The sequence below is a fragment of the Triticum aestivum genome, chromosome 1D (genome assembly GCF_018294505.1).
Source record: "Triticum aestivum cultivar Chinese Spring chromosome 1D, IWGSC CS RefSeq v2.1, whole genome shotgun sequence".
NCBI lineage: Eukaryota > Viridiplantae > Streptophyta > Magnoliopsida > Poales > Poaceae > Triticum > Triticum aestivum.
The window spans coordinates 166,987,961-167,060,049 of NC_057796.1; positions in this window are offsets into that span (position 1 = coordinate 166,987,961).

A 72,089-nucleotide genomic window follows, 5' to 3' on the forward strand; every position below is an offset into this window, starting at 1 on the left:
TAGTCTTGATGACCCACAAGTATAGGGGATCTATCATAGTCCTTTCGATAAGTAAGAGTGTCAAACCCAACGAGGAGCAGAAGGAAATGACAAGCGGTTTTCAGTAAGGTATTCTTTGCAAGCACTGAAATTATCGGTAACAGATAGTTTTGTGATAAGGTAATTTGTAACGGGTAACAAGTAATAAAAGTAAAAAAGGTGCAGCAAGGTGGCCCAATCCTTTTTGTAGCAAAGGACAAGCCTGGACAAACTCTTATATTAAGGAAAACGCTCTCGAGGACACATGAGAATTATCGTCAAGCTAGTTTTCATCACGCTCATATGATTCGCGTTCGTTACTTTGATAATTTGATATGTGGATGGACCGGTGCTTGGGTACTGACCTTCCTTGGACAAGCATCCCACTTATGATTAACCCCTATTGCAAGAATCCGCAACTACAAAAGAAGTATTAAGGTAAACCTAACCATAGCATGAAACATATGGATCCAAATCAGCCCCTTACGAAGCAACGCATAAACTAGGGTTTAAGCTTCTGTCACTCTAGCAACCCATCATCTACTTATTACTTCCCAATGCCTTCCCCTAGGCCGAAATAATGGTGAAGTGTCATGTAGTTGACGTTCACATAACACCACTAGAGGAAAGACAACATACATCTCATCTAAATATCGAACGAATACGAAATTCACATGACTACTTATAGCAAAACTTCTCTCATGTCCTCAGGAACAAACATAACTAGTCACAAATCATATTCATATTCATAATCAGAGGGGTATTAATATGCATAAAGGATCTTAACATATGATCTTCCACCAAATAAACCAACTAGCATCAACTACAAGGAGTAATCAACACTACTAGCAACCCACAGGTACCAATCTGAGGTTTTGAGACAAAGATTGGATACAAGAGATGAACTAGGGTTTGAGATGAGATGGTGCTGGTGAAGATGTTGATGGAGATTGACCCCCTCCCGCTGAGAGGATCAATGGTGATGACGATGATGATGATTTCCCCCTCCCGGAGGGATGTTTCCCCGGCAGAACAGCTCCGCCGGAGCCCTAGATTGGTTTCGCCGGGTTCCGCCTCAAGACGGCGGTGCTTCGTCCCGAAAGCTTCCTCCTTATTTTCTCTGGGACGAAAGACTTCATATAGCAGAAGATGGGCACCGGAGGCCTGCCAGGGGGCCCACGAGACAGGGGCGCACCCAGGGGGGTAGGGCACGCCCCCACCCTCGTGGCCAGGGTGTGGGGCCCCTATCATTGATTCTTTAGCCAGTATTTTTTATATTACAAAACGTGTCTCCGTGAAGTTTCAAGAGTTTTGGAGTTGTGCAGAATAGGTCCCTGATATTTGCTCTTTTTCCAGCCCAAAATTCCAGCTGCCAGCATTCTCCCTCTTCATGTAAACCTTGTAAAATAAGAGAGAATAGGCATAAGTATTGTGACATAATGTGTAATAACAGCCCATAATGTAATAAATATCGATATAAAAGCATGATGCAAAATGGACGTATCATGGAGGCATGTGTGACCTCTAGGATCACGGGCGTACCATGTTTAGTACGGGATCTACGTAATGAACGCTTACCCAAGGATTTCAAAGGACCTCGTAAGGTGCCTAACTACACAGCCGACTTACTCCCTGAGGCGTGGATTGCGAGTTACGAGATGGCTATGGAGCTGTTGGAGGTCAGCGATGTCGCGTGTGCTAAGTACTTCACCATGATGCTGGATGGGATGGCCCGTACTTGGCTAAAGGGACTGCCTGCCAATTCAATTGGATCGTGGGCTAAGTTGAAAGCCCGGTTCATCCAGAATTTTAAAGATACATGCAAACAGCCCATGTCGATAGTGGATTTGGATGCCTGCGCCCAAGAAGAGGGCAAATCAACAACCCGTTGGGTGCGCCGGGTCAAAGCCAACCTGCACTCATAAGATAACATTAATGCCGGCTCAGCTGTTCTAATGTTGGAGAAAAATTGTCGTCTTTTGCCTCTTAAACAGAAGCTAGGGCGACACAAGCGCCACTGCAATGACATGGGAGAGCTGATGGCAACTCTGATTAAATATGCGACTCTGATAGTACCAAGGACCCCGAGTCTGATGATGAAAAGACGGGAAAGGGAAAGAAGAGTGGCAACACCAAGGGCCAACATCATAACTCGGTGAGTCAGGGGGGCAATGGTAAGCGCAAGGACGATAACAGCTCAGATTTTGTGGCCAATACCAACGCGCAGAATAATGGTCAGCATCATAAGGGAAAGCCACCTCCTCGGGCAGGAGGGTCAGGTATAAATCTTGAGCAGATGATGAATGAGCCTTGCCCAAAGCACGGTACACGGGAAAGGCCATCCAGTCACCTTTGGAAAGACTGCCAAATTATGAAGGAGTTCAGAAATTCAAAATTGTTCCAGAACCATCATGGGTCGGGCGGCGGCTCAGGTTCCGTTTCTCATGGTCCGGGTTACGGTGGTGGCGGTTCTAATTCCGGTTTCCAGGGTCACCCAAACAACCAAGGCAATCATAGTGGTTATCATCAATAGTCTGGTCAGGGAAATCAGCAATAGCAGTCTGGGTATCAAAGTAACCCGAAGCAGTTGATTAGTGGGCAGTACCACGTCTTCACCACAAGTTTATGCAAGCGGGATCAGAAGCTCCACAAAAGGGCAGTGAACACCGTTGAGCCGACAGTTCCCCGTTACTTGCGATGGTCTGAGCAGCCCATTGTGTGGAGTCGTGAGGATCACCCGCCCCGGGTTGATAATCCGGTTCACTTGGCTTTGGTGGTGGCACCTCAGGTTGGAGGATATAATTCACTAAGGTACTCATGGACGGAGGTAGCAGTATCAATATCCTTTATTATGAAACTTTCTATCGCATGGGATTGACTGATAAAAATCTTAAGCCGTGAACACTGTCTTTCACGGTGTGGTGCCTGGTAAGTCGGCATACGCTGTTGGTAAAATAGCCCTGGAGGTTGCTTTTGGAGATGATTATGATTCCAGATCTGAGACGTTGACCTTTGAGGTAGTCAAGATTCAGAGTCTGTATCACGCTCTCTTTGGACGGCTGGCTTATGCCAAGTTCGTGGCACGGCCTTGTTATGTTTATCTGCAGCTCAAAATGCCGGGTCAAAAGGGGACTATCACAGTGCATGGAAGCCGGAAGATAGCTCTGTAGTGTGAAGAAGGTGATGCGGCTTATGCTGAGTCTGTCTGTGCAACAGAGGAATTGAAATTTTACAAAGATAATGTTGGCCCGACAGATATGACATCTTTGAAGAAGCCAACTATGGAGCATGAGCCAGTCTTGAAGTTTAAGTTGGCGGATGACACCAAGCTAGTTGATTTCGTTCCTAGCGATTCATCCAAGCAGTTCAGCATCAGTGCTAATCTGGATCCAAAATAGGAAGGCGCGCTCATCGACTTCATCCGTGAGAATCGGGACATCTTTGCATGGAAACCTTCTGACATGCCGGGTGTACCGAGGGAACTCGCGGAGCACACTCTTAATATTAATCCGAAGTTTAAGCCGGTCAAGTAGTTTCTTCATCATTTTAATGAAGAGTGGCATAAAGCCATTGGTGAAGAAGTGGCCCGGCTCTTGGCGGCTGGATTCATCGCTGAAGTTTTTCATCCTGAGTGGTTGGCTAACCCGGTGCTAGTGCTTAAGAAGAACGACACTTGGTGTATGTGTGTGGATTACACGGACTTAAATAACGCTTGTCCATCTGATCCTTTCGCTCTCCCTCGTATTGATCAAATTATTGATGCTACGGCGGGTTGTGAGCGTTTGAGTTTTTTGGATGCTTATTCTGGTTATCATCAAATCAAAATGGCAGTTAAGGACGAGGAGAAGAAAACTTTAATTACTCCGTTTGGAGCCTTCTGCTATGTGTCCATGCCTTTTGGGCTCAAGAGTGCCCAGACGACTTACCAACGGTGTGTGCAAAATTGCCTTCATAATCAAATCAGGTGTAATGTTCATGCTTATGTGGATGACATTGTGGTGAAATCCAGAAAGAAGGAAACCATGATTAATTATTTGAGGGAGACCTTTGATAATCTCCGGGTTTATAAGATGATGCTTAACCCGGCCAAGTGTGTTTTTGGTGTACCAGCTGGTAAGCTTTTGGGTTTTCTGGTTTCCAACAGAGGCATTGAAGCTAACCCGGAGAAGATCAAGGCCATTACTTCCTTGGCTAAGCCGGCATGTGTAAATGATGTTCAACGTCTAGCAGGTCGTATTGCGGCCTTAAGCCGGTTCATAAGCCTGTTGGGTGAAAAGGCTATACCGTTGTACCAGATGATGAAGAAAACAGATCACTTTGTCTGGAATGATGCTGCTAATCAAGCATTTGAGGACTTGAAGAAACAGTTGGCTGAGCCGCTCGTTCTGGCTGCTCCCATTGATAAAGAGCCTTTGCTGTTATATGTGGCTGCCAATAGCCGAGCTGTTAATGTTGCCATTGTGGTGGAAAGGAAGGAAACAGGAAAAGAATATCCGGTTCAACGGCCGGTTTACTATATGAGTGAGGTCCTTATTGAGTCCAAACAGAGGTATCCACATTGGCAGAAGCTTGTGTATGGGGTTTTTATGGCTAGCTGGAAGCTTAAGCGATATTCTCTGGGTCATCCTATCACTGTGGTTAGTTCTGCCCCTTAGGGGATATCATTCAAAACAGAGAAGCCACAGGTCGGGTAGCCAAGTGGGCCATTGAGCTTGGACCTCATGGTTTAAAGTATGTGCCCCGTACAGCCATCAAATCTCAAGCACTTTGGGTTTTATCAATGACTGGACAGAATTGCAGATGCCTGAGGAGAAGCCGGATAACACATATTGGACTATTCACTTTGATGGGTCCAGGCAGTTGGAAGGCTCAGGGGCTGGAGTTGTATTAACTTCCCCACGAGGTGATAAATTTTCTTATGTTCTCCGGCTGATGTTCCCTTGTACTAACAATGCAGCTGAGTATGAGGCCTTACTCCATGGTCTTCGAATGGCTAAGGAGATGAGCTTAAGCCGGGTGAGGTGTTTCGGCGACTCAGATCTGGTGGCTCAGTAAGTCTCTGGCACTTGGGATTCCAAGGATCCACTCATGGCGGCTTATCGTCGAGAGGTTGATGCTATTGCGGGTCACTTTAAGGGTTATCAAGTTGAACATGTTGATGACAGAAAAAATGAGGTGGTTGATGCTTTAAGACGGTTAGGGTCTCAGCGTAAGCCGGTGCCACCTAACACTTTCCTGGATATTCTGCATAACCCTTCTGTCAAATTGCCTACAGATGAAGATCTGGCTATTCCTGACCCGGAAGCACAATTGGTGGCGGCTCTTCATGCGATTCCTGATTGGACAGTTCCATATTTGGCTTATATGACCCGGGGCAAGTTACCTGAGGAAGAAACTTTGGCCAGGCAGATAACCCGGCGGTCCAAGTCAATGACTATCGTTCATGGAGAGTTGCATCATCGCAGTGTCATAGGGGTGTTTCAACGTTGTGTTTCTCCATAGGAGGGCCGTGAGATTCTGCGTGAGATTCATGAAGGTGATTGTGGCCATCATGTTGGTTCTAAGTCTCTTGTGGCTAAGGCTTTTCGTCATGGGTTTTATTGGCTGTTGGCTCACGCTGATGCTGAGGATCTGGTTAGTAAATGTGATGGTTGTCAGAAATTCTCACGACGAGCTCATGTGTCGGCTCAAGAATTGAGGATGATTCCAATTACTTAGCCGTTTGCAGTCTGGGGGCTTGATATGCTTGGGCCTTTCAAAAGGTCCAAGGATAAAAGACACACCTCCTGGTGACAGTTGATAAATTTACAAAGTGGGTTGAGGCAGAGCCGGTCAGTAAATGTGACGCCGCAACGGCGGTTCAATTCATCAAAACGGTGATTTTTCGTTTTGGCTTTCCCCACAGTATCATAACTGATAATGACACCAATCTATCCAAGGGTGCTAAGAAAGAATTTTGTCAACGTGAGCATATCCGGCTTGATGTATCATTAGTGGCTCACCCCCAGTCTAATGGTCAAGCCGAGAGAGCCAATCAAGAGATCCTGAGGGGCATCAAGCCCCAGCTTATGGCTCCCTTACAGAGGACGTCGGGTTGTTGGGTGGAGGAGTTACCTTACGTGTTATGGAGCATTAATACCACCCCCAACAGATCTATGGGTTATATGCCTTTCTTCATGGTCTACGGAGCAGAGGCGGTTCTTCCCAGTGACATCCGTCACGATTTGCCTCGTGTGGCGACTTATGTTGAAGCTGGTAATGAAAGAGCACGTCAGGATGCACTTGACTTATTGGATGAGGAGAGTGACCTTGCAGCAGCTTGTCTGGCGATTTACCAGCAAGATCTGCGTCGTTATCACATCCGCCTGGTTAAAACCAGAACTTTTCAAGAAGGCGACCTGGTACTCCGGCTTATCTAGGATCAAACTGATATGCACAAGTTATCCCCACCTTGGGAAGGACCCTTTGTGGTCAGCAAAAATCTGAACAATGGATCATACTACCTTGTCGATGTTCGAGACCACAAGGACTCATGCACGTCGGAGGAGGAGACCTGTCGACCGTGGAATATTGCTCATCTTCGGCCTTACTACAGTTGAGCCACCGGCTCTTACAATGTATATATCTTGACAATGTATATATTATGATGATTATAATAAAGATGGCACCCCTGCTAATACAGGGCCTCTGTTTGTTTTATCTCAAAGAATAACGAGTCTTTTTCACTACAAATGGACATTTGGGGGCTTCCTGCTCATATTTGAAGCATAGTTGTGAATATCCCTCTTGATCCGGCACAATGCCACACTTATGGTCACTTGGGGGCTTCCTGCTCATATTTGAAGCATAGCTGTGAATATCCCTCTTGATCCGGCGCAATGCCACACTTATGGTCACTTGGGGGCTTCCTGCTCATATTTGAAGCATAGCTGTGAATATCCCTCTTCATCTGGCGTGATAACCCACAAGTATAGGGGATCGCAATAGTTTTCGAGGGTAGAGTATTCAACCCAAATTTATTGATTCGACACAAGGGGAGCCAAAGAATATTCTCAAGTATTAGCAGCTGACTTGTCAATTCAACCACACCTGAAAGACATAATATCTGCAGCAAAATATTTAGTAGCAAAGCAGTATGGAAGTACCGGTAACGGTGGCAAAAGTAACAGTAGTAGCTTTGTAGTAATTGTAACAGTGGCAACGGAAGAGTAACTAAGCAAAGATCAATATGTGAAAAGCTCGTAGGAATGGATCAGTGATGGATAATTATGTCGGATGCGATTCCTCATGCAACAGTTATAACATAGGGTGACATAGAACTAGCTCTAGTTCATCAATGTAATGTAGGCATGTATTCCGAATATAGTCATACGTGCTTATGGAGAAGAACTTCCATGAAATCTTTTGTCCTACCCTCCCGTGGCAGCGGGGTCCTATTGGAAACTAAGGGATATTAGGGCCTCCTTTTAATAGAGTACCGGACCAATGCATTAACACTTAGTGAATACAGGAACTCCTCAAACTACGGTCATCACCGGGAGTGGTCCCGTATATTGTCACTTCGGGGTTACCGGATCATAACACATAGTAGGTGACTATTGACTTGCAAGATAGGATCAAGAACTCACCTATATTCATGAAAACATAATAGGTTCAGATCTGAAATCATGGCACTCGGGCCCTAGTGAGAAGCATTAAGCATAGCATCAATCTCAGAACATAATGGATACTAGGGATCAAACCCTAACAAAACTAACTCGATTACATGGTAAATCTCATCCAACCCATCACCGTCCAGCAAGCCTACGATGGAATTACTCACGCACGGCGGTGAGCATCATGAAATTGGTGATGGAGGATGGTTGATGATGATGACGGTGATGGATTCCCCTCTCCGGAGCCCCGAACGGACTCCAGATCAACCCTCCCGAGAGAGATTAGGGCTTGGGGGTGGCTCCGTATCATAAAACGCGATGAATCCTTCTCTCTGATTTGTTTCTCCCACGTCAATATATGGAGTTAGAGTTGAGGTCGGTGGAGTCTCAGGGGGCCGACGAGGCAGGGGCGCACCTAGGGGGGTGGGCGCGCCCTGCACCCTCGTGGACAGGGTGTGGGCCCCCTGATGCTGATTCTTTCGCCAGTATTTTTTATTTATTCCAAAAATATTCTCCTTGAAGTTTCAGGTCATTCCGAGAACTTTTGTTTCTGCACAAAAATAACACCATGGCAATTTTGCTGAAAACAGCGTCTGTCCGGGTTAGTTCCATTCAAATCATGCAAGTTAGAGTCCAAAACAACGGCAAAAGTGTTTGGAAAAGTAGATACGTTGAAGACGTATCAACTCCCCCAAGCTTAAACCTTTGCTTGTCCTCAAGCAATTCAGTTGACAGACTGAAAGTGATAAAAAAAACTTTTACAAACTGTGTTTGATCTTGTTGTTGCAAATATGTAAAGCCAGCATTCAAGTTTTCAGCAAAAGATTATGAACGAACCATATACACAATAATATTTAGGTCTCATGTTTACTCATATCAATGGCATAATCAACTAGAGAGCAATAATAATAAATCTCGGATGACAACACTTTCTCAAAACAATCATAATATGATATAAAAAGATGATATCTCGCTAGCCCTTTCTGAGACCGCAAAACATAAATGCAGAGCACCTTTGAAGATCAAGGACTGACTAGACATTGTAATTCATGGTAAAAGAGATCCAGTCATAGTCATACTCAATGTAAATTAATAGCAATGCATGCAAATGACAACGGTGCTCTCCAACTGGTGCTTTTTAATAAGAGCATGATGACTCAACATAAAGGTAAATAGAGAGGCCCTTCGCAGAGGGAAGCAGGGATTTGTAGAGGTGCCAGAGCTCGAGTTTTGAAACACAGATAAATAATATTTTGAGTAGCATACTTTCATTGTCAGCATAACAACCAAGAGATTTCGATATCTTCCATGCTACACACATTATAGGCGGTTCCCAAACAGAATGGTAAAGTTTATACTCCCCCACCACCAACAAGCATCAATCCATGGCTTGCCCGAAACAACGGGTGCCTCCAACTAACAACAGTCCTGCGGGAGTTTTGTTTGCAATTATTTTGATTTGAGCATGGGACTGGGCATCCTGGTTACTGGCCATTTTCTCATGAGTGATGAGCGGAGTCCACTGATCATGAGAATAACCCACCTAGCATGGAAGATATAGACAACCCTAGTTGAACATGAGCTATTTGAGCATACAAAATAGAATTTCATTTGAAGGTTTAGAGTTTGGCACATACAAATTTACTTGGAACGGCAGGTAAGTACCGCATATAGGAAGGTATGGTGGACTGATATGGAATAACTTTGGGGTTTTATGGAAGTGGATGCACAAGCAGTATTCCCGCTTAGTACAAGTGAAAGCTAGAAAGAGATTGGGAAGCGACCAACTAGAGAGTGACAACAGTCATGAACATGCTTTAAGATTAATCAACGATGAGTGCAAGCATGAGTAGGATGTAAATCACCATGAACATAAATATCATGGAGGCTATGTTGATTTAGTTTCAACTACATGCATGAACATGTGCCAAGTCAAGCCACTCGAATCGTTCAAAGGAGGATACCACTCTATCATACCACATCACAACCATTTTAATAGCATGTTGGCACGCAAGGTAAACCATTATAAACTCCTAGCTAATTAAGCATGGCATGAGCAACTATAATCTCTAATTGTCATTGCAAACATGTTTCATTCATAATAGGCTGAATCAGGAATGATGAACTAATCATATTTACAAAAACAAAATAGGAGTTCATACCAGCTTCTTTCATCTCAATCAGTTCATCATATATCGTCATTATTGCCTTTCACTTGCACGACCGAACGGTGTGGATAATAATACTAGCGCACGTGCATTGGACTAAGCTGGAATCTGCAAGCATTTAATACAAGGGAGAAGACAAGGTAATATGGGCTCTTGGTTAAATCAACAATAATGCATATGAGAGCCACTCAACATTTTCATCGTGGTCTTCTCCTCTCGACCCCCAAAGAAAAGAAATAAAACTATTTACACGGGAAAGCTCCCAACAAGCAAAAGAAGAATGAGAAATCTTTTTGGGTTTTCTTTTAATTACTACTGCTACAGGCATGGAAAGTAAACTAGCTAAAAGCTACAACTAATTTTTTGGTTTTTCTTAAGGTTTTTCAAACACACAAGAAGAAGGCTTAAAACAGAAAATAAACTAGCATGGATAGTACAATGAAAAAGTATGAGCACCGACAACTAGAATCAGTGTGTGAACGTGAATGTAATATCGGTGAGAAATACGTACTCCCCCAAGCTTAGGCTTTCGGCCTAAGTTGGTCTAGGGCCTCTGCCGGCCTGGCGGATATCCAAAGTTGTAGCTGGGGTCGTACTGAGATGCAGCGACTACTGCCTGGCAAGCTGTAGCTTGGAGGCGAGCTGCCTCCGTCCTCCTCTCATACTTGTTTGCCTCCTCCCTGGTTACAACCTATCTCCTTTTTGCCTGAAAGTCAAAGAAAGTAGGAGAGGGAGAGCAACATGGACAATGCGAGGTCTGTCGAAGATTAGTCGGTACTGGAGGAACTGTTCATTCCTCTCAACAAACTGATGGCGAACCATAGCGTTATAATCTAGATAAGCAGGAGGTAACAACTAATAATTTCTATGTATGGGTACATCAAGATAATTAGCTACACTAGTTGCATAAATTCCACCAAACAAATCTCCACTTGTACCGTTAATATGCAACCTTCATGCAACAATAGCCCCCAAGTTATATTGTTTATCACCTAATACCGCACTTTTGAGGACACAAAGATATGGAACGCACATGTGACAAGCTTCATCTTTACCGTTAATGCATCTACCTATAAAGAGAGCAAAATAATGTATGGAAGGAAAATGAATGCTCCCTATGGTAGCTTGTGTGATTTATCTAGATTCCCCCACAGTGATACTAGCAAGAAAGTCTTTATATTCAGATTTGCGAGGTTCACTAACATTGCCCCACTGCAGGAGTTTACAAGCAGTATTAAAATCTTCTAAATCCATGGTATATGATTTATCATAAAGATTAAATAAAACAGTGTGAGAATTGCGGGAGGATGTAAATTTAAACCTTCTCACAAAGGAATCAGTTAGGTAGCGGTATTGCAAGCACTTATCTGACACGAAGTCCTCAAGATCAGCATTACGCACATACGCGTCAAATTCATCCTTGATACCTGCTTGGACCATAAACTCCTCTGACGGCCATTCACAAGGCCACACTTGAGCTTCCCTCTGTGGTTCATCGTCCGGCTCACGTATCGCGAGTATTGGGCCTTTCTTCCTTGAGGAACCACCTTGGTACATTTTCCTAAACATATTTCTTCCTCTGAAAAATTTCTGAAATTTGTAGTGACTCAAAATAAAAGTGAACCAAACTCAACAAGATTAATAGCAACTACTCCCATAAGTGCCTAGGGACTATATCATGCATTAGAACTACTTGGGACCATATAAATTTGACATGCAAGCTCAAGAACAGGGTCACCTAAGCAGCAAAAATTTGCAATAAATAAAGCACTAGAGCAAAAACTAATTGGACCATTGGAGGAGTCACATACCGAAGAACAATCCCCCAAAACAGTTTTGTGAATGAAGCTTTGAGCAAGGAGATCGAAAATAGCAGCAAGATGAGCTAGAACACGGGTTTGAGCTATGGGAGGATTTTTTCTGGAGAAAGACGAAGTGAGTGGGTGCAGGAATAAGTGGAGGGGGTCCACGTGGGGCCCACGAGGCAGGGGGCGCGCCCTAGGAGGGTGGGCACGCCCTGGACCCTCGTGGCCAGGTGGTGGCCCCCTCTGGTGTGTTCTCAGTGCCAAATATTCTTAAATATTCTACAAAAAATCATATTTCATTTTCAGGACATTTGGAGAACTTTTATTTTCGGGGTATTTTTTTATTGCAAGGATAATTCAGAAAACAGACAGAAAATACTATTTTTGCTTTATTTAATCTAAATAACAGAAAGTAAAAGGAGGGTACAGAGAGTTATGCTTTCTAACTTCATCCATCTCATGCTCATCAAAAGGAATCCACTAACAAGGTTGATCAATTCTTGTTAACATACTCTTTCCTAATCGCATGAAATCGGGGAATTTTCAAATAACACTAAGTTACCTCAACGGGGATATGCACGTCCCCAACAATAAGAATATGATATTTCTTCTTGACAGTAGGAAGAGGAAATTCAAAACCTCCAATAATAATCGTTGGAATTTTTCCAATAGAATTGATACTGTGGACTTGAGGTTGTTTCCTCGGAAAGTGTACCGTATGCTCATTACCATTAACATGAAAAGTGACATTGCCTTTGTTGCAATCAATAACAGCCCCTGCAGTATTCAAAAAGGGTCTACCAAGGATAATCCACATACTATCGTCCTCGGGAATATCAAGAATAACAAAGTCCGTTGAAATAGTAACGTTTGCAACCACAACAGGCACATCCTCACAAATACCGACAGGTATAGCAGTTGATTTATCGGCCATTTGCAAAGATATTTCAACAGGTTTCAACTTATTGAAATCAAGTCTACAATATAAAGAGAGAGGCATACCACTAACACCTTCTCCAAGATCACATAAAGCAGTTTTAACATAGTTTCTTTTAATTGAGCATGGTATAGTTGGTACTCCTGGATCTCTTAGTTTCTTAGGTATTCCACCTTTAAAAGTATAATTGGCAAGCATGGTGGAAATTTCAGCTTCCGGTATCTTTCTTTTATTCGTAAAAATATCTTTCATATACTTAGCATAAGATTCATTTTAAGCATATCAGTCAAACGCATACGCAAAAAGATAGGTCTAATCATTTCAGCAAAGCGCTCAAAATCTTCATCATCCTTTTTCTTGGATGGTTTAGGAGGAAAAGGCATGGGTTTTTGAACCCATGGTTCTCTTTCTTTACCGTGCTTCCTAGCAACGAAATCTCCCTTATCATAACGTTTATTCTTTGATTGTGGGTTATCAAGATCAACAGCAGGTTCAATTTGTACATCATTGTTATTGCTAGGTTGAGCATCAACATGAACATCATCATTAACATTATCACTAGGTTCATGTTCATCACCAGATTGTGTTTCAGCATCAGAAATAGAAATATCATTGGGATTCTCAGGTGTGTTAACAACAGGTTCACTAGGAGCATGCAAAGTCCTATCATTTTTATTTTTATTCTTATTAGAAGGACTAGGTGCATCAACATTTGTTCTCTGAGAATCTTGCTCAACTCTCTTAGGGTGGCCCTCAGGATACAAAGGTTCCTGAGTCATTCTACACCCTCTAGTCACAACTCTAATAGCATTATCATTTTTCTTATTATTTAATTCATTGAGCAAATCATCTTGGGCTTTAAGCACTTTTTCTACTTGAGTGGTAACCATAGAAGCGTGTTTACTAATAAGTTTAAGTTCACCTTTAACTCTAGACATATAATCACTCAAGTGTTCAATCATATAAGCATTATGTTTCAATTGTCTACCAACATAAGCATTGAAGTTTTCTTGTTTAATAATAAAATTGTCAAACTCATCCAAGCATTGGGTAGCAGACTTATAACGAGGGATATCACCTTCATCAAATCTATAGAGAGAATTTACCTTTACCACATGTGTCGGGTTATCAAGGCCATGTATCTCTTCAATAGGTGGTAAATTCTTAACATCTTTAGCTTTAATACCCTTTTCTTTCATAGATTTCCTTGCCTCTTGCATAACTTCAGGACTGAGAAATAGAATACCCCTTTTCTTCGGAGTTGGCTTAGGAGTTGGTTCAGAAAGTGTCCAATCATTATCATTACTCAATATATTATTCAATAGCAATTCAGCTTGCTCAACAGTTCTTTCCCTGAAAACACAACCAGCACAACTATCCAGGTGGTCTCTGGAAGCATCGGTTAGTCCATTATAAAAGATATCAAGTATTTCATTTTTCTTGAGAGGATGATTAGGCAAAGCATTAAGTAATTGGAGAAGCCTCCCCCAAGCTTGTGGGGAACTCTCTTCTTCAATTTGCACAAAATTATATATTTCCCTTAAGGCAGCTTGTTTCTTATGAGCGGTGAAATATTTAGCAGAGAAGTAATAAATCATATCCTGGGGACTACGCACACAACCAGGAGCAAGAGAATTAAACCATGTTTTAGCATCACCCTTTAATGAGAACGGAAATAACTGAAGGATGTAGTAGTAACGAATTTTTTCCTCATGAGTAAATAGAGTGGCTATATCATTCAATTTAGTAAGATGTGCCACAACAATTTCAGATTCATAGCCATAAAAAGGATCAGATTCAACCAAAGTAATCAACTCAGGATCGACAGAGAAATCATAATCCTTATCAGAAATACATATAGGTGAAGTAGCAAAAGCAGGGTCATATTTCATTCTAGCATTCAGAGATTTTTCTTTCAGCTTAGCTAACAGTTTCTTAAGATCATATCTATCTTTGCAAGCAAAAAAGTCTCTAGCAGTTTCTTCATCCATAACATAACCCTCAGGCACATCACGCAATTCATATCTAGGGGGAGAATCTTCATCATCACTTTCATCTATATTATCAGTTTCAATAATTTCATTCTCTCTAACCCTAGCAAGTTGCTCATCAAGAAATTCACCTAATGGCACAGTATTATCAAGCATCGAAGTAGTTTCATCATAAGTATCATGCAAAGCAGAAGTGGCATCATCAATAACATGCTAAATATCAGAATCAATAGCAGGAGTAGGTTTAGGTGTCGCAAGTTTACTCAAAACAGAAGGTGAATCAACTGCAGAGCTAGATGGCAGTTCCTTACCTCCCCTCGTAGTTGAGGGATAAATCTTGGTTTTTTCGTGTTTCAAGTTCCTCATAGTGATCAAAAGATATAAATCCCAAGTGACTTAAAGAATAGAGCTATGATCCCCGGCAACGGCGCCAGAAAATAGTCTTGATAACCCACAAGTATAGGGGATCGCAACAGTTTTCGAGGGTAGAGTATTCAACCCAAATTTATTGATTCGACACAAGGGGAGCCAAAGAATATTCTCAAGTATTAGCGGCTGAGTTGTCAATTCAACCACACCTGAAAGATTTAATATCTGTAGCAAAGTATTTAGTAGCAAAGTAGTATGGAAGTAACGGTAACGGTGGCAAAAGTAACAGTAGCAGCTTTGTAGTAATTGTAACAGTGGCAACGGAAAATTAACTAAGCAAAGATCAATATGTGAAAAGCTCGTAGGCAATGGATCATTGATGGATAATTATGTCGGATGCGATTCCTCATGCAACAGTTATAACATAGGGTGACACAGAACTAACTCCAGTTCATCAATGTAATGTAGGCATGTATTCCGAATATAGTCATACGTGCTTATGGAAAAGAACTTGCATGACATCTTTTGTCCTACCCTCTTGTGGCAGCGGGGTCCTATTGGAAACTAAGGGATATTAAGGACTCCTTTTAATAGAGTACCAGACCAAAGCATTAACACTTAGTGAATACATGAACTCCTCAAACTACGGTCATGACCTGGAGTGGTCCCAATTATTGTCACTTCGGGGTTACCGGATCATAACACATAGTAGGTGACTATTGACTTGCAAGATAGGATCAAGAACTCACATATATTCATGAAAACATAATAGGTTCAGATCTGAAATCATGGCACTCGGGCCCTAGTGACAAGCATTAAGCATAGCAAAGTCTTAGCAACATCAATCTCAGAACATAATGGATACTAGGGATCAAACCCTAACAAAATTAACTCGATTACATGGTAAATCTCATCCAACCCATCACCGTCCAGCAAGCCTATGATGGAATTACTCACGCACGGTGGTGAGCATCATGAAATTGATGACGGAGGATGGTTGATGATGACGACGGCGATGGATTCCCCTCTCCGGAGCCCCGAACGGACTCCAGATCAGCCCTCCCGAGAGAGATTAGGGCTTGGCGGCGGCTCCGTATCGTAAAACGCGATGAATCCTTCTTTCTGATTTTTTTCTCCCCGAACGTGAATATATGGAGTTGGAGTTGAGGTCAGTGGAGTCTTAGGGGCCCACGAGGCAGGGGCGCGCCCTACACCCTCGTGGACAGGGTGTGGGCCACCTGATGCTGATTCTTTTGCCAGTATTTTTTATTTATTCCAAAAATATTCTCTGTGAAGTTTCAGATCATTCCGAGAACTTTTATTTCTGCACAAAAATAACACCATGGCAATTCTGCTGAAAACAACGTCAGTCCGGGTTAGTTCCATTCAAATCATGCAAGTTAGAGTCCAAAACAAGGGCAAAAGTGTTTGGAAAAGTAGATACGTTGGAGACGTATCACGGCGCAATGCCACACCTATGGTCACTTGCGGGCTTCCTGCTCATATTTGAAGCATAGATGTGAATATCCCTCTTGATCCGGCACAATGCCACACTTATGGTCACTTGGGGGCTTCCTGCTCATATTTGAAGCATAGCTGTGAATATCCCTCTTGATCGGCTCAAGGCCACACCTATGGTCACTTGGGGGCTTCCTGCTCATATTTGAAGCATAGCCGTGTATATCCCTCTTGATCGGCTCAATGCCCCAAACCACTTGGGGCTTCCTGCTCATATTTGAAGCATAGCTGTGAATATCCCTCTTGGTCCGACTCATACGCCATGGTTACAAAGCACGTGGGGGCTTCTGGTTCAAACATAGGTGTATTCACCAAAGAGAACATATTGTTACTACCCTCGTGAACTGGCTTGGAACACCAGGTGTATTCACCAAAACCTTCCGGGTTATCCTGCTTTGTAGAAACTGCCACTCCGCCTAGGTAATCCCAGAATGGTAAGCCGAACTGTTGACAGTCAATCTTCTACAGACCCTGAACTTGTCAACGTTAAACCGGCGGTCATGTGAGGCCAGATTCACAAAGTGTAAAAGGTTAGCTCAATGGCTTGGCGGCCCATGAAAGCCTCGTTTTCTCGATTTTGATTTGTTATCTTTTTCTGAGCATTTTTTGGGATTCCTATATTTAAGCCGTATTAACATATGTCTTGAGACACTTCAGGCCATGTAGCCATCATGTCTATGACTCATATTCGAGCATATCCGGAGTTTATTAACCCAGCCTGGCTTTAAGACTATAAGTCACCAGGGTATGAGGATTTTTTGCTTGGAAGCGTTATGCTCTAAGTTTGGGATATCACCCCTTGCTGCATATAGAGTATTAAGCCAGTGGTATGTGTCTTTTCGATTTTTCACCCTTATTCTGCTGGTAAGCCAGTGGTGTATCACAGGTATGATATTTTTATTAAAGGTCATGATTAAACCGGCCCTGATTATGGATTATCTTTAAGCACCAGTGTTCTTTGTAAGGTGTTATGACCCGTCTTGCGGTAAACCGCCAGGATCCTTGTCATGTATTTGTGTGCAGGTACCATAGAAAATCTGGTGCACACAGTTGATGAAATCATAAACATAAGTGGCAGATATTTAACTAGGCAGAGCAATAGTATCATGCATAACAAAGCGTGCACGATGGCACGACAGATCAAAGTTTCACTAGCCTATTACGAGACTTAGTGAGCCAAAAAGATCAAGTGTTTTCAGAAGTTCAAATATTTGAACCGCCCAGCGGATCAATCTTCTTGGTCTTGACGACTTGAAGCCTCTGGATCATCCTTCTCCGGTTCTTCGTCCTCCTCTGTTGTCTAGAAGTTTGCTGATGACCGATCAATGCCACATAAGGCATGGAATTCAGCTTCATCATCTATAAGGTCGGACGGGTCAACTTCAGGGGCGAAAGTATGCTTACGGATTGGGGGCGCTAGATTCATCACTTTATAAGACGGCGTGGGCATCTTCTGATTCTCTGCATCATAAGCCGGATGGTATTTTGATAGATTTGTCTCATCAGCAATCAGAGTCCTTTTGATCAAATGAAGTTTCGTCCTCTTTCAAGCTTGGATATCTAGTAGCTACCTCAGCCGGGTCTATCTCTGGTAACCATGCCTTAGCCTGGCTTAAAGCTGTCACGGCACCGGCTCTTGCAGATGACCGCTTCATCTCGTCAATCCTAGCAGGCAGAACAGAGATTTTTTTGAAGACATCACTCAAGAGAGTAGGTCCTTGGTTAGTCAGAGAAATTGTGGCCACTGCACGCTGCGTTCCAGTATATAGCTATTCAACAAGTGTATAAATAGCCTTGAGCTTCACGAGCATTTCCTGGCTAAGATTGCTGCTCCTGGGACCTGAGTAATAATTATGGATTGGTTAGAGGTGATTTATACCATCAAGGAAGTGATTCGATTTGGATGTTAACAAGGTGACTCACCAAAGATAGCAGAAACCATCTGGGATACATGGTGCTTTAAACCGGTAAGCTCAGTGGTCACCTCTTGAAGAGCTGCCTCTACTTTTTCAGCTCGCTGCGTCAAAACAGTCTTTTCTTCAGCCCAGGCGTTTCTTTCAGCTTCAAAACTAGTCTTCAGCTTTTCCGTTTCAGCCATGCTAAATTGGAATTTTGAATCAGCTTTCTGGGTCTCAGATTCTTGATTCTCCAGCCGGCTCTTTGCATCAGCCAATTGTGATTGAAGTTCAGCAGTGGCGTCCTGTAAAAGCATAGAGTTGCAAACACATTCATATCCAGGTTACAGGAATATAAGTCCCAAGCATCTTGCAAGCAAAAGTACTTGGCACTTGGGGGCTAAGGCCTGCCAAAAAATTCTTCATACAGCGGCTTATGTGAACAAGTCCCCAGCACTTTGCAAGCAAGAGTACTTGGCACTTGGGGGCTAATTCATATTGCTTGTGTCTCCTTACTACTTTATGATGAACCGGTTGTGCTGTAAAAAATCATAGCCGATTCATGGGGGCTACACATGTAAGCTCTCCCTTATAAACAATGGTGAAAAGGACCGGCTCATTCATGCTGATTAAACCGGCCCTTGGGGACTACGGATGCAATGTTAATTGTTTAAAATCCGGTTTAACTCTAAATGTGAAAACCGGCCTTGGAATGATTCTACCAAAAGATGCTCATGGTTATTCTAAGTCTACAACATATTCAATCTTATCATACCCAGTAGACTTGGGGACTGGCAGGATGTACATAACTTATTTAAGCAGGAATTCATACCTCATATTTTTGATGCATCTGCTTCGCCATATCGATTTCAAGATCGCGGCTAGTGTATACTTGGTTGAGGTAGCCAGAGAGTACTTCACTACTGCTCAATTCAGAGTAGTGGGCGACATCAAATCTCACTTTTCACTTTTCAATGAACTCCTCTTTAGCGGAGTGCTTAGCAAAGACAGTTGGATTTCTCGGTTCTGTAAAGCCGGTGCCAGTGATCATAACATCGTCGGCAGGTGTCTCTTACGGTTCAAGTGGGCTTGATGATTCAGTACTCAAAGGATTGAGTTTTGTCTGGTCGCTGGAGAGGTCAGGAATCTCTGGCGGGACATGATGGCCAGGTTCTTCTGGTTGTTTTTCAGAAGCGTCTGATGCTGGGACTTGCTGCTCCGGTTCATGGACTTTAGGATCTTCAGCCGGCTTGGTCACCTTTGCCTTCTTACTAGGCTTTGCTTGTCCACTGCACGGGTTGTGAGAGGTCAGTACAAGTATAAGAGCATAAGGAGGTAGAGATTAACAGAAATTGTTATTACCCAGGAGCAGTCTTGAAAGCCGGCAACTAGCTCTGTGATGAGTCGCCGGAGGAAGAGCGAGAAGCCTCCTGGTTGTTTGAATCGGAAGAATTAAGTGGCTGGCGAATGAGACCCGCCAGCGGGTAAAAAGAGTTTAAGTTCAGAAGGACCTCGTTTTGGTGTTTCCGTGGAACTGGAGTATTCTGTAAGCCAGAGGATAATAATTCACCTCCGCTGGTCCGAGTCTGTCACCGGCTCTCGTGCTGCTATTGCTTCAAAAGAAAGTGAGGATCCAAATGAGCTAAGGGGTGTGAAAACCTTATTTTCCGGGTTACGTGTCGAATTTTCTATCTTGGCAAAGGTGCTGAGCCGGAGGAAATAATAGTTACCTCTTCTTCAACTGCTTGGCTGGCCCCCGTGTCATCCTGATAATAATCAGTGTTAGTAAGGTAATTAAAAAAGGAGCCAAGGGAGTCAAGGGCTACCTCCGACTCAGAGCTGTCATTCAGTTCAAACATCTCGGAGGCACTTGATTTCTTCTTATTTTTCTTGATGGTTTTCTTGGCGGCTTTCTTGGCAGGCCTGGCCTTTTTGGCAGCTTCATGGTCATATTGCTTTTTCCAAAAGTCAGAGTCAGCCTGTGAAAGTCATCAAATATTGAGTTAATAGAATATTTGAATGATGAGGGAAAAGTAAGTGATTTAGAGACTCACATCCGGTGGTGGTTTAAGTTTGCAGAAAGGGTTCATACCCACTTTACTGCAGTCTCGCGGATCTTCATTCAGAAGGGTCTTTGTCATTTCATTGATTGCCTCATCAGTTAAATGCACGAAACTGCGGTGCAATGGGTCCTTTATACCACCCGTGTAAGTACACATTAAGCTGGGTCGGCAGCTCAAGGGTATGATTCGCCAAGAAACCCAGCACCGAACCAAGTCAATGCCAGTTAACCCATTTCCCAGCAGAGCCTTGACCTTTGCAATGGTGGGGGCAAGCTTTGCACGTTCAGCAGTGGTAAGCTTTTCGGGAAGATGATGCTTGGGGTCAAGACGCTGGACACAATAACCCGATAGTGGATTCTCATCAGCCGGAGAGGTATCTTTGCAATAAAACCATGTCTGGTTCCAATCTTTGGGGTGACTCGGCAAGCAAGCATAAGGGAAGATGGCATCTCGTCTTCGTTGAATTGAGATTCCACCAAGTTCCAAGCTGGGTCTGTTCGTAAACTCATTTTGCCGGTTCAAATAAAAATATTCCCTAAAGAGTTCAACACTGGGTTCCTCTTGGAGGTATACTTCGCAGAAAACTTGAAAATTGCAAATGTTTGACACGGAATTGGGTCCGATGTCTTGAGGATGGAGTTGAAAGAAATGTAGAACGTCTCGGATTTTTTTTGACCCGGGCGGTGAGAAGCCCCGGTTCATGTGATCAGTAAAAACGATGACTTCACAATCCTTTGGGTGAGGTCTTTCTTCACTTGGTTTGGGGGCGCGCCAATGCATGATATCTTTTGCTGGTAAAAAGCCATTTTGACAAAGTCTTTGAGTGTGTTCTCAGTGACAATGGAGGGAACCCAATTGCATGAGGTGACTGTCTTTGGTGGCATTGTGAAGGAAGAAGCCTAAAAGAAAGAAATTCTTGCCGGTTTAAGTTGACTCATTAAGCCAGAAGTAAAATGTTACAGTATGTATTCAGATTGGCGGCTTAAGTGGGGCCTAATGATATATGGATAGTTAGAAACCGGAGATGTAAGACGCCATGACAACAATGGTGTTCAGAATCTGTCAAGAGCAAATTCTACTAAGTGTTGAAACAAACAGGTTTCACAGATTAATGCTAGGATTTCGGATCTGCAACGCTTCGGATAATGGAAAATATTTTTGACCTAAATTACAGTGCTCAAGCAGTTCATATGTTTAGATTGGTTTTTTCTTACGCAAAGGAGATGATCTAATAACAAAAATAAGTATCACGGCTGCCGCCGTGCAGGAGAAGTGCTAAGTTTGGATCAAAGTTACAAGCTACAGCGAAGAACAAGGATGAACTCTGAAGAACTTTGAGAAACCCTAATGGAGATCTACAGTGGAGAAAGAAGAGGCACTTACTAGATCCACTGAGCAATGGAGGGGCGCCGCGGTTTCTCTGGTGTCGTTCAGGTTGATGCAGTGGCCAGAGTCGAGGAAGCTGACGGGTTCGGCGGCAGTGGTGCTCAGACGTGCAGGTGCGTTGCGAGGGGAGAGGTTGAATATGAGAAGAAGAAGGGGGAAAATGGAAAGGCTATCGGGCCCTATTCATAAGGAAAGGGTCAATAAGCAAGCACGAGAAACGAGGAGGCCGAAGAATGATTATCCTTGGACGCCTCGATTTCGGGATGGTTAATTAAAGATAAGGATCCGTTAAGATATGATGTGTATCATGCAAAATTAATGACATATGACATCATGGCGGATTTCCGTAATTCCAGGAGATGACGTCATGGCGAGTTACGCTATCTTGCAGAGAACAAGTGAAGAAAGTTTTTTCTAAATGTTGAAGATTGACATGAACAAGTTCAAATCAACCTGGGGCCTAATGTTGGGGATATGACTATTGGGTTAACCCGCCCAGGAGGGGCCGGGTTATACCAACGGCGGTTCGTGTTACGAAGCCCATGAAGGAATCGAAGATGGCGGTTCATGAGGATGACTTATGAAGAGCCCAAGGCGGCTTAAGGCCCATAGGTGTAAACCGCCATATATGCATGACTTGTATTATAAGGCAAGTGTAATTAGTCACCGGGCCGGACACATTTATGAGCCGGCCGGGAGTCTGTAAGCCGCAGGGCGTCAACCTGTGTATATAAAGGGACGACCCGGCGGCGGTTTAGGGCAAGAGACAACAGATCGAAAGCTAGGTTAAGCGTATTCGCTCCCTAGTAATCGAGACATAAGCAATACCACCTCAAACTGGATTAGGCCTTTACCTTCACCGCAAGGGGCCGAACCAGTATAAACTCCTGTGTCCTTTGTCCCATTTAACCCCTTTAAGCTAACCTAGTGCGATGGCTCCACGACTAAGTCCTCACACTAGGACATCTGCCGTGACAATCCCACGACAACATATGTGTGTTTATTGTAGAGGCATTAATTGTCGTGGGAGTAAGTATGACAGTAGAATAGGGGGTACGTACGAGGAGGCAAGATCCTACCTATGATGAGGTTGTGCACGCAAGATTTACGAGTTCAGGCCCTTCGCGGAGGAAGTAACATCCCTACGTCTCGGTGCCCGGAGGCTTGGTCGACTTGATAATGCGTGAAGTTACAGGGGGTGCGAACCCTTGTGCCAGTGGAGAGGGTGGCTTATATAGAGTGCGCCAGGACCCCAGCCAGCCCATGTTACAAGGGGTTCAATGTACATTAAGGTGAGACGTTACTGGTAACGCCAATAATAATGACACATAAATGATCATTAAAACTACGGAGTGAACGCCTGACCGTTGTCATCCTGAGTGACCTTAGATCTTCTGTACTCCAAGTGGTTTCTGGTATGGTTGATTAATTATATTCTTGTCAAATGGAATTGGGTTATCCGAGTGGAATTGCTGGTCGAGTGGGTGCACTCTGAGGTGATTTCAATCGGTAAATGCTGCTGTACTTTGAATGTTTTTGACTTTAGGGTAGTGACCTTCGGAAGGGTGTCTAGGTCAGGCCCATTACCCTACGCTAGGTACATGTCATCGTCATTAGCCCCCGAATGGATCGAGGTCCGAGTGGAGAAAGGGTTGAAGATGATTCCGACTCGATTTCTATGCTTCGGAGGCATTTTCCCTGGGTCGGTGAACCATGCTGAAACTTCAAATTCATTTTCAGTAGCCTTGATACATTCAGAGTTTGTCGAGTGAATTTGTAATGATGATCTTCAAGTGTTGGAATGGTGTGAAATCTTTGGCGCGATTGGAATTTGTACTGCCGTTCCCGGATCTCACGGGATTTGAAATTTGGAGAAGCGCGCGGGACGGAGAGTGCCGCAGTAAATGAAACGGATTAGGCAAGGACGCCTCGATTCTTGCACCACCGTTTTCACCACGTATCAAGCGCGCGACTGTTGCAGGATTTGACAGGATCACTTGGGCCCACGAGGCAGCCACTCGGAAGCGGGCCTTTATAAGGCATCGGGGTCGATGTATTTTGCACAGTGCGCCTCATTCCCCTTCCTCCTCCTCTGCTTCTCCACTGCATTCGTCTCCACTTCCAATGCCGCTGCCCCATCCGTGCGCAATCTGTTGCAATGGGAAAGGACAAGACGGCGGCCTTGGAGCATGTGAAGAAGGCGACGGCGGCGGCGAAGGGAAAGAAGACGAGTCGGGGGGTCATCGTCGAGGTCTGGCCTACCGCCCGGCTGGATCCAGGGCGACTGGCTTTGGTCCACGATCCAGAAGGAGGACCTGGAGGATCTGGCCGAAGGGGGCTTGATTGCCCATGGATCTTGGAGGTTGCCGGGAAGCGAGACCGAGCCGCGGCCGCAGGAGGGTGAGTGCGTCCTCCTCGCGACTCATGTTAACCGTGGTTTCTCTCTGCCCCCTCATCCTTTTTTCCGGGGTTTCCTAAACTTTTTTGGAGCCCAACTTCATCACTTTTCCCCCAACACCATCACATATCTCGCTGCATTTGTTTCCATGTGTGAGAATTTTGTGGGTTGTCGACCGCATTAGGGTCTCTTCAAACACATCTTTACTTGCCACTCCCAGACTGTGAAAAAGGCTAATCCGAGTGATGAGAGGACGCACGTGATCCAGATGTGCAGAGGTCTAGGGATTCAGACGAGGGGTAGGAGTACTTTTCCAGCTATGATTCTTCCCGGTTCAGTTAGAGGGTGGCAGTCGACCTGGTTTTATTGTAAGGACCAACCGACCCCTGGTCAGTCGACTGGCCTTCCTCCCTTCTCCATGGAGCGAGTCCAGTAGCCCTCTTCCTTGAAAGTGACTCCAGCAGAGAAAGCAGAGGTGAACATGTTAGTCGAACGGGTAGTCCAACTAGTCTGTGATGGCGTGACTGGCATGGATTTGCTTGAGGTGTTTCTCAGTCGACGCATCCAGCCCACTCGGATCCACCCGGAGGAAGTCACCGAGGAGACAGTGGCGCAGCGGTTGCAGGGCATCACTGGAAACAAAGACAACCCCAGGGGGTCCAGGAGGGTTCCACCACTCGACGCCGCCAATGAACCAGACAAGGTCTGACCTTTACTTTTGAGTGTCTTCTTGTTCTGATTTGTAACTTTCCTTGAACCTGGCTGATGCTTGTACACTCCTTTTCCTTGCAGATCTATACTGAGATGTACTCCATGCCGAATGGAGAGCAAGTGCATGAGGGAGAGGCGAGCGGAGGCAAGAGTGCCGACGGGAAACCCGATGACGAAGATGAGGAAGAAAGCGATGACTCAAGCAGCGGCGAAGAGGTCGACTCCCCACCTTGTTCTGAAAGACGTTCCAAGCAGACGCACGATCCGGTGAGCGTTCGAGGCAAAGCGGTCGCATCGAGCACGCATGCATCGGAGCGCATTCGGACATCTTTCCCTGAGCTGACAGAAAAGGCCTTGAAGCAGCTCAAGGTTGCGCCTACAAAGACTCGAAAGGCCCTACCAAAGATCAAAGTGGACGTCCCCGTTGTCTCTGGGTAATTATTTTGCTTTATCTCTTTGCTTTTGCGTCGTCTGGAACCTTCTGGATTTCTGTCGACTCATTCTCCTGCCTTACCGGGTGAGTTCGGAAACTTCCAGCGCTGCCACCTCTGTGACCTCCATGGACATTTACAAGGATGATGAGGAGACTGAGGACGCAACCACTTCCAAAGCAGGTATGACTTCTGCAATCTTGCCTTCATTTTGTCAACAGATTTGTCGGTCGATTGAACTCTTGTGGTAGAATCTTTTGCAGCGCCGCAAAATGTTATTGAACTTCGAGACGATGATGAAGATATGCCCCAGAAGCCTACAGGAAGGAAGAGCAGGACCTCGGGCAAGAGGGTGCCAGCTAGCAAGGTACCTCAGACGACGTCAGTGCTAGAACCAGTGATCCAGCAGTCCGGAGACCTCAATCGAGCTTCTGTTACTTTTGCCAATCCTGTGTCGTCTGAACGGTCTTCGGCCTCGACGGTCCAAGTCCCTGCTTCGTCCATGCAACTCCATGCCTCAGATCCTCAAGCAGCTACGACTGTTCCACCTACTCCACTTTTCGCCACCCATCATGTCCCAGAGGACCAAGTGAGCGCTGCCAAGGAAGCTATACGCCAGGTAGGCCTTATGATGGAGCAGATGAAAGTGGTGCGCGAGGCCAGTCAGGCTGCTTATGACGCCAGCTCAGCACTCCAGACCAACGTCCAGGTTAGCTGATTTCCGACTGATCTTTTAACTTGACGCTTGTTCTGTTAGGTTATGCTACTCGAAAACCTTTAATGTGCATCTATTGTCAGTCTGCACCTTGCATCTGTACACCCACTAGGTGTTTCAAATTTTGCTGAGTAGTTTTTCCCCTTGAGTCGATTAGGTTGCTTCGATTGTATCTTTGAACTAGTGGGGGTACGCAGAGTGCACCCACTAGGTGTAGTCCCCGAGGCCGCCGTCGAATGTGTGATTCCGCGGGGGTCTTGAGAAAAATGTCTCTTTACAGTTCTTCCACTCGGTCTAGTCAGGTCTTGTCGAATGGAATCTGGACCAGTGGGGGCACGCTGATTGCACCCACTGGGTGTAGTCCCCGAGACCGCAGTCAACTGCGGGCAGTTGGCTGTGGTCTGAGAATAACTGTTGGTTTCTTTTTTTTTCTTTGATTGGACGGACCAAGTCGATTGAAAAGTCGAATCAGTGGGGGCACGCCAAGTGCACCCACTGGGTGTAGTCCCCAAGACTACTGTTGAATGTATGATTCGGCAGTAGTCTTAGAACTCCTTTTGTCATAACAAACTGAACTTGTATTTTATCGCTCGAAAGCAATCAAATCTTTGTTCCTGTCGACTCATTGTCCACTGACTGCAGAGATCTTGCGAGCTCAGGGCTCGGTTTGCTGACTTGGAGCAGAAACAGATTCAACTCAACCTTGATCTGGAACTGGCCAAGCAAAATCTGCAGAAGGCTAAGGATGAAGCAGCTGCTATGGGAGGTAACAACTTGTCAACTGTTTGCTTTGTCAACTTTACTTTTTGCCTTTTGAACCTAGGGACTCCACTCGAACAGATGTGCGTAGTGAAAAAATACAACCCCAAGCTCGACTGAAGAATGTTATTTCTTTAGAGAAAATGAAGCAGGAGCTGGAGCAGAAGGACCTTGACCTTGCCGCGGCTCAAAAGACAGCGCGGGAAAAAACTGAACTTGCCAACAAGAAGCTGGCTTCAGTAGGCAAGATAGAAGAAGAAAACGCCAAACTGAAGACTGCCATCAGCGAAGCCAACAAGGAAGTCGTGCAGCTGAAAAAGGACAAGGTGACTCTGACCGACAAAGTTGGAGATCTCACTCGGAAGAGGGATGAGCTGGAGGTTTATCTAGGAGGACTTGCCAAGAAGTTGTTCCTTATGCTTGAATGTACTTTCTCTTGTCCGCCTGATTTGCCACCGTCATATAGCTGTCGACTCTTCATATAGCTGTCGACTCATCTTTTCTCTGTGTGTGTGTGCAGAATTCTGTCAAAACTGCGAGGAAGAGACAGGAGAATTGAGACGAGCTTAGACCCTATCAACTCTCCTGTTAAGGATGAAGCTACCATGAACGTGCTTCGACTGGAATCTCGCCTTGCCAGTGCCATGGACTATCTCGCCCGACTGAAGGTGGCGGTGTCTCAGATTGACACGGCGCTCTGGCCAAGGGAGACATTCCAAAATGACCTTGAGTCTCTCATGACTCGACTCAACGAGATTCTCGGTCGAGTGCAGGAATGGAAGAAGTCATCTGCCCGATGCGGTGCTGATGTGGCTCTGTCTCTGGTTCGCGTCCATTGCAAAGAGGCCAAGGAAGAGAAGCTAGCAGTGCTCAAGGTTGCCAACACTAAGAAGCTTCACTTCGAGTCCTTCATGGAGACCTTCCTCGAAGCAGCCACTCGTATTGCAGACGGAATCGACCTTGACGAGTTCGGCGAGCCTGCCAGCCATCCTCCTACGGAGTGAACAAACTTTATGCCTTGCTTAAATTCGCCTCGGAATGCCGAGTGATTTTGTAACCGTTAAAACTCCTTCGGGCCTGATGCCTGAGCACTTTTATCTGTGGTTTTCAACCATGGGAGATTTATCTGAACTTGGTTTTTCTTTGAGTAAAGTTGCTCTGTCTTTACCACTTTTGAATCCTTTGACTACGAGTGGTACTTGACTCTTCACTCAGAATAGATATTATATTTGCGACGCAGCTCTGACGAGAGGGTTGTGGGCATGAGCACTAGGTGTTGCATACGACCTGCACCTTGTCGCCCTTGCGAATCAGGATGGAGCGTGCATTGTACTTGTGACGCAGCTCCGTTGAGAGGGTCATGGGCAGGAGCGCTAGGTGTTGCATATGACCCGCACCTCGTCGACCTTGCGGATCAGGATGGAGCGTACATTGTATTTTAGACGTAGCTCCGTTGAGAAGGTCATGGGCAAGAGCAGTAGGTGTTGCACACGACCTATACCTCATCATCCTTGCGGATCAGGATGGAGCGCATGTTGTTCTTGTGATTCAGCCACTCGGAGTGGTTTTTGACTTAGGCGAGTACGGGGTCGCAGCCAAGTCCCCGAGTGAGAGGGTTGCTCGTCACTCGGTAGGATTTTTAAAACTTAGCGAATCGGATTCGCAGCTAAGCCACCCACTGGGGGGGATTTGAACACATGTATTGGCGAGACAACAATCATTAAGATGGTGCAAAAATCTTGTCCTTGATAAGTAAACTGAATGTTTCTTATTACAACTCATCGACTCGAGTGTTTAGGTGTAAAAATGGTGGAGCAGATCCGCATTCCACGAGTGTGGCTCGTCTACTTTCTTGGCTACGTTGTAAAGGTGATAGGCTCCATTGTGGACCACCTTGGTGAAGATGAAGGGACCTTCCCAGGCCGGAGCAAGCTTGTGAGAACGTTTCTGATGCACTCGGAGCACAAGATCTCCTTGGAACGCTCGACCTCTAACATTACGGGCATGGAATCGACGCAAGTCTTGCTGGTAGATGGTCGACCTGATCAGAGCCATCTCGCGCTCTTCCTCCAAGAGATCAACTACATCTTGACGTGCTTGTTCAGCTTCAGCTTCTGAGAAAAGTTCCACTCGGGGAGCGTTGTGTAATAAGTCACTCGGAAGCACAACCTCGGCGCCATACACCATGAAGAAAGGGGTTCGGTCAGTCGACCGGTTCGGAGTTGTTCTCAGTCCTCATAAGACAGACGACAATTTAGTTACCCAAGCCCCAACAACATGCTTGCGATCGTGCATCAGTCGGGGTTTCAGCCCTTGCAGGATTAAACCATTCGCCCTCTCTGCTTTCCCATTCAACTGCGGGTGCGCGGCAGACGCGTAGTCGACCCGAGTGCCTTGGGAAGCACGGAATGCTCTCAACCCATCAGAATCAAAGTTGGAGCCATTATCTATGATAATACTGTGAGGGACTCCATATCTGAATATCTGCTCTCTAGTGAAACTGATGGCGGTGCTTGAATCAAGATTTTTGATAGGCTTGGCTTCGATCCATTTGGTGAACTTGTCGACTACTACAAGCAAGTGAGTGAAACCACTTCTGCATGTCTTAAAGGGTCCAACCATATCCAACCCCCAAACGGCAAACGGCCAGACGAGTGGAATAGTCTTCAAGGCAGATGCAGGCTTGTGTGACATGTTTGAGTAGAACTGACAACCTTCGCACTTGTTAACTATATCTTTTGCCATCTCATTTGCTCGTGGCTAGTAGAATCCCGCTCGGTATGCTTTGGCTACAATGGTCCGAGAGGACGCATGGTGACCACAGGTCCCCGAGTGGATATCATTGAGAATCATTCGACCTTCTTCTGGCATGATGCATCGCTGAGCAACTCCAGTAACACTCTCTCTGTAAAGTTGTCCACCTATCACGGTGAAGGCTTTGGATCGACGGACAATCTAACGGGCCTCATCTTCATCCTCCGGAAGCTCCTTCCTCGGCAGATATGCAATGTATGGCATCGTCCAGTCGGGGGTGATGACCAAAACCTCCATGATCAGGTCGACCATGGCTGGGACTTCGATCTCAGTCGGATCAGCAGAACTTTGGGGTTGTGGGGGCTCTTCCGTGAAGGGATCTTCTTGAACTGACGGGGTGTGGAGATGCTCCAAGAACACATTACTGGGAATAGGCTCCCACTTGGAACCTATCTTTGCCAGGTCATCAGCTACCTGATTCTTGACTCGGGGTATGTGGTGGAGCTCTAACCCCTCAAACTTCTTTTCCAACTTTCTTACTGCATTGCAATAGCCAGTCATAGCTGGGCTCCTGATGTCCCACTCCTTCATCACTTGATTGACCACCAAATCTGAGTCGTCGTAAACCATAAGGCGGCAGACGCCAAGTGAAATGGCCATACGCAACCCGTACAGAAGTGCCTCATATTCAGCTTCATTGTTGGAGGAATCAAAGTGAATATAGAGAACATAACTGAGTTTGTCGCCTTGTGGTGATACCAGGACCACCCCGGCACCAGAACCGTTCAACATCTTGGATCCATCAAAGAACATAGTCCAATGTTCCGAGTGAATCTGAGTCGGTTGTTGCTGCTCAACCCACTCGGCGAGGAAATCCACTATTGTTTGGGACTTGATTGCTTTCTTTGCCTCAAACTTGATATCTAACGGAAGGAGTTCAATCGCCCACTTTGCCACTCGACCAGTTGCATCTCTGTTGTTCAGAATTTCTAACAATGGAGCGTGACTGACGACTGAAACAGAATCATTTGAGAAGTAGTGTGCAACTTTCTTTGTAGACAGATAAATTCCATAAACAAGCTTCTGATAATGTGGATATCTCTGCTTGGGCGGAGTCAAGACTTCAGAAATATAATACACTGGGCGCCGAACTTTGTAGGGTTTGCCTTCTTCTTCCCACTCGACCATGAGCACTGTACTGACAACTTGTCCAGTTGCTGCAATATAAAGCAGTAACGGCTCTTTGCTGACTGGGGCAGCAAGCACCGGCTGGGTGGAAAGCGGGGATTTGAGCTCTACAAACGCTGCATCAGCTTCAGGAGTCCACTCGAACTTGTCAGAATTCTTCATCGGTCGGTAAAGAGGCAATGCCTTTTCACCGAGACGGGAGATGAATCGGCTCAATGCAGCCAAACAACCAATAAGCTTCTGAACATCGTGCACACACATAGGGCGTTTCATTCAGAGGATTGCACCAACTTTCTCTGGGTTTGCGTCGATCCCTCGTTCGGAAACGAGGAAACCGAGTAACTTTCCTCCTAGGACTCCGAATGTGCACTTTGATAGATTAAGCTTGATATCATATCTTCTCAAGTTGGCAAAGGTTTCAGCGTGGTCAGTCAGCAGGTCAGAACCTTTACGTGACTTGACCATGATGTCATCCATATATGCTTCCACATTCCGACTAATTTGAGTGAGCAGGCACTTCTGTATCATGCGCATGAATGTGGCGCCAGCATTCTTGAGACCAAAAGGCATGGTAACATAGCAAAAACACCTGAATGGGGTGATGAAAGCTGTTTTTATTTCGTCGGGTCCATATAGTCGAATCTAATAGTACCCGGAATAAGCATCCAAAAAAGACAAACGCTCGCATCCCGCAGTCGAGTTGACAATTTGATCAATGCGGGGTAGAGGGAAATGATCTTTCGGGCAGACCCGATTGATATGCTTGAAGTCGATGCACATGCAAAGTGAATCATCTTTCTTGGGGGCCATGACAACATTGGCGAGCCACTCGGAGTGGTATATCTCGTGGATGAACTCAGCTGCTAGAAGTCGAGCCACCTCTTCACCAATTGCCTTCCTCTTCTCCACGGCGGACCGACGGAGATGCTCTTTGATAGGTTTTGCTTTTGGGTCGACTCGCAAACGGTGCTCAGCCAGTCCCCTGTGTACACCTGGCATGTCAGAAGGCTTCCATGCAAAGATGTCCCTATTCTCACGGAGGAACTGGATGAGCGCTTCTTCCTATTAGTTGTCGAGTGTTGTTGAGATATGAGTCGGAGCAGCATTAGGGTCGGTCGGGTGAATGTGAACTTGCTTTGTTTCGCCAGATGACTGAAATGCAGATTCTGAAGCAGGCTTCTTGGCTCGTAGCAAATCACTCGGATCTGCGTTCTTCTGATATTCTTGCATTTCCACTGCTGCCATCTGTTCATCGGCAATCTTTGAGCCCTTCTGGAGGCACTCTTCCGCTCTCTGCCGATTACCAGTCACTGTGATCACTCCCTTGGGACCAACCATCTTCAGCTTGAGGTACACGTAACATGGTCGAGCCATGAAACGGGCATATGCAGGTCTGCCCAGAATAGCATGATAGGCACTGTGAAAATCCACAACTTCAAAACTTTGGTCAGTCGAGTGCCCCCAATGACTGGGTCGACCACCAACGCTTGCCGCCCTAGGGTAGCAACGTGCGCCGGATGGTCGGACTGGTCGAATGTAATGGGAGTCTTTGACCACTTCAAATATGTTGTCATTGCCGGGGCAACCATGTTTACTTCTCTGTTGATGACCTTCAGTGGACTTTTGCTCTCAACGTCAGCAAAAATCACCAAAGTGGCATTGACATTGGGGTAACCATCCTCCTCCTCTTTGTCTTCATCCTTATCAGATTCCTTCTCTTTCTCACTGGGCTGGACCTCTCAGAACTGCTGGATAAGGAGTCGACACTGTCGAGTGGTATGCTTGGGATAAATCAGGTTCCCTTCTTCATCCTTCTTGGTGTGCATATGACAAGGCAAATCTAGCACATCATTTCCGGCTTGATCTTTCACCTTCTTGGGGATCCATGGCCCCTTAGGTTTTCCTTTGAATTTTCCTTGGGTCACAACTGCGGCTTCTCCAGGACCTGCAGGCTCGGCTTTGCGCTTCTGCTTCCGACTGGAATTACCTCCTCCGGTGTCCTAGGCGACTGGTTTGCTCTTGCCACAGCGGAGCCAGTCTTCTTCCTCGCTGTTAGCGTACCAAGTGGCTATTTCCATCATTCCGGTCAGGGTCATATCTCCTGTCCGACCGAATTTCAGGTTAAGCTCTCTGTACCGAACGCCCTCCTTGAAGGCGCAAACTGCTTGGTGCTGAGACACATTCTCCACTGTGTGATGCAAAGTGGTCCACCTCTGGATTAATCCCTCAAAGTTTCATTCAGTTTCTGTACGCAATGCTACAACTCGGCCAGTCCTGCGGGTCGTTTGCAAGTGCCCTCAAATGTTCTGACAAACACCCAGTGCAACTCTTCCCAACTGTATATACTACCAGGGGCCAATTGATTAAACCAAGCTCTGGCCGAACCCTCCAACATCAGGGGGAGATGCTTCATGGCCACATCATCATTGCCGCCACCAATCTGCATGACCACTCGGTAATGCTCCAGCCAAGTGTCAGGCTTTGACTCACCGGTGAACTTGCTCACTCATGTTGCCAACCTTAAGTTGGGAGGGATCTCAGCAGCTCTGATAGCTCTGCTGAAGCATTCAGGTCTGGGGACATGTACTCTACTGCCAGTCGGACGATATCTGTCCAGCCCTTCTCTGCGTGCTCGGTTTCTGTCGACCAGACCTTGGACAAGAATTGACCTTACATCAAATTCGGGCTCTCTTGGGTCGGTTGGAACCCGCCGCTCAATGCTATACGGGCGCCTATCATCATACTGCCGAGCGCGTATGATCCGCCTCTCGGAGGGGGCGTAGGCACTCGACGGCGGTCATCACGGCCGAGTCGATGTTCATATTGTTCATGATTCCGACCCAGATATTGCTCCTGGTGGTGCCCATGTCCCTCATGCCGTAGAGGCGATCTTGGGCTGTGAGCCGACTGGACTGTATCCGCCGCCACGGACATGCCGTGGATCCTGTTACGAGACTGAGAAATGACTGTGTTCTGTTCTCCTGCTGCCTAGAGCAGTGCTCGGATCTGCATCAAGCCTCTTCCAGCATCTGATTGGGACAGCTGAATCGACTCTGCTATACGGGCTACAGCTGTAAGATTCTGAATCGGAGTGCGGTATACCTGAGGTTCAGGCGGGAATAATTGTCGCTGTCGTCGACTTGACTCAGGGATCTGTCGTCGAGGGCACTCGTCGAGTGAATGCTGAAGGTTCTCTAGCCATGCGCGCTCAGCCAAAGTGGCCAGGCGCGCATCCTCTAAGGCCCGAGCCTCGGAGGTCTCTCCGATGATGGGAGTGTGGAGCGCCTCCACGTTGCGCCGGTGTAGTTCATCCCTCTGTTGTGAAGTGAGGGCTTCAGGACGGTATTCCTCGTGAACACGCGACGGATCGCCTCCGCCGTCGCCACCGTCACCACCGTCACTGTGACGGAAACCAGGCGGGCTGCATGGCGTGTCGACCATCAGGACTTCTGCCGCAGGGTCGCTGCTATCGCACTCGGACAGGGTCTCGACGGAGCCATTCAACAGATCGAATAGCCCGTAGAGAGATTCGTCGGGCTCGATTGTTGCGACTTGAGGGGTTGTCGACTGACGAGCCACCGCATGCTTTACCCACCACTGAAGCCGTGATCGACCAGATCGCTTGTGACGGCGAGCAGCGGGGAGCGAAGACGCTGCGGGAATCGACCGATACTGAGTCGGTGGCTGCTGCAGAAGGACGCCGCGGACGCATGCACGAAAGTATGTCGCCCCGAGGACGGGGAGCGTCTCGACGTCGAGGGGGGCCTCTTGGAGCCAGGCGGACTCGTCGGCGATGAAAACGAGCGCGCCGAGACAGATCTCGCGGCCCTCGGTGAAACCACCATCGGAAACCATGATGATGGAGATCAAGAAAATTGCAACCTCAGCGGAAGTCACTAAGACACCTGCCCCACGGGGTGGGCGCCAACTGTCGTGGGAGTAAGCCTGATAGTAGAATAGGGGGTACGTACGAGGAGGCAAGATCCTAGCTACGATGAGGTTGTGCATGCAAGATTTACGAGTTCATGTCCTTCGCGGAGGAAGTAACAACGCTACGTCTCGGTGCCCGGAGGCTTGGTCGACTGGATTATGCGTGAAGTTATAGGGGGTGTGAACACTTGTGCTAGTGGAGGGGTGGCTTATATAGAGTGCGCCAGGACCCCAGCTAGCCCACGTTACAAGGGGTTCAATGTACATTAAGGTGAGACGTTACTGGTAACGCCAATAATAAAGACACATAAATGATCATTAAAACTACGGAGTGAACGCCTGACCGTTGTCATCCTGAGTGACCTTAGATCTTCTGTACTCTGAGTGGTTTCTAGTATGGTTGATTGATTATATTCTTGTTGAATGGAATTGGGTTATCCGTGTGGAATTGCTGGTCGAGTGGGTGCACTCTGAGGTGATTTCAATCGGTAAATGTTGTTGTACTTTGAATGTCTTTGACTTTAGGGCAGTGTCCTTGGGAAGGGTGTCTAGGTCAGGCCCATTACCCTACCCTAGGTACATGTCATCGTCATGAATAATATTACTATTCGTTATCGTCATCCTATTCCTAGGCTAGATGATATGCTTGATGAATTGAGTGGCTCTATAATATTCTCCAAAATTGATTTGCGTAGTGGATACCATCAAATTCGTATAAAATTGGGGGATGAATGGAAAACAACATTTATAACTAAGTTTGGCTTATATGAGTGGTTAGTCATGCCTTTTGGGTTACCTAATGCACGTAGGACTTTTATGAGATTAATGAACGAAGTTTTACATGCTTTCATTGGACGATTTGTGGTAGTCTATTTTGATGATATACTAATTTATAGCAGATCTTTGGAGGAACATTTGGAACATTTACATGCTGTTTTTATTGCCCTACGTGATGCACGTTTGTTTGGTAACCTTGGGAAGTGCACCTTTTGCACCGACTGAGTATCTTTTCTTGGCTATATTGTTACTCCATAGGGAATTGAAGTTGAAAAGCCAAGATTGAAGCTATTGAGAGTTGGCCGCAGCCCAAAACGGTCACACAAGTGAGGAGTGTTCTTGAACCCGCTGGTTTTTATAGGCGTTTTGTGAGAGATTTTAGCACCATTGCTGCACCTCTCAATGAGCATACAAAGAAGGATGTGCTTTTTGTTTGGGGTACCGCACAGGAAGAAACCTTCACGGTATTGAAAGATAAGTTGACACATGCTCCTTTACTCCAACTTCCTGATTTTAATAAGACTTTTGAGTTTGATTGTGATGCTAGTGGAATTGGATTAGGAGGTGTGTTATTACAAGATGGCAAACCTGTTGCATACTTTTCTGAAAAATTCAGTGGGCCTAGTCTGAACTATTCTACTTATGATAAAGAATTATATGCTCTTGTTCGGACTTTAGAAACATGGCAACATTATTTATGGACCAAAGAATTTGTTATATATTCTGATCATCAATCTTTGAAACATACTAAAAGTCAAGCCAAACTTAATCATAGACATGCTAGTTGGGTTGAATTCATTGAGACTTCCCCTTATGTCATTGAAAACAAGAAGGGTAAAGAAAATATTATTACTGATGCATTGTCTCGTCGTTATTATGCTTTAACAACTTGAATTTAAAATATTTGGTTTGGAGACAATCAAACATCAATATTTGCATGATGCTGAATTTAAAGATGTATTGCAGAATTGTAAAGAAGGTAGAACATGGAACTAGTTCGTTGTTAACGATGGATTTGTGTTTCGTGCTAACAAGCTATGCATTCCAGCTAGCTCCGTTCGTCTTTTGTTGTTAATGGGACACTTTGGCATGAAGAAGATAGAGGATATACTTGCTACACATTATTTTTGGCCAAAGATGAGACGGGATGTTGACCGTTTTGTTGCTCGCTGCACTACATGTCAAAAAGCTAAGTCACGACTCAATCCTCATGGTTTATACATGCCTTTGCCTGTACCTAGTGTTCCTTGGGAGGATATATCTATGGATTTTGTTCCAGGATTACCTCGAAACAAGGGGAGGGATAGCATATTTGTTGTCATGGATAGATTTTCAAAAATGGCACACTTCATACCATGTCATAAAAGCGATGATGCTGCTAATGTTGTTGATCTGTTCTTTCGTGAAATTATTCGCTTGCATGGTGTGCCAAATACTATTGTTTCAGATCGTGACACTAAATTTCTTAGCCACTTTTGGAGATGTTTATGGGCTAAGTTGGGGGCTAAACTGCTTTTTAGTACTACTTGTCACCCCCAAACTGATGGAAAAACTGAAGTAGTCAATAGAACATTGCCTACTATGCTTAGGGCTGTTTTGAAGAAGAATAAGAAAATGTGGGAAGAATGCTCGCCTCACATTGAATTTGCTTACAATCGTTCATTGCATTCTACTACTAAGATGTGCCCGTTTGAAATTGTGTATGGTTTCCTACCTCGTGCACCTATTGATTTGTTGCCTCTTCCATCTTCGGAGAAGGTTAATTTTGATGCTAAAGAATGTGCTGAATTGATTTTTTAAATGCATGAGTTAACTAAGGAAAACATTGAGCATATGAATGCTAAATATAAACTTGCTGGAGATAAGGGTAGAAAACATGTTGTGTTTGCGCATGGAGATCTTGTTTGGTTACATTTGCGTAAGGATAGATTTCCTAATTTGCGCAAATCAAAGCTAATGCCACATGCTGATGGTCCTTTTAAGGTGTTAGAGAAAATAAATGATAATGCATATAAGCTTGAGCTGCTTGCAGATTTTGGGGTTAGTCCCACTTTTAACATTAAAGATTTGAAGCCTTATTTGGGTGAGGAAGATGAGCTTTCGTCGAGGCGACTTCATTCCAAGAAGGGGAGGATGATGAGGACATCAATACCATTGTTACACCCACAGCCCCTGCTGCTATACATACTGGACCAATTACTAGAGCTCGCGCACGCCAATTGAATTACCAGGTACTTTCGTTTCTTGGTAACGATTCTAATGTACATGAGAATATGATGCTGCCTAAATTGGATACATTTGTTTTGCTTACAAATTAAGGGCCTAGCTTGGACAAGAAAGATGAACCTTGGAGCAAGTTCAAGCATGGAGATGATGGCATGCGCAAGGGGAACAAGAACGGAGTTACAAGTGATGATTCCGGGACTTTGAAGCCACCATAATGAGTGCATGAAGCCTTGGACTAAATATACAAGATGCCACTTCATAATTTTCGTCCATAGGCTATTCTAGGTGTTGCGTCACCTTATTTTTGGACCAGGCCCATGTAATTTTGAAATATTTGATTATAGGCTATTTTTAGAGTCCGTATGTGTGGGGAAACAAGAGTTAGGGTTGGTTTCGGACCCCTTCTCCAAGGGCCATGAAATTCCCCCCTCTTTCCTCCATATATACAGCCCTTAGGGCATCGTTTAGACTTTGGGTTTTGTTTACATTAAAAGTTTGACATAGCAACAACTTCGCGTACTTCGTTTGTGTTCAATGACCAGACCAAGACGTCACAGAACCCCACCTTGATCAATAAAGCTTTCATCTTATATTCGCAATATCCAGATTGCAATCTTAGTTTCTTTCTTGTTCTTCGTTTGCTTGCAGGAAATAGACCTTAATGATCAGGTTCATCATGCTCCGGCATGGTCAATAACCTCTCGGAGTTGGTTTAGCGATTGCTAAGGCACGACGTCCTCACACGTTCGTAGTCGGATCATCAAAGTCGACTTCCACCAAAGCGATATCCATCATCTCATCGAACGACTGAACACATTTGCCTCTATCAGTATTGGGCCGTGGCCCATGTACCCTTTCGTGACCTTAGACTATATATAATCCTCCTCCTCCCTCTTTCTAGGGTGAGCATTGGTTTAGCTCATATGAGAGATAGAGCTTTGCTCATCCAGTTGATACCTACTCCATTGGAGGCCAAGTCCTCCATCTAGGAGAAGAACCCAACTGGATTCAAGCCCTCCACCTAGGAGAAGATCCCCTAGTGGATTCAAGACCTCCTCTTGGAGAAGAACTAGCTACTTGTATCCTTCCTTTGTTGTCTTTGGATCTTTGTGACCTCTTTGTGTTCATGGATCTAGCACATGTGTGATTGATTCTCGTTGATTTGAGTGTTTCCTCTCATTTCCCCTCATGTTCTTCGTGGGATTCCCTCCAAATCATGAAAGATCGGCCTTAGGTTATCCACTCTACATCACAATGGCTTATCGATCATCGGGCAAGTCCACCAAAGTCCATACTTTGTTCTCATACATGGATCCTATCTCAGATTTCATGGCCTCAAGCCATTTGTTGGAGTCTGGGCTCATCATAGCTTCTTCAAAGTTCATAGGTTCACTGTTGTCTAACAACATGACTTCCAGGATAGGATTACCGTACCACTCTGGTGCGGTACGTGTTCTGGTTGACCTACGAGGTTCAGTAGTAACTTGATCTGAAGTTTCATGATCATCATCATTATCTTCCTCTCTAATTGGTGTAGGCATCACGAGAACGGTTTTCTCTGATGTGCTACTTTCCAATTCGAGAGAAGGTACAACTACCTCATCAAGTTTTACTTTCCTCCCACTCACTTATTTCAGGAGAAACTCCTTCTGTAGAAATGACCCATTCTTAGCAACAAAGATCCTGCCTTCGGATATGTGGCAGAAGGTGTACCCTATAGTTTCCTTAGGGTATCCTATGAAGACACACTTCTCCAATTTGGGTTCGAGCTTATCAGGCTGAAGTTTTTTGACATAAGCATCGCATCCCCAAACTTTAAGAAATGACAACTGAGGTTTCTTGCCAAACCAAAGTTCATACGGTGTCGTCTCAACGGATTTAGACGGTGCCTTATTTAACGTGAATGCGGTTGTCTCTAATGCATAACCCCAAAATGATAAAGTCAAATTGGTAAGAGACATCATAGAACGCACCATATCTAATAAAGTACGGTTACGACGTTCGGACACTCCATTACGCTATGGTGTTCCAGGTGGCATGAGTTGTGAAACAATTTCCCATTGTTTTAAATGAAGGCCAAACTCGTAACTCAAATATTCGCCTCTGTGATCAGATCATAGAAACTTTATTTTCTTGTTACGATGATTCTCCACTTCACTTTGAAATTCTTTGAACTTTTCAAATGTTTCAGACTTGTGTTTCATCAAGTAGATATACCCATACCTACTTAAATCATCTGTGAAGGTTAGAAAATAATGATACCCGCCGTGTGCCTCAACACTCATCGGACCACATACATCGGTATGTATTATTTCCAATAAGTCATTAGCTCGCTCCATTTTTCTGAGAACGGAGTTTTAGTCATCTAACTAATGAGGCATGGTTCGCAAGTATCAAATGATTCATAATCAAGTGATTCCAAAAGTCCATCCGCATGGAGTTTCTTCATGCGCTTTACACCAATATGACCTAAACGACAGTGCCACAAGTAAGTTGCACTATCATTATCAAATTTGCATCTTTTGGCATCCATATTATGAATACGTGTATCACTACGATCGAGATTCAACAAGAATAGACCATTTATCAAAGGTGCATGACCATACAAGATATTACTCATATAAATAGAACAACCATTATTCTCTGGTTTAAATGAATAACCCTCTCGCAATAAAAAAGATCTAGATATAATGTTCATGCTCAACGCTGGCACCAAATAACAATTATTGAGGTCTAAAACTAATCTCGAAGGTAGATGTAGAGGTAGCGTGCCGACGACAATCACATGAACCTTGGAACCATTCCCAACGCGCATCGTCACCTCGTCCACGGCCAATCTTAGTTTATTTCGTAGCTCCTGTTTTGAGTTACAAATAAGAGCAACCGAACTAGTATCAAATACCCAGGCGCTACTACGAGCATTGGTAAGGAACACATCAATAACATGTATATCAAATATACCTTTGTTCACTTTGCCATCGTTCTTATCTGCCAAGTATTTGGGGCAGTTCCGCTTCCAGTGGCCATTTCCTTTGCAGTGGAAGAACTCAGTTTTAGGCTTGCGTCTAGCTTTGGGCTTCTTCACGGGAGATGCAACTTTCTTGCCATTCTTCTTGAAGTTCCCTTTCTTTGCCTTGCCCTTTTTCTTGAAACTAGTGGTCTTGTTAACCATCAACACTTGATGCTCCTTCTTGATTTCTACCTCCGCGGACTTAAGCATTGCGAAGAGCCCGGGAATTGTTTTCGTCATCCCTTGCATATTATAGTTCATCCCGAAGCCTTTGTAGCTTGGTGGCAGTGGCTGAAGAACTCTGTCAATAACACTCTCAACCGGAAGATCAATTCCCAGCTGAGTCAAGTGGTTATGATACCCATACATTTTGAGTATGTGTCCACTGACATAACTATTCTCCTCCATCTTGCAACTATAGAACTTGTTGGAGACTTCATATCTCTCAACCCGAGCATTAGCTTGAAATATCAACTTCAGCTCTTGGAACATCTCATATGCTCCGTGATGTTCAAAATGTCTTTGAAGTCCAGGTTCTAGGCCGTAAAGCATGGCACACTGAACTATCGAGTAGTCATCAGATCGAATCTGCCAGACGTTCATAACATCTTCTGTAGCTCCTGTAGCAGGTCTGTCACCTAGCGGTGCATCAAGAACATAATTCCTCTATGCAGCAATGAGGATAACCCTCAAGTTAGGTACTCAGTTCGTGTAGTTGCTACCATCATCTTTCAACTTAGTTTTCTCTAGGAACTTATAAAAGAAGGGGAAGCTACATCGTGTTGATCTACAATATAGTTTGCAAAGATATTTTGACTATGTTCATGATAAATTTTAGTTCAATTAATCAAATTACTAATGAACTCCCACTTGAATCAACATCCCTCAAGTTGTCTAAGTGAAACATGATCCAAATCAACTAAACCATGTCCGATCATCACGTGAGATGGAGTAGTCTTCAATTGTGAACATCTCCATGTTGATCATATCTACTATATGACTAATGTTTGAGCTTTCTGTCTCCAGTGTTTTGGGCCCATGTCTATACATGCTAGGCTCGTCAAGTTTGACCCAAGTATTCTGCATATGCAAAACTGGCTGTATGTGAACGTAGAATCTATCACACCCGATCATCACGAGGTGCTTCAAAATGACAAACTTTAGCAATGGTGCATACTCAGGGAGAACATTTTTATCTTGAAATTAAGTGCAGGGATCATCTTATAATGCTACCGTCGTTCTAAGCAAAATAAGATGCATAGAGGATAAACATCACATGCAATCAAAATATGTGACGTGATATGGCCATCATCATCTTGTGCTTTTGATCTCCATCTCCAAAGCATCGGCATGATCTCCATCGTCACCGGCTCGACACCTTGATCTCCATCATAGCATCGAGGTCGTCTCGCCAACTATTGCTTCTACAACTATTGCTAACACATAGCGATAAAGTAAAGCAATTACATGGCTCTTAGTGATTGACACGCAGATCATACAATAATTAAAGACAACCCTAAGGCTCCTAACGGTTGTTGTACTCATCGACATGTGACTCGTGAACTTATTTCAAAACATGGTCATCTCATACATCATCATATATCACATCATATCTTGACCATATCACATCACAACATGCCCTGCAAAAACAAGTTAGACGTCCTCTACTTTGTTGTTGCAAGTTTTACATGGCTGCTACGGGCTTCTAGCAAGAACCGTTCTTACCTACGCAAAACCACAATGGTGATTATCAAGTTTGCTATTTTAAACTTCTTCAAGGACCGACCATAGTCAAATTCGATTCAACTAAAGTAGGAGAAACAGACACCCACCAGCCACCTTTATGCAAAACAAGTTGCATGTTAGTCAGTGGAACCGGTCTCATGTGCGTGGACATATGAGGTTGGTCTGGGCCGCTTCATCCCACAATGTCGCCGAATCAAAATAAGACGTTGGTGGTAAGTAGTATGAACATCACCGCCCACAACTCTTTTGTGTTCTACTCATGCATATCATCTACGCATAGACCTGGCTCATGTGCCACTGTTAGGGAACGTTGCATGGAAAACAAAAAAAATCTATGCACACACAAGATCTATCCATGGATATGCATAGCTACGAGAGGGGAGAGTATGTCTACATACCCTCGTAGACCATTTAGCAGAAGCGTTTATCAACGTGGTTGATGTAGTCGTACACCTTCACGATCCAACCGATCAAGTACCGAACGTACGGCACCTCCGCATTTAGCACATGTTCAGCTCGATGACGTCCTTGCCTTCTTGATCAAGAAAGACAGGCAAAGTAGTAGATGAGTTCCGGCGGCACGACGGTGTGGTGACGGTGGTGGTGAACTTGTTCCCGCTGGGCTTCGTCGTGCACTACAGGAAACTTGACGGATGAAACTGGGGAGAGGGGCGCCGCACATGGCTCGTGGATTGTCGTGGTTGTGTGGCGCCCCTCCCTCTCCTATATATTGGTGGAGGGGAGGAGGGGCAGCCATGGTGCGCCCCAAGCCCCCCTTCCTTTTCTGGCGCCTGGGAAAATGCAGGAGGGGGTGGCGCCCTAAAAGTGCTAGTTATCGACTAGAGGGGGGTGAATAGGCGATTTTTATGAAAGTCTTCAAAAGACTAGGTCTTTGAAGACAGAGAATCAAACAACACCTATATGAAATGCATCGGAAGACAAACTACTCTAGACAGACTATAGTCAAGTAAGCAATATAATGAAAGCACGAAGACTAATAGCAGCTAGGTAGAACAGATCGGAATGGAAGATAGTATGAAGCCAAACACGTGATAGTCTTCACACAGTGAAGTCAAACAGATCACGCAAATAAGCAATGACTTCACGAAGACAAACTAAAATGTAAAGGAGGTGTGGGATAGAACCAGTAGCTTAGTGAAGACAAGGATTTGGTAGACCAGTTCCAGATGCTGTGACAACTGTACGTCTGATTAGGGAGGCTGAGATTGAACTCAGAAGATCACGTCTTCACCTTATTCCCCTTGAGCTAAGGACACCCAGTCCTCGCCTAATCACTCTGGTAAGTCCTCAAGGTAGACTTCCAAACCTTCACAAACTCCACTCATCGGCGATCCACAATGACTCTTGGATCCTCAGAACGTGATGCCTAACCGGGTGGAGGATACACAGTCCTCAAGTGTAACAAGTCTTTAGGTCACGTGGACAGAAAGACTTCAGTGATGCCTAACACTCTTTGGCTATGGGTGTTTTGGGCTTTGTCCTCGCAAGGATCTCTCTCTCAAAGGCTTCGGAGGTGGGTTGCTCTCAAATGACAAAAGCCGTGCACTAACTCCGAGCAGCCACCAATTTATGGTGTAGGGGGTGGGCTATTTACAGCCAGGAGGCAACCCGACATGATATGTCCGAAATGACCCTGGGTCAATAAGGAACCGACACGTGTGCAACTGTCGGATTTCAAACACACGCGGCAGCTTGGCTTGGGCTACAAGCAAAGCTGACTTATCCGACTCTAGATAAGATTTGCTCTCGTTATCTTCGCTCAAAGTCATAGGATTTTGGTTGAGCATAACGTCAGTCTTCCAAATTTGTTCACTTTGACCCCAGTTAATAGTACGGTTGTTTCTATGACTCAAGAAGGAAGAAAATGAAATTACGAAAGAAACTATGTCTTCGCACTTCATAGTCTTCAAGTGAATGTCTTCACACGTCATTATCTTCAACGTGAATGTCTTCACGAACCACCACTGTCTTCAATGTCTTCATACATTTTTAGGGGTCATCTTTGGTAGGAAAACCGAATCAATGAGGGACTTCTACCTGTGTTATCCTGCAATTCTCACAAACACATTAGTCCTTCAACCACGTTTGTCGTCAATACTCCAAAACTAACTAGGGGTGGTACTAGATGCACTTATAATCTCCCCCTTTTTGGTGATTGATGACAAACTGTTTGAAGTTTTCAACGGGGATAAAAAATGTGTAAGTTAAAGAACGCGGTCATTAGCTTCATGAGGTTGAAAGGGCTCCCCTTGAGGATGTGCATATAAGTGATTTGCCTTTGAATGCAAATGCACATGGCAGGTTTTGCTTTGTGGAAATTTCCTTCAACCAATGAAGACAATTCATCATGCATACACAAGTGTAATGTAGATAATGACATGCATCATGAGAAATGGGCGTCTACAGAATGAATTCATGCAGAATTTATCATCGCAACAAACGTTAGCAGCAAAAGTGGCACACGACCATCAAAGTTTAAGTGTTACAATTCAAAAGCAGCAGTTCAAGAACGAGAGTTGTAAAGCCTTCGCAAAAATAAGCACCCGACCCATATAGGCCCGCTTGAAGACTATCAACTCATATGCTTCTCCCCCTTTTGTCAGGAATGACCAAAAAGGTGTGAAGACATAGAGAGCCTATGTGTTCCCAGGCGGTGTTGGTGAAGATGTTGGGGCAGAAGGGTCGACGGTGGAGTTGGGAAATGCGGATGGGCCTGATGTAGAATCGTGATGCAGTGAAGCCATAGCTGGTGAAGTGGCGTCGTCCTCTTCGTCAATGACTCGCGCAACAACAGTTGGAGGCGAAGATGAATACTCAGACTCTTTAATGGAAGGAGTTTGACGCCAACTTGCTGGCCGTGGAGGCCTGGAGTCAAACTTGAAACGTTCAGTGAAGCCATCTGCTTGAAGACTGTCTTTAGAATAGAGTATTGTGTGTCTCTTCCAGGCACGCCGACATGCTTCATGAGCAACAAACGAGTTCTTGGTTGCAAGGTTGCGTATGCGATTGACATCAACAAGAAGACTTTGCATCTGGTGCTTCATCCAGTCATGATGACTATCCTGCTTCTGATAAAGTGAAACGAGAAGCTCTCGGTCATTCAGCACATGAGCATGCTTCTGAGGCCTTTGGGCTACTGTGCTGGCTATTGCATTAGTGTTAGCACGACGCGGCAGCCAGAGCTGACCGACAAGAGGACCAGTAATAGTAGTGGTTGGGTTCAGCACATGAATCCCTTCAAGGAGTTGAGTGAAGCTTTGGAAGGCAGCATTGTCTTCACAAGCAGGCTCCTTGCGAAGTTCAGGATAGATGGCTTCATGTGACATATCTACTTCAGGCAGAAAAACGACATGGTTGCACGCTGAAGCTTGATATTTGATAGTTGAGTGAAGCTTAATCAGCCGCATGACCCATGGAGCATATAACTTGAGCCCAAAAAATCTATGCCAGAAGCAGCCAACTGATGGATGAAGAAGTCTTGAGTATTGAACCTGATGCCATTGATGATATAAAAGACCAATGTATTCATAATGCCTTCAAGCTTGGCATGAGGAGAATGCCCCTTGATTGGCCACAGAGTATGCCTCAGAATTTGATATATAGTGCGGGGCAGGTACTCGAGGTCATTGACATAGAATTCCTTGGGGTATTCGGCATCAACTGGCAATGGCTTCATCATGCTGGGCATTTGACTCATGTTGGGTTCAGGCTTCTGGAAGATGCTCTGCAATTCTTGTTCATAGCGCTGACAACCTGGCTCATACAGATCACCGGGAGTGGGCAGGGAAGTTAGCTCGACGATATCTTGAGCTTTGGCTTCATGATGTACATCACTTGACATTCACTCGAGGACCCATGTCTTCGAATCCCTGTTGTAGCCTGATATATGGATAGTGTCATAGAATTGCATAAAGAGTTCTTCATTCTAATGCTCCTTGTCGACGACAAATGGGAGCAAGCCAACTTCACGAAAGCAGGCCAGAGCTTCCTTAAGGCATGGGAGTCCAGCAATGTCATCGTAGCACAGGCGCCTATGGGGGAAGATCATGTCCTGGTTGTACAGAATACACGAGTAATAGCTTCGTTGTTGGTGGCTCCAGAACCTATCAGATGAGATCTTAGGATCCTTGTAAGGACTCTTGGCCTTGTCAAAGAAGGTGTTGTGCTCTCTGAAGCTAAGCACACTGAAAGAGCCTTGTGTGGTAACAACACTGGGAAGCCTTGGCAGGCTGGGCTTTGGCTTCTGCGTCTGAGGCCTTTGCTCCACATGATAGTCATACTTGGGACCAGGAGCAGCAGGTGGTGTCATGATAGGCCACTTGACAGTTACAAGCTCACCACGATAGAACACTCATTCTATAGTGTGAGGTACAAGAGGAGCAGCAGACACGTCCGAGGTGGATGGCTGCACATTGTCTTCAGGGGCATGATTGGCGTCAGGCTACACATTATCTTCAGCCATGACAATGCCATTGGCTTCATCAGTGCTGGTATTGGTAGCCTCATTTGCCGAGGCTTCAATGGCTTCAGGAATTGGGGGGTCTGGCACAATCACATCTTCATTCTCTCTTGATTCATCGGTAGGGGGAATAACAGCTTGATCTTATTTTTTGTTGGCCGATGCAGCCGGAATATCTTCAGCCTCCTTGGCTTCAGATTCTTGAGCAGTTTCTGAGGAGGTGGCTTTAGGAAACACTTGACGTGCTACTGAGCTTGTGGTTTGCACATCCTCTTCAGGAATGCTCAACATGGAGATCGTGGGCCTAGGGCCTTTGCGAAGCATCCGGAATGGCAACGCCTGTGGTAAAGGAGTGGTCTTCTCCATGTCTTCAGTGGTGTCTTGTGGAGTCTCAATCACAGGAGTAGTGACTTGAGCTGGTGGTGTGCGAGGAATAACTTCATGGAGCGGAGTGTTGGGGTGCTGCTCTTCCCTGAAATCATCTTTTGTGATTGGCGTCGTGGGACCGCCAATGGTAACTTGTTCACTGCTCGATGGAGCAGGCGATGCTACGAGCTTGGGCATGATCTGGGGGAACTAAGGAAGGACATCATCTACATTGTCTTCATGACCAATGTCTTCAGCTGCGGTGGTTTCAGCACCTGGAATCTCTTCAGACACATTAGCCTCTATGGGAGCAAGCTCATGAACAATGAGACGATGCTCGCGGTTGGAGGATGCTGGAAGGGCAACTGAGATAGGTTCAACAAGCAGCGGCTCACTAGGATCAGATGAGGCAGTTTGTGCTTGGGCCCTTCGTGAAGCGTTAGAGGACTTCTTCAGCCTCTTTTGAGAAGGAGCAGCATCAAAGGCTTCTTGATGCTTTCGCTTCTTTGCTTCAGCCTCAGCCTACTTTGTCTTCTTCTTTTCAGAAGCAGCTGACGGGACCTTTGGCTTCGAGCCAGTCATGCTGGCAGGGAAGACAATGCTTGGTCTTTCCTGCCTTGGAGCTTCGGTTTCAGCTTCATCGGGCTTCTTCTTCTTGGCGGCCAGTCGGGGGTCAATTCTAGGACGCCCAAGGGCCTTGCTCTTTACGGCTTCATTGTGAGCCTGCACACACTTCTCTGCATAGTACTTCATGCACTCCTGAGAGCCTTTGGCTTCATTGCGACGCTGATGGAATTCATCCTTGAGATCTACCATCATCTTCTTGAAGTTCTGAACATCAGAGACCCTAAGCTTGGCTATGTGCTTCTTGAAGAGAGCTTTCTCATGGTCTCTTTTGTTCTTCAGCTCAACAATCTTTTGAGCAATAGCCAGCTCTTTAGCTATGCAGCCCTGGAATGTGACACTGATGTTAATTGGCAGCTACAGATCATCAATGGTGAGAGTAGTATCTTCGAACCATTCATCGATGAAGTTGTTGAGTATGTCAGCATCAAAGAGAGGTAAATCTTTGAAGATTTCAGCCTCCTGCTTGCTCTTGATCAGCATCTCTAGAGCATCATCAGCCAGATCTTCATCAGTGGACAGATCTATGACATCCTCTTCATTGCGCAGGACGGTAGCTGGAGTGAGGCCTTGCCCAGAGATTTTCTTGGCTTCTTGGACTTCTTGGAGATGCGAGACAAGTCTTCAGACTGCACATTGGATTCAGGTGGTGCATATTTCAATAGCTTCACGCTTGAAGCTTTTGGTGCAGCAGAAGATTTTGAAGCCTTTGCTTCTTCTTTGGCTTCGGGGGCTCTGGAACTTCAGGATGTTCCTCTTCCTCAACAGCTTCTTCAACAGTGGCCCTTTGAGCGACACAATGTGCCAAGAATGAATCAAAGTCGTCAAAGGGGCCAATTAGATTTGGTTCACCCTCGTGACTGCCATCTGGCCTTGGAGCAGCTGGACCTGGGTTGAAGTCAATCCCAAGATCCTTCTTGTTTTGAGCTGCCAAAGCCTTAGCAAACTGAAACTTAGCTTCAAACAGGTCATCCTCACAACACCATCGAAGACTAGATGGGTTGGCAATTTCAGGCATCGGGCCTCTGACCATGCAAGGAAAGAAGCCTTTGGCAATGGCTTCAGCCTTTGTCTTGGGGTGAAGCTTCCTGTATACAATATCCGCCCAAGGAGGTCTGACAGCATTCTTATCAGCGTACTCTAGAGTCATAAAGTGATAAAGGACCATTGCTCTGCCCAGTATCTGCAAATCCGTTGAACTCTAGACATGCGCTCACCACAGGTTTCTTTTGGGTCAGTCTTCTACATCTCATATAGATCTGGTGGCAAATCCAAAGCAGTGTTGTCGCAGCGCTGCCTGCCACCCTTCTTTGCAGATTTGCCAAATGCCATTGGATTCAAAATGAAAGGCTTCACAACAGTGTTTGGCTTCAGGCGACTGGACATACATGAACTGGCTTCAGGCGGTTCAATATGATGCTGTAAGAACTCTACAAACAAATGCAGACTATGAGAACTAAGGGATTCTCCCACGGACATGTACCTATGACAGCATTAGAGATGCGAGGGAAGGGGAAGAGGTCATATGCATTCTCAGAAGATTTTGAAGATAAATCAGTTTGAAGAAAATGACCTCATAGCGCGAAGACATTCACTTATAGATGTAAGTTGGTTCCAGATTTGTACGAATCCAAAAATAAGCACAAGTGAGGCATCAAACTAGATGTGAAGCATTCATAAGTGAAAGTACTTTCAGATTATGAGATTCAGAATAGACAAGATCCATATTTGGAAGTGTAAAAACATCTTTTGGAGGATGTGGATAGTTCAATGGATTAAATAAACGGTAAAAAGTGAGTTATTATTTACCGCACGGAGAACTGCTAGACGAGAAGGATGGAGGCCGAGCAGTTCAATCTCCCGTGCCCTAATTGGCGACGGGAGACACCTAAGGCGGCGGCGGCGGGGGGAAGGTGTCCGCGGCCGGCGTGAAGACGACGTCAGAGAAGTTGTGGCAGCGAAGCGCTTCGTCTCTCGTGACAACTGATTCTAGCAGTGGCGCTAGGGTTTGAGCGAGACGGAAAGGGGAGAAGAAATAATGACCGTAGGGGTTGAGTATTTATAAGAAGAGGGACGGTGTAGTGTAATTACTCAGGTGCCCCTAGCGGTATATGAAGGACACATGGCAAGCATGCAACAGATTGAAAGTTGCGCCACGACCCCACGCGCGCCTAGTTTGTCGGGTGGCCGTTCCGGCTTCTCCGGTATTCAGGCAAAAAGGATAGAGATAGTAAATGCAGTTTAAAAGTTTGTCTCTTTATCTTCAACTGACAAGGACTCAGTGAAGACAATCGACACGTGTCAATAGAATGCATATGAAGAGACAGAGAGAGTTGGAGAGATTAGCACGGAAGGGGTCAGGGTCCGATCACATTCACTTAGTGCAAAAAATGGCAACTTGAAGACATAGCTATAAGCGAATGCTGTGGAGCACAGAACACACACACACACACACACACACACACACACACACAAACACACATATCGTGAAGACCGAATTGAAAATTGCAAAGATAAAACATGAAGACAAGGCAATGTTGAAGACAAACCAACTTTGAAGATAATGCAACATGACGCCAAAGAAACATCTTCAAGAAAGGTTGGTGGTGGCCTTACCCATCGTATAGGAAGTATTATACACAGACACGACGCACAATTATCGGGGCACTCTGAAGTCAAATTCCACATTAATGTATTCACACTCAGAGGGTATGTCTTCATAAATTGAAGACGTACGTTACTTTGTGTGTTGCACACCTAAGTCATCAATATTCATAAGCTTTAGGATGTGTGTCCATTCACGGGAGATTTGAGGATTATAAGATATTTAGCTCACACCGCAGCTTGCAAAACCTTTTCTCATCCAAAGGGTTCATGAAGATATCTCCCAATTGCTCTTCAGTGTTGGCGTGAATGATGTCAATGTCTTTCTTCAATACATGATCTCAGAGAAAGTGATGACGGATCTGAATGTGCTTTGCCTTCGAGTGCTGAACTGGATTGTGAGCAATCTTGATGGCGCTTTCATTGTCGCAGTAGAGGGGCACATTCTTCATGCTGATGCCATAGTCCTTGAGGGTTTTCTTCATCTAGAGAAGCTGAGCGTAGCAAGATCCAGCAGCAATGTATTCAGATTCAGCAGTGGAGAGTGATACACAGTTCTGCTTCTTTGAAGACCAACAGACAAGAGATCGTCCAAGAAAGTGGCATTTGCCTGATGTGGACTTGCGATCAACCTTGTCACTAGCATAATCAGCATCTGAGAATCCAACTAGATCAAACTCTGAGCCCTTTGGATACCATTATCCTAGTGCTAGGGTGTGAGCCAAATATCGAAGAATTCGCTTCACCGCGAGGTGATGCGATTCCTTTGGTGTCGCTTGGACTCGGGCACACATGCAAACGCTAAGCATTATATCTGGCCTAGATGCACATAACTACAATAAAGAACCAATCATGGAGCAGTATACCTTTTGATCGAACTCTTTACCATTGTCGTCGGGGCCCAATTGGCCTTTGGTTGGCATTGGCATCGTGTACCCTTTGCAGTCTTGCATTACAAACTTCTTTAGGCAATCTTTGAGGTATTTTTCTTGTGATATGGAGATGCCATTTCTCTATTGACGGATTTGAAGACCAAGAAAGAATTTCAACTCTCCCATCATGGACATCTGATATTGCTCTTGCATCATATGCCCAAACTCATCACTGTATCTCTTATCAGTGCATCAGAAGATAATGTCATCCACATAGATTTGGCATACAAACAATTCTCCATCATATGTCTTCGTGAAGAGAGTGGGATCAAGAGAACCAGGTTTGAAGCCTTTGCTCTTCAGGAAGTCTTTGAGTGTGTCATACCAGGCACGAGGTGCTTGTTTGAGGCCATACAGGGCCTTGTTGAGTTTGTAGACCATATCAGGACATTTTGGATCTTCAAAACTAGGTGGTTGAGCTACATACACTTCTTCAATTTTGTCACTGAGGAAGGCACTCTTCACATCCATTTGATACAGAAGGATGTTGTTGTGGTTAGCTAGGCTAGTAGTATGCGAATGGCTTCAAGCCTAGCCACGGGAGCAAATGTTTCATCGAAGTCAATTCCTTCCACTTCTGTGTAACCTTGGGCAACAAGATGAGCCTTGTTTCTGACAACTTGACAATGTTCATCTTGCTTGTTGCGATAGATCCATTTGGTGCCTACAATATTGTGCTTGCGAGGATCTGGATGTTTGAGTAGCTCCCAGTCATTATTCAGCTCAAATTGTTGAAGCTCTTCTTGCATAGATTGAATCCATTTAGGTTCCATGAAGGCTTCATCAACTTTTTTGGGTTCATATATCGAGACAAATGCAAAGTGTCCATAGAAGTTTGCTAGCTGTGTTGCTCTTGAAAGAGTGAGACGACCATGTGCATTGATACTATTGAGAATCTTCTCAATCTGAACTTCATTGGCAACCCGAGGAGGAACAAGGCGAAGACTTTGCTCTTGCTGATTACTATCTTCATCTTCAGCATTATCTTCAGGATGAGCATTGTCTTCACGTGGAGTAGGTGCTGGAACGAAAATTTCCTCTTCTGCCTATTCTTCGATGGGTATGATTTCTCCAATACCCATCAGCTTGATAGATTCACTAGGGGAAGCTTCATCTAGCACATTTGACAGGTGCTCTCTTTCCGAGCCGTTAGTTTCATCAAACCGCACATCTATAGTTTCAACCACTTTATAGTGAAAGAGGTTGAAGACTCTGTAGGTGTGTGAATCCTTTCCGTAACCAAGCATAAAACCTTCATGTGCTTTCGGTGCAAATTTTGAAGTGTGATGTGGATCCTTGATCCGGTACCTAGCACCAAAGACTTTGAAATAGCTTATGTTTGGCTTCTTACTAGTGAGTAGTTCATAGGATGTCTTCTTGAAGAATTTGTGAAGACAAACTCTGTTGATAATATGGCATGCAGTATCAATGGCTTCAGGCCAGAACTTTCTTGGAGTCTTGTACTCATCAAGCATCGTACGTGCCATCTCAATAAGGGTCTTGTTCTTGCGCTACACGACGCCATTCTACTGAGGTGTGTATGGAGCGGAGAGCTCATGAGTGATGCCTAGCGTATCAAGATAAGTGTCGAGGCCAGTGTTCTTGAATTTCGTGCCATTGTCACTCCTGATGTGCTTGATCTTGACACCATAGTTGGTCATGGCGCGATTGGCGAATTGTCTGAAGAGATCCCGCACATCAGTCTTATAGAGAATTATGTGCACCCAAGTGTATCTTGAATAATCATCAACAATAACGAAGCCATAAAGATGTGAAGTGGTAGCAAGGGTAGAGTAGTGAGTAGGGCCAAATAAGTTCATGTGTAGCAGCTCAAAGGGACGCGAAGTCGTCATGATTGTCTTGGAGGGATGTTTTGCCCTAGTCATCTCCCGGCTTCACAAGCACCACACAGATGATCCTTCTTGAACTTGACGCCCTCTATGCCAATGATATGCTTCTTCTTCACGAGAGTGTGCAAGTTCCTCATGCCCGCATGTCCTAGCCTTCGATGCAAAAGCCAACACTCTAAAGCTTTTGCTAGAAGACATACGACAAGCTGTGGTCCTGCGGGGAAATCTACCATATACAGATCACCTCTTTGATAACCTTCGAAGACTACAGATTTGTCAGTTTCCATAAGCACAAGGCAATGATATTTTCCAAATATCACAATCATGTTTAGATCACAAAGCATGGAGACTGAGAGTTGTATCCAAGGGATTCAACAAGCATCACTTTATCCATGTGTTGATCCTTTGAGATAGCAACTCTACCTAGGCCCAATACCTTGCTTTTACCAGTGTCAGCGAAAGTGATGTGGCTTTTAGTAGATGGACGAGGACTTGAATCCATGAGAAGACTTCGATCACCTCTCATGTGGTTAGTGCATCCACTGTCCATTATCCACTTAGTAGCTTTCGGAGTCGTACCCTACAGTGTAATTAGCGGGATAGGCTTCACCAAGAGTATTGTGAAGCAAAAACATTTGTCGAACAAGCATACTATCAAAGTTAAGATTCTTGGATGGTAAGATAGGATGCTTATCAAGAAACACTTGGACGAAATAAATGGTAAGACCATTTTGGCACTTTATCTTGCCTCCCACAAGATGTTTTAGGTCCCCAGCATTGTCTTCATAAGTCAATGATTTCCGGCTGGAGACCTTTCCCTGCGAGAGAAGTTAATTCTTCTTAACCACCCACATCTTAAGGGGTTGCTTAGAAGCAATGAGTCTAACTGCAGCATCCGAGAACTTTGGCTTTGGAGATCTAGCAAATAGTTTTGTAGGAGGTGAATAGTACTCAAATGAATATGCAGAAAAATTCTTTGATTTGTGAACATAGCGGTTAGAAGAAGCACGCTCATATTCATGAGTCTGATGATAATTTCCCTGCAAAACACTAGCGTTTGGGTGACCTTGTGAGGTCCTATGTCTGTATGTAGCCTTTGGGCTATATGAAGCCCTTTGGTCTAGGGTTTGTCTTCTTCCCTGGTGGTGTCATGATGACATTCACAGGAAGCTTCTCAAGACAACTCTTAGGAACCCAAATCTTCTTCAAAGGTGGCCCATTCCTGCAGTTAGTACCAATAAACCTGGAAAACACACTACTGCAGGATGCTGCTAACGCGACACTACGATTAGAGACCCTTCGACGAAACTGTGCGCGATGCCATAATCGCAAACGGTGGTGTAAAAAAACCGTCAAAAAAGGTGCAAAACGTTTGCGATGGCGGAGCCATCAAACACGGTTCAGATTTTAGTTGCGTGTGCGATGCAGGGCATAAGGTTCATTTCAATTAACTGTTTGCGATGAGGAGGAACAAAAGAAACGGGCAGCCAGATGGAGGTGTGTGCGATATACAGCATACAGTTCACTCGGATGAACTGTTTGTGATTAGGCAACACAAAAGAAATGGTCAGCCAGATGAAGGTGTGTGCGATATACGGCATGCGGTTCACTCGAATGAACTGTTTGCGTTGAGACATGAGAACATAAACGGTTCAACTTAACAACATGTGTGTGATACGCGGCAAACAGGTCTGTAATCAGAAATGTGTGCGAAGACCGATGATAACACACACGGTTGTTGCTAATAAGACGTGTGTGTTGTGCGATGGGATTGCATACAGAACAACATTATATATATACACACACATATATATATACATATATATATATATATACACACACAAGGTTGGAAAAAGCGGTAGGCGTAAGCGAGGCGGTTGGCCTTTGCCTAGTGCCCAGGCAGTGCTTAAGCGCACTAGGCGTGGCCTAGGCGGTAATATAGCTTCTACTATCAGGGTTATTGGGGGTATTATATGTGTATTGATGTTAATTTAGGGCAGATAAATAAGTTAACTACCAGCTACTACCATTTGAATGTGTCATATTTGGCATTTAGTGCAGTATGACATGATTTCTCGCTTGGGTAAACAATTTGTTGCTTACCCTGCCTAGACTTCCATTTATGCCCTAGGCGAGGCGTTTGGCCATCGCCTAGCGCCTAGGCGTGCCTAAGCGCCTCCTAGGCACTGCCTTTTCCAACAGAGCTTATAAGGACATGCTTGCATAACCAAATTAAACATCCACTTACATAGGTGGGTACTACAACCATGGCATTTGCACACACCAAAGTAAACTATTACATGCATAATTACATAGGTGGCTACTACACACATGACATTTCCACACACTAATAAAGTAAATTATATATTACATGCATGATTAACTAGCATAAACGATCATCTGATCATCATCTACTTCTTGTGACGCTTGCTTTGCTTGTGGCTCGATCCGGGCTCGTCGATTTGGGTAACGAGGCACTTCCTCATGTCAACGATCCGCCTGTGAATCCCGTAGCATGTGTACACGCTCTTGGCCGCGAACCTGAGGTGAGGTTCATCCAGTTGCGGCATCCAGGCCCTGTGCCAGGATAGGGGACTTGTTCTCTGGGCATCCTGCTTCATCTTTTCGTAGTAGGGGTCGATGATGGCCGAGGCGAGTTCGACCAGGGAGTCCTTCTTCGTGCTGCCCAGACCCTGTAGTGGTCACGGATTTTGACAAGGTTCTTGCAAGCCAAGCCCATAACACTGAGCGCGTTTACATCGTCGGTGGTTTCCACCGTGGCGAACATGTAGTCGGTGCTGTTGACAAACATGTTGAAACAGTCGCAAGGCTCTGTGGCTATGCAGTAGTGGTAGATGAGGACATGATGGCGCATACACAACTAGGCAACGGCAACCTTCTGATCTATGCCAGGACGACTGGCGGTGTACTGGAGGTCGATGCCGACCACCTTGTACTTGTCTCGAGCAAGCAACTGCTCAACGCTGTTGATGTAGTCGTCCACCACGGCCGGGTCGATGGTGTACACCACCGAGAGATCCATCTCCCTCGCGTGGGTCTCCACTCTATGCTCGCCGAACTCCATTGTAGTGCTTCTGGACATCCCCTCTCTATGTGTCGTCGTGGGTGTGCTTGTTGTGTTGTGGGGCGCGATCAAAAGGTTGAAGAGACTAAGGTTATAATGGCCGCGGGAATTAAAGGGGAAGCCGGACGGCCGGGAATATCGGTAGGCCCTGATGGCAGTTCTAATTTGCAGCGCGTAACTCCATCGTGCCGCACGTAACTGCATTGCATGGCAACACGCGCGGCGCAACCGCATGCATATGGGACCCCCGACGTGATCATGCGCACGCCCAACCGCTGCCAGAGCGCGCGCGGAGGGACGCGAGCAGAGCGCTCCGCGGTCGCCTCAACGGCGAGAAACCATATATATATATGCATATAGCAGTTGAACACGCAAGGAAGAGCTGTCCACAAGCTGAGCGCGCAGACGGACGCGAGCAGAGTGCACCAACGGACGTGAGCAGAGCGCGTCACGGCGCCTAACGGCGAGCACAGCACGCTGCGGCACCTAACGGCGAGTAGAGCTTGCCGAGGGACACGAGCAAAGGCAAATCTTACCAAATTGTTTGTACATGGTTGCACACGGGTCATCCAAAACAACCGTTTGCGTTGAAGGGGTGCATAAATCCTGCGTTGCGGATTTTCCCTCGACTTAAGGGGTAAGACCATAGCTCTCACTTTGCATACGGGTGTTCTATCTAAAACGTTTGCAATCAAGTGCTGCAGAAATCCTGCTCGGCACATTTTCTCTTGGCTTCCTGGGGAAGCTATCGTTTGCGATGAGTGTTTTATATTTAAAAACCGTATTAAACTGCGGCTTGGGCGCCATTAATGTAGAGGATGCGAGCAAGGCGGGTGGCCATGGAAGTCAAAGGGCTCGCTTCCCGGTGAGCATGCGCGGCGTACAACTCGCATGCTTCCCGGTGAGCCTCCGCATTGGAGTACAGCTTGCACTCCTTCCGTTTAGTCAAGCACTCAAGCACCTGTCCGCACGCCACCTCCGAGCCATTAAAAGAATGACGCGTGGCGTCACGTGAATGGTTAACAGAACGCACACAATTTAAATTATACAAAACGTTTGAGATGTTACAGTGGAAGCTATTTGTTTCAAAATGCCTTTGTTGGCTGTTATTCAAGTGCGCCTTCTCTCAAAATGGACACAAAAAATACCACAACATGTCGGGTGCCATTCCATTATAGCATGCCAAGTGTCCTGAATTTCAGACGAGTTTTGGATTTACTAGAATTTAAAAAAAAGTATCTCAGCGTTTTGCCGACAATCAACTGTGCCCTGGTGTTTGAAATTCATTCCTATTTCTTGCATGGGACCTAAGCATGCCCCGAAAGACACAAATTTGATTTTTCAACCAATTTATATGCACTAGAGCTTGTGCATGTAGCTCAAATTTGAATTATGCACATGAAATGCCTAGAAAACCCAGTTAATGTATAAAAATGTCCAAACGAACCCCGAAAAATTCCAAAAGTAAACACGACACTCCTGTTGTTCTATGTTGACACTAGAAAAAAATTGAAAGCAATAAGAGGCAACGAATATCATTTCGTCCCCAAAGGTGGCACGTTCCCTACCGAAACCATCACGCTTGTTGTGAGAAGCTAAGGTTTGTGAGAAGCTTATATCCAAACCAGCCCCAAATGGGACAAAACTTTTACCATGGCATGTTGATGCCGCTCCATAATAGCATGCCAAGTTTCATGAATTTCAGACAAGTTTTGGATTTACTAGAATTTAAAAACCAGGTATCTCAATGTTTGCGGCCGAGTGACGATGGCTGGGTGTTTGAAATTCATTCCAATTTCTTGCATGGGACCTAAGCTTGCAACAAAGGACACATATTTGATTTTTCAACCAGTTTATATGCACTAGAGAATGTACATGTAGTTGAAATTTGAATTATGCACATAAAATGCCTCGAAAACCCAGTTAATGTATAAAAATGTCCAAACGAACCCCGAAAAATTCTGAAATTGAACACAACACTCCTGTTGTTCTATCTTGACACTCGAAATTTTTTGAAAGCAATAAGAGGCAACGGATATCGTTTTGTCCCCAAAGGTGGCGTGTTCCCTACCGAAACCATCACGCTTGTTGTGAGAAGCTCTGGTTTGTGAGAAGCTTATACCTAAACCTGCCCCAAATGGGCAAAAAAAATACCACGGCATGTTGATGCCACTCCATGATAGCATGCCAAGTTTCATGAATTTCAGACGAGTTTTGGATTTACTAGAATTTAAAAACCAGATATCTCAATGTTTGCTGCCGATTGACAGTGGCAGGGTGTTTGAAATTCATTCCCATTTCTTGCACGGGACCTAAGCATGCAACCAAGGACACATATTTGATTTTTCAACCAGTTTATATGCACTGGAGAATGTGCATGTAGTTCAAATTTGAATTATGCGCATAAAATGCCTGGGAAACCCAGTTAATGTATAAAAATGTCGAAACGAACCCCGAAAAAATCAAAAATTAAACACAACACTCCTGTTGTTCTATGTTGACACTCGAAAAAATTTGAAAGCAATAAGAGGCAACGGATATCGTTTCGTCCCCAAAGGCGGCATGTTCCGTACCGAAACCATCACGCTTGTTGTGAGAAGCTTATACCCAAACCTGCCCCAAATGGAACAAAAATTTTACCACGACAAGTTGATGCCGCTCCATGATAGCATGCCAAGTTTCATGAATTTCAGATGCGTTTTGGATTCACTAGAATTTAAAAACCATGTATTTCAATGTTTGCGGCCGAGTGACGGTGGCAGGGTGTTTGAAATTCATTCCCATTTCTTGCATGGGACCTAAGCATACAACCAAGGACACAGATTTCATTTTTCAACCAGTTTATATGCACTAGAAAATGTGCATGTAGTTCAAATTTGAATTATGCACATAAAATGCCTGGGAAACCCAGTTAATGTATAAAAATGTCCAAACGAACCCCGAAAAATTCCAAAATTAAACACAACACTCCTGTTGTTCTATGTTGACACTCGAAATTTTTTGAAAGCAATAAGAGGCAACGGATATCGTTTAGTCCCCAAAGGTGGCACATTCCCTACCAAAACCATCACGCTTGTTGTGAGAAGCTTATACCCAAACCTGCCCCAAATGGGACAAATTTTTTACCATGGCATGTTGATGCTGATCCATGATAGCACGCCAAGTTTCATGAATTTCAGACGAGTTTTGGATTTACTAGAATTTAAAAACCAGGTATCTCAATGTTTGCGGCCGAGTGACGGTGGCAGGGTGTGTGACATTCATTCCCATTTCTTGCATGGGACCTAAGCATGCAACCAAGGACACATATTTGATTTTTCAACCCGTTTATATGCACTAGAGTATGTGCATGTAGTTCAAATTAGAATTATGCACCTGAAATGCCTACAAAACCAAGTTAATGTATAAAAACGTCCAAACGAACCCTGAATAATTCCAATTTTTTTGACGACACACCTATAGTTGCATGTTCACTACAGATAAAAGTTCTAGCAATTCAAACACCATCCTTTGTAGCTGTGACCCCATTACGTAATTCAAATCAAGATGATAAATCAAGTAGATCGCACACAGTTTATTATCACAAACCGTGTAAGATGCAGCGCAAAATTTCTTGGAGCACCGTCGGAGTATAGTACGCCTATGGCTTACGTGAGAAGGTGTGTCGGCTACAGTCCAAAGCCGGCGTGTCAAGCACACTAGCTCACTCCCCAAATATCATTTCACTGTTCATTCGTCGCCGGTGAAAGATGGGGACATGGACCCACGCCGTGAGGGCAACTTCAGCGGCCCACTCCGGCGAGAGCGTTGTCGGTGTCAAAACCGGCGGATCTCGGGTAGGGGGTCCCGAACTATGCGTCTAAGGTCGATGGTAACAGGAGACAAGGGACACGATGTTTACCCAGGTTCGGGCCCTCTCTATGGAGGTAATACCCTACTTCCTGCTTGATTGATCTTGATGAATATAAGTGTTACAAGAGTTGATCTACCACGAGATCGTAATGGCTAAACCTTAGAAGTCTAGCCTGTATGACTATGGTAATGATTGTGTCCTATCCGTACTATGCCCTCCGGTTTATATAGACACCGGAGGGATCTAGGGTTACATAGAGTCGGTTACATAGGAAGGAATCTTCATAGTTGATTGCCAAGCTTGCCCTCCATGCCAAGAAGAGTCCTATCCGGACACGGGTACAGTCTTCGGCCTTCATGTCTTCACAGCCCATCAGTCCGGCCCATGGATAATAGGCCGGACGCCCGAGGACCCCTTAGTCCAGGACTCCCTCAGTAGCCCCTGAACCTGGCTTCAATGACGAGGAGTCCGACGCACAGATTGTCTTTGGCATTCCAAGGCGGGTTCCCCTTTTTCCGAACTCCAAGATAGTCTTCGGATGCAACGATACTATCCGTACCTGTAACACGTTCCACACACAACCGCAGAGAGAATATAATACTTGCACGAGTCCCATCCGCTGACAGCTTTTCACATCATGACATTACGTCAGCCCGGTCATAACTTCGGACCGTTTTGTGTTCACCGTTCCACGTTTCGAGACGCGGTTGCCATTGGCACGTCTTGTCAAAGTAGAGATCGTGTCCCTTTATTGCGGGATTCTCATCAATGCGGGCATGGGTAACCCAACCGTGCCATTTATACAACCCTTGGTAATAGGCGAGTTTTTAGGGCGAGTGGGGAGGCGCTTGATATTGGCGGCCTTTATAAGGGGATAATGATTCTCTTCCTTCACCCACAGCCTTTCTCTTCTTCAGTCCTTCATTCCTTCCGTCTTTGAGCTCCAACGCCCAAGCTTTAGCTTTTCCTCGTTCGAGAAAGCACTCCAAACATGTCCGGATCCGGAGCTGGAGGCAAGTGGATGGCCTCCTCCGTCAAGAAGAAGGATATCACGGAGCTCTGGGAGGCCGGATATTTAGCCAAGGAGATTGCTCACCGACTCCCGGGAAAAGGGAAAATCGTCCCTACTCCCGAGCCCCATGAGAGGGTTGTGTTTCTCACACACTTTGTCCGCAGGCTGGGATTCCCTCTCCACCCATTTGTCCAAGGACTGATATTTTACTATGGGCTGGACTTCCACGATCTGGCCCCCAATTTTATCCTCAATATCTCGGCATTTATTGTCGTGTGCGAGGCCTTTCTCCGCATCCCACCTCACTTTGGCCTATGGCTGAAGACCTTCAATGTGAAACCGAAGGTGGTGAGCGGTCAACAAGCAGAGTGCGGAGGCCCATGGTGGGCAAGATGCCCAATGTCACCTGGCCCGAAGGCTCCTTTGCGGAGACGGTGAAGGGATGGAAATCAGGGTGGTTTTACATCGCCGAGCCGTGTGACACCAACTGGGTAGCGGTCCCCGAATTCTGATCTGGAGTTCCGATGCGGCTCACTTCCTGGCAAGAGAAGGGCCTGACCTGGGGATCTTCGAACGAGATAACTGGGCTATAGACGTGCGTCCAGAACATGATAACCAAGAAGATCAAGCTTGTCAATGTGATCCAGGTTATGCTCATTCACCGGATCCTTCCGTGCCAACGTTGGACTTGCTATTCGTGGGAGTACGACCCAGCCAAGCACCAGACGCTACTAGAGCTCTTCGGTGCGATGCACGAAGATATCTGGAAAGTGCTCTTCAAGGCTGGCGAGACGCCACCGCCCTCGATCGAAGATCGCGGGCTTAGCTTAAAACGCCAGGCCAATTCGGTAAGTCTTTTAATGTTTTCAAGGTATATCCTTCACCGGCATATTTTGAGGATGGATTCTAAGCTCTCCCATCCACTTCGCCAGGCCTGGATCGAGGTGGCGTGGCGGATTAACTGTCCGGCTCCGCTTCCTGAGGAGCAAGAATTCCCACTTCTGATGAAGATGTTGTTTCCGGCGCCTTATGACGTGTCGGAGAAGATGGCCAAGAAAGCGGCCAACAGGACCAGGAGTGGCCTTCGCCGAAAAGGAGCTTCAGACGTGATGTCCGAAGACGAGACTCACTCGACGACAACGAAGAGGAGGAAGAAGGAGATGACTCCCCACCTGAGGCGGGGAGGAAGAAGAGGGCGGCCTCTAAGAACCTGGAGGCGAAGGCGCCCAAGAGGGGAAAAGGCTCCCCCGCGGATAACTCCGCGTGGGATGTCGATAGCAGTCCGGAGCGGCCTTCCCGGGCCAAGCCTCGAGCCACATCGTAAGTATCAAAAATCTTTATGCACGCCCGAACGTCTGTCCTTTCTGCCTTGCAATGTTTGAATCGTGTTATTGCAGTCCGGCTCGCGACAGCTCTCCGCTATCTTCATCAGAAGGTTCGCCGGACCCAAAGAAGAGGGCCAGCATGTCACCGCTGCCCGCTTACTCCCCTTCGGCCAAGGGTGATGATGAGGAGGCGTCTCAAAGGGCCTCCTCGGACCGGGGGAAGGCTCCAGAGATTGTCAGGGTGGCGCCCCAGGATGACTCCCGGGCCGCCGGATACATGGGGGAAAAAGCCCCTACGGAGACGGACGGTGCAGGCCGAGTTCTACTCGACCCTCAGTCGGATTCTATTTCAGAGACCTATACGGATACGGATTCCGGCAAACGGCCCTTCCCGAAAGGAGGGGGCCTGCCACCGGTGTCCTCTGTCCAACCGGAGGCGCCGGATCATCTACTTGAAGCGCGGCAAGGCGCCTCCATTGTGGATGAGCACCGTGCCCATATGGGTACGTGATTGAAAGGGTTCAGTCCGCCAAAAATGGGCTGACCGAAGCCTATGCTAGCCTTCTAGCAGGCTTTGAGGTGAGTAACGTAATTGTAAGAAGAATATCACAGCGTGGACAGTAGCCCCTGATGCTCTGTGCGGTGTTCAGAAAGAAAATCCGAACATAGGATCAATATTAATTTTCGCAGGAGTCTAACATAAGGTGTCTATGTGAATAAGCAGGCCTCATTGCGGGTTGCTACTGCTCAAACCGCGGAGGTCTCCGGACTGAAGCAGAAACTAGAGCGGGTCGAGGAAGAGCTCGGCCTCGTGAAGAAGCAGCTGGAGGATAGCCAAGGTATGCAGTAACCTGCGTGTATATTGAAGAATAAATTGTTCAAGCTGACTATAGTGTCATGAACTGTATTAGTGCCCACGACCGAGGTGGCGGCCCTCAAGAAGGCGTTAGCCAATGCCGAGGACAAAGCGGCCAAGGAACGCGCCGCGTGCGAGAAGCACGAGGCCCTGGTTAGCAAGGCCCAACAAGAGCTCCAGGACGCCGTCGAGAAGCTCGAGTCCTTGGAGCGCGATTTGAAGACGCAAGACTCCGAAGTTGCGAAGGCCCATCAGAGCGCATAGGATGCTCGAGCCGAAGCCCAGGGTGCCCTCCAAGAAATTCAGGCGGCCAAAAATATTATGGCGGGTAAGTCTTTCGCTATGCAAAGCTAGTAGGCGAAGGAAACATCCCTTGTACTGACCCGAATTTGGGCTTTCTAGGGGCGTTTACGAATCTGCCGCGCAGCATATCAGATGCTGCCGAGTATTATCGAGACGAAGAGGGGATGTCTACGGAGAAGCTATTCTGGTCTCAATATTTTGGACCAGAACATCCGGTGCCCTTTAGCGACCAGCTGAAGCAGCTGGTCGAGCTGCACAGGTCGGCCGAGCTAGCCATGAAGGACCTGATAGTCCGGCTGTGGCCTGCCGAGCCCCTACCCAGTAGCTACTTCGGACTTGTGAAGCGGCTCGTGAGTGCCTGCCCACGGCTTGAAGCCGTGAAGCGATCGGTCTGCATTGAAGGTGCACAGATGGCATTTGCCCGCGTCAAGACGCATTGGGCGAAGCTAGATGCCAAGAAGCTGGTGACCGAGGGGCCGCCTGAGGGCAAGGAGCATCGTCGACCCGAGCTATATTTTGATAGTGTCCCGGAGGGGTCCGGCCTTGGGGTGGAGCAATGTTCGAAGGATGTTATATTCCCATGAAAACATTCGTATTATCCTGTCCTGTAATATGGAACAATGATGTTGTGTAATATAATGCTTACGATTTAAATTTTACCTCCTGTGCGGCCGTTTATGAAATCTAAGGGTTGACCAGTTGTCGGCTTCTGCCCCCACGTAGGTAGTACGAGGGTGTTCGGGATAAATCTAAACACTCTTTATTCCACATTCATGGTCCTTAAAGGAGGTGTTTAGCGCAACGAACAAGGCAATCAGACTATGCGGCCTTTACCGCCCTCACTTAGCCATAGGAGTTTGACAATAAGAAAGTCGGCGAAGCCCCTGGTATTCGGAAGACCGAACTAGGGGCGTGACACACGCCTAATCGGGGAAACCGATTCTTCGCATGAAGTGGAGAAAATCTCTAACGATTTGGGACCTCTCGAATGGCTGGCCAGCTCTCGCCGCATCATGACAGTCAGTTTTCGGCTTTCTCTACTGAGGTGCTCGTCCGGAAGAACCGGGACACAATCGCAGTAGTTCTCCCTTTACTACCCTAGCCAATATAGCAGAACGTAAGGTAGTAAGCATAGGAGCCGGGCAACCCAACTATTGACCAAAGACATGATTCAGAGCCGTTGCATATAATGCTATAAGTTTGGGGTGCCGAACTATACTGTAAAAGTGTTCGGACTTTTATTGCCGTAATGTGGGGAGTGATGAAGCCCCTGGCGTAATAATATGTACCAGAGTGTACGTGTGCAATGAGTAATGAATACGAAGGAAAAGGGAGAAAAATTAAGTAATAAGCTGACGCTACCCTTTATTTGTGATGTGATTAACACGCCGAGGCATACTTGTACAAGTAATGCGATAAGCGAGTAAGGCTATTTAACATGCCATGACCAAGGGCGAGCTGGGTATGTAAAACAAGTACGGTAATTGTTAGCAGAGATCACCTGGGGATTTCCTTGTACGCCAGAGCTCCTTGCCTCCTTGGTGTGTTCTGCAAGCGGGTCGTCCGAATAGACCTCGAAAAGCCCAAAATAAAATGGGAAAGTAAAGGTGTGCAAATCCCAGGGTCGGTCGAGCCGCACTGTGGATCGCGAGCTTAGTATGCCTCCGTCAGTACCCATGGGGTTTTGAGTGCGTAATTATGTACACGCGGTACGAATGCCAGTCCCTCGTCGGGGCTGGGATGGAGGCTGAATTGCTAATTGAGCTCTTGACAAGCCAAGCTGTCCTGTTGCAGTGTAGTTCGGACCCTCTTAATGATGTCCAGGGGCTCAGCAGCCGGATTATAGTGCTGCTTGAGAAGGCCGCTTTGTACTTCTGCTGCTAGGGCGGCGGTGTGCTCTTCTGTACGGAGGGAGCGTTCCGTGTTTCCATTTACTGTAATGACGCCGCGTGAACCGGGCATCTTGAGCTTGAGATAAGCGTAATGTGGCACCGCTTTGAATCTAGCAAACGCGGTTCTTCCGAGCAGTGCATGGTAGCCGCTGCGAAAAGGGACGATATCGAAGATTAGCTCTTCGCTTCGGAAGTTGTCCGGGGAACTGAAGACCACCTCCAGCGTGATTGAGCCCGTACAACGGGCCTCTACGCCTGGTATGACTCCTTTAAAGGTAGTCTTTGTGGGCTTGATTCGTGAGGGATTAATGCCCATTTTGCGCACTGTATCCTGATAGAGCAGGTTGAGGCTGCTACCACCGTCCATTAGGACTCGTGTGAGGTGAAATCCGTCGATGATTGGGTCGGGGACCAGTGCGGCCGAAGCGCCATGACGGATACTAGTTGGATGATCTCGACGATCAAAGGTGATCGGGAATGACGACCATGGATTGAATTTTGGGACGACTGGCTCTACCGCATAGATGTCCCTGAGTGCGCGCTTGCGCTCCCTTTTGGGGATGTGTGTAGCATATATCATATTCACCGTTTTGACTCGAGGGGGAAACTTTTCTGTCCTCCAGTGTTCGGCTGCCGGGGCTCTTCGTCGTCGTCCTCGCTTTGCGATCCCGTTTTCTTGATTTTTGCATTTGACTTGCTGGCTTGCTTGAAAACCCGGCAATCTCTGTTGATATGAGTTGCTTCTTTGTCTGGGGTGCCATGTATCTGGCACGGACGGTCGAGTATGCGGTCCAAGCTGGATGGTCCCTCACTTTTCCTTTTATAAGGCTTCTTCTGCTGGCTGGACTTGGAGCCACTGAATCCGGCGTGAACTGCCGTGTCATCGGTGTTATCGCCATTACTTCGGCATTTGTGTTTATTGCGTCAGAGCTTGCCGGTGCTGTTTCTGGCCTCAGAGGGGCCTGCTTCATTGGCTGTGTTTGTGCTACAAGCCAGCCAACTATCCTCACCCGCGCAAAAGCGGGTCATGAGTGCTGTGAGGGCTGCCATAGACTTCGGCTTTTCTTGGCCAAGGTGGCGGGCAAGCCATTCGTCGCGGATGCTGTGTTTGAATGCTGCTAGGGCTTCGGCATCCGGACATTTAACGATCTAGTTCTTTTTGGTTAGGAACCTAGTCCAGAATTTTCTGGCTGATTCTCCAGGTTGTTGGACTATGTGACTTAAGTCGTCGGCATCTGGTGGCCGGACATAAGTACCTTGGAAGTTGTCGAGAAAAGCTTCTTCCAAGTCCTCCCAGCTGCCGATGGAATTTTCAGGTAGGCTATTTAGCCAGTGTCTAGCTAGCCCTTTTAATTTTAGTGGGAGGTATTTGATGGCGTGGAGGTCATCTCCTCTAGCCATATGGATGTGGAGAATAAGATCTTCGATCCACACTGTGCGATCGGTTGTTCCGTCGTATGATTCAATATTGACGGGCTTGAACCCCACGGGGAATTCGTGATCCAGTACTTCGTCTGTGAAGCAGAGGGGGTGTGCGGCGCCTCTATATCGGGCCGCGTTACGGCGCACCTCCGATGAAGTCCGTCTGCGGTTATCGGCCCGAGCATGACTAGGTTTGTCACGTCCGAATAGGTAGCCGTCATCCCGAGTTGGGAAGCGTCCTCGCGATCCGTAGATTGATCGGGTGTGTCCTGCTCTACTGTCCAGGTCCTGCCGAAGGTCGTACGTATGGTCCTGAGCTGTTCTGTCTCCGTTTTTACGAGGCGGTGGGGCGGGCTGTTGTTCGCCTGAGTTGCCGTTTTATCCCTACCGCGGGGTGGTCAGTCCGCCACACTATCCCGACCACGTGGTGGTCGTTCCGCATTGCGCGAGGGAGGTATGTGATCTGGAGCCTCCTCATCGAACTGAGGTAGCAGTCTACGCTTCGGGTAACTCTTGGCTGGGCGCTTGAGGCCGTATTCTTCGGCTGCCAGGACATCGGTCCATCTGTCAATGAGTAGGTCTTGATCGGTTTGGAGCTGCTGCTGCTTTTTCTTCAGGCTTCTTGCAGTAGCTATTAGCTGGCGCTTGAAGCGCTCCTACTCGAGGGGTGCCTCAGGCATGATGAAATCCTCGCTGCCGAGGCTCTCCTCATCCTCGGAGAATGGACAATAACTATCGTCATCCAGGTCATTGGGCATGGCCTGTTTATCAGGGTTAACTTTCCCGTTGTCTTGTTCCTCCTGTTTGGATGCAGCTCCAACAGGGTCTTCATTGTTTTCGGCGTCGCCCGGAGTACTATTTTCTCTGGTGCCGGTGTTGCCATCTTTTGAGCGACGAGGCTTAGAGCGGCGTTTAGGGTGTCGATGCTTGGACTGTGTCTCAGAAGGTTTATTCGCAGCTGGATCTTCTTTGTCATCGTCGCTAGCTTTTTTAGGTGTGTCCAACATGTACACATCATACGAACAGGTGGCTGTCCAACGTCCAGTGAATGGCGGGTCTTGGCCTTGCTCCTTGTCGGCATCGTCGTCCATACCATCGATGTCTTCAGAGCCATAATAAAGCACGTCGGTTAAGTCAACGACAGTGGCTATGAAGTGGGTGGCGGGTGGGAAGCAAAATTCCCCATCATCAGCCTCTAGCTCGAACCGAACATAGTTCGGCTGTGAGTCCTTCTCTAAGGACAAATTCTTTAAGGAGTTTAGCACATCACCCAAAGGTGAGTGCTGGAAGATGTCTGTGGTGCTGAATTAGAAAATCGATAGCCGATCCAGCTCAGTGTTCGCAGGCGTACATGGTCGGGAACTTATAGCCGGAGACGAGTCCGGAGTTCCGTTGATGCAAGTATTGCTGGGTGTCGAGTCTGTGTGCGGCTCCAACGCTGCGGACTCTGTGGCCTCGGATGGCGCGATCTGCTTCGATTCTAAGGTCGTTGTAGCAACAGGAACCATCTCCTGGTTGTGATCCGATGACAGATTTAAGTCATGTTCATCAGAGCGAGGTGGAGCGATCGTCGCGGTCTCAAATCCGTCGAAGATCAAGTCTCCGCGGACGTTCGCGACGTAGTTCAAGCTTCCGAATTTGACCTGATGGCCAGGGGCGTAACTATCGATCTGCTCCAGATGGCCAAGCGAGTTGGCCCACAGTACGAAGCCGCCGAACACGAAGATCTGTCCGGGAAGGAAGGTTTCTCCCTGGACAACGTCACTATGGACGATCGAAGGGGCCATCAAACCTTTCGTCGACGGCACAGTGGAACTCTCAATGAAAGCACCAATGTCGGTGTCAAAACCGGTGGATCTCGGGTAGGGGGTCCCGAACTGTGCGTCTAAGGTCGATGGTAACATGAGACAAGGGACACGATGTTTACCCAGGTTCGGGCCCTCTCTATGGAGGTAATACCCTACTTCCTACTTGATTGATCTTGATGAATATGAGTGTTACAAGAGTTGATCTACCACGAGATCGTAATGGCTAAACCTTAGAAGTCTAGCCTGTATGACTATGGTAATGAGTGTGTCCTATCCGGACTACGCCCTCCGGTTTATATAGACACCGGAGGGATCTAGGGTTACATAGAGTCGGTTACATAGGAAGGAATCTTCATAGTTGATCGCCAAACTTGCCCTCCACGCCAAGAAGAGTCCTATCCAGACACGGGTACAGTCTTTGGCCTTCATGTCTTCACAGCCCATCAGTCCGGCCCATGGATAATAGGCCGGACGCCCGAGGACCTCTTAGTCCAGGACTCCCTCAAGCATGCTCGCAGCCGGCAGGCGCGTGCTAACAAGCTTCATGAGGGTGACCGTAGTCTGCATCCGGGCGGCCAAGGCAGCCCAAACGGCCGCTGTTGCTTCTCAGGCGGCGGCAGCAGCATCTGCCTCGAGGATAGCAACTGGCGAGAGCGGCACAGCAGCTGTTCATTCCGCAGCGGCGGCCTTAGCCCTGAGGGAGGACGCCCACTACCATGTCGAGGCTGTCCACGCCTCGCTCGTGGCGGTCACCGCACAAATCGAACGAAGCTTCTCCGACAACGGTCGGCAACCCATGGCCGAAGAGTTGGCAATCACCGAGAGAGTTCGAGTAGCCGTACGTTCCTGCGCGGCTTACCTTGCCACGACGGAGCCCGCCAGAGCCCAGATCGTGGCCGCCAACGCACAGCTTGTGGCAGCCTATTCCAAAGATATGGCGGACGCGGATGGCGAGATGCTTGCCGAGTATGGCGCAATTGATGCCATGGAGCCCCTTCCCTAGGAGATCGTTGGGCGCGAGCTGGACATGGAGGCGGCGGCGGAGATCGACGAGCACCAGCCGTAGTAGTACTCTTTGTTTTGTTTAATTAAGAGCGCCGGTCTTTAATTTGTTAGAGTAATGTTTAGGTCAGCTAGCTTTGTTTAATTGCTGAACTTGCTCGATTAAGAAGTTAGTCTCCTTTGTGTACCCAAATTATGCAATGACGTGGATGACCACTGTAACTAGGGAAATTCGAACCAAAATTTTTGACGTTCAAACTCAACAACATGGGTTAAGCTATTTGAATCGTTTGTGATGTTCACATATTATACACAGTTCTAAATAAGGGACCGTGTCTGATGACACTTTGCGCGCCAGTTTTATCGCTGAAGCGATTCCAAATTTTCGGCTTCCGCGGGAATATCTACCTCCCCGCCCCTCCCCCTTACCAAAAGCCACATTTCCCCTGTTTGTGCCTTCCTTTCCAAGTTGAAACCTTCACTCCTTGTTTGCAGCGCCGCCTCCTCGCCGGCGACCCTCCTCCACGCTGCTCGGCCTCACCTATCCAGGCAGGTAATCCACACCCGACCCCCATCCTCCTTCTCCTTCCACATCCCACATGCCTCGACCGCTGGCACGACACCTTCCACCCAAATCAATGACCCCTCTACCAAATAAGCGCCGCCCTAAGCCATGGTGCGGGCAGTATAGCCAGGATCCCAAGGACCATTTGGCAGCAGAGAAGCAAATCATGGCCGCACGCGCAGATGAGGTCGCGATGGCTGCCATTCATGTCGATCCCCAGATCTTGGAGGAGCACCTCGCCATCGAGGCCACCGTCGACGCCTCGCGTGCCGACGACGCGACACGGTTGGCTGTTTGGTTCAATTTTGCAATGCGATGTTCAATTGTTGTGGGTGCATTCTGTTATTGTATACCATGTGAGAAATAAATCGAATTTGGTTGTACTAAATACATGAGAAACAAATACAATTGCTATATTTCCATGTTGTTAAGCATGCTTGGTTTGGTTAACTGTCTGATCTTCTATTAGGAGTATGTTATATTGTGCAATGTGGTGCTCAGTTAACGTTTGGTTCATTTGTTGTGGTGTTTACTTAACTATTTTGTTTGGTTCAATTCTGCAATGCGATGTTCAATAGTTGTGGGTGCATTCCGTTATTGTATACTATGTGAGGAATAAATTGAATTTGGCTGTAGTAAGTACATGACAAAAAAATACAATTGCTATATTTCCAAGTTGTTAAGCATGCTTGGTTTGGTTAACTGTCTGATCTTCTATTAGGAGTATGTTATATTGTGCAATGTGGTGCTCAGTTAATGTTTGGTTCATTTGTTGTGGTGTTTAGCTAACTGCTTGGCTCAATTCTACATTGCGATGTCCAATTGTCATGGGTAGAATTTTGTATTGTTGTGCATGTGAGGACTAAATCGAATTTGGCTGCACTTAATACATGAGAAACATATACAAGTGCTATATTTCCTAGTTCTTAATCATGCTTGGTTTGGATAAATGGGTTTTCCATGTGGCTTGAATTAATCTGATGAATCTGCAATGTGCTTATTTTTCATCAACATATTTTACTGATAGCATGCGAACCCTTACTTAACATGATGACTAACTACCTTATATGTGTTGCAGGGAAACAATGGGAAGCACTGAGGTTTACAATCGAGGTTAGCACGTGCATGGTCCGTTGTCTAATAGCACATTATTGTGCAATTGCAGGAACCATTCTAATATTTAGGTTTTTAACAATTTGATCTTCCACATGTAGGTCCTGCTGTCAGAGGTTTTGACCCACTATTCGACCCTTTTTGCATATGGGGAAATGAGTTGTCCATGAATATCAGTGAAGTCAAGAAACTCAGAAAGATTGTTAGGATAAAGAAATTAGTGACAAAAAACAACAAGATCTTTGTCTGCACAATGAAGAAGACATCAGTTCACTACAGGATGGTACTAACTATTATACCTTGCCTTTTTTATTCCTTTGCCCCATTTCCAATATAGAGAAGATATTCACGCACATCCTTGTTTTCATTCCTCTCCAAAGCAGTTCACTGATGATTACCTCTCAAACCACCTGTATGGTCAGGAGGCGAGGAAGGTATTCATACAACACCCACGGTTCAATATTGAAGTGTTCCTAAAGAGGACGAAGGATGGACGGTCAATCATCCACAGGCACTGGCATAAAGTTACAAAGACCTTCAACATCAA